This window comes from Arachis hypogaea, chromosome 14 (genome assembly GCF_003086295.3).
Source record: "Arachis hypogaea cultivar Tifrunner chromosome 14, arahy.Tifrunner.gnm2.J5K5, whole genome shotgun sequence".
Lineage (NCBI taxonomy): Eukaryota > Viridiplantae > Streptophyta > Magnoliopsida > Fabales > Fabaceae > Arachis > Arachis hypogaea.
Genome location: NC_092049.1, coordinates 134379619 through 134433559, shown reverse-complemented (window position 1 = coordinate 134433559; position 53941 = coordinate 134379619). Strand labels below are relative to the sequence as shown.

Sequence of the window (53941 nt, the reverse complement as noted above, 5' to 3'; positions counted from 1 at the left end):
ATCCTTCTCATAAATTCAAACACTAATGCATTGTTTGGATATAAGATGAAAAAACATAGAAAAAAGAAAATGAGAAGAAAAAAATAATTTTTTTTTGTTTGAATGAAAAAAAATGAATGGAAAGAAAATAAAGAAAAAATATTTTTTTTGTTTGGATGAAAGAAAAAGTAAGAAGAGAAAAAATTATAACAAAATAAAATTACATTAATACTCTTATCTATATTATATATAAATTATAATTAATTAATGTAATTATAAAGGATAAATTTATAATTTTATCTTTATTTGCACATTTTTCATTAATTTTCTTCTTTTTTTTTTTAAAAAAATGTAGATCCCACATTATTTTTTTCTTTTTCACTCAATTTCTTTTCTCATCTAAACAAGGAAAAATTTATTTTCATTTATTTTTTTTCCTTACATTATTTTCTCTTTAAACTCCTTGATCTAAACAATGTGTAAGTTATTACTAAATTTAGAATGTAAAAAAATAATTGTTATGAGAAGGAAGGAGAGTATTATTAAAAGAATTTAATTATATAAATAATAATTATATATTATTATATTATCAAAAATACTAATTTTTAAACTTATTACTTAAAAAGTCTTTTGAATGTATGAATCTAATTGAATAATTTTATAAAATTATATATATTGTTAGTATATTAAAATTAAATTTTTATTAAAAAGTAAAAAATAAATATTTATTATCAAAATAAATACAGGAGAATGTTCACAACTAACATTTTGGGTGAAAAAACTTTAGAAATTTTCTAATATTAGCTTTTTTTTTTCAGGAATATTAGGTTAAATGCAAGAAAAAGAATGTCAACTTATTTCAAAATTTTGGTGAATGACACAATTTAGAACAAAAAGGCTTGCGTTTCTGGACCCAAAACAAATATGGATCCTATCAAAGAAGACTAAGCCCAGTCAACTTATCATGTGATTTTTTAATTTTATTTGTTTTTCAATAATGTATAGTATGTGATATTGGATAATTTTCAGTTTTCACTTTTCAGTTTCACATGTGACTGGTAGATTGCTGTTCCATTTACAGTATTAAAAGATATTCCAGCTACACTTTTAACATTTTTTTATTGACAATTGGTATCAGATCAACCAACTAGATATAATTGAGATTGTGAAATATCAGTAATGTTAGAGAAAAAATAATTTAAAATTATTTTATTTAACTTAACATCTATAATTTTATGAATATAACCTTTAAAATTATATACTTATTATATCTAATATTATATATTTTAGAAATAATCAATAAATATCTAATATTTTATACTAATCTAAGAGGTTGCGGATTCGAGTTTCCCTATCTTTAGTAAAAAAAAAAACTAATTAGATATAATTGAGATCATAAAATATATTTATTATATCTAATATTATATATTTATTTTAGAAATAATCAATAAATATAAAATAAGATAAATTTAAATTGATTTAAGGCAGTAACAAAGACCATCCATGTGACCAGCACTTCAAGTGAACTACAAAATCTTCATTGAAGCAATTGTATGAACTAATTTTTGTAACAAGAATCACCAACCACACATGACTTTCATGGTTTGTTTTTCTTCCTAGAACTAACCAACATGCCACAAATTCTATAATCTAAAATTAACCCAACATAACAAAGATCAACCATGACCTAAGCTTAATTCATTGTGATGAGGAGTATATTTCCTTAACAATAAGCCAAAAATAGAAGCCGAAATTCTCAAAACAAATGGACCAGCAGCAGTAACTAGAACATAACGAAATCTAACAGAATTCCCAGGTGTGACAGCAAAAACAGAGGAACCATAAGTGACAGCCATAGAAATAGTTGCAACCCAAATCTCAAAATTGAAAGGGAACTTATGTGTAAGTGACAGAATTACCAAGATTGAATTTGAGAAAGCCAGAGTGTTGAAGATGAGAAAAACATAATAAGCTTTCTTCTGAGAAGCATAGATTGCTCTTCCTGCTTTCTCACCATCTTGCCAAACACCACCTGGAGGATTAATCCCAGCTTGGAATGTAACTGCTGCCACCAAAGTGAAGATTATTAGAAGAATGTTTCTAATGTCACTTGGTGTGTCTTTTCCTTCTTCATACTGAAAATATTTGAACCAATTTTTTCTTATACCAATTGGAATAACCATTTTTTTTGCATGTGCAATGATCAATTGGGTGCCTTATATATATTTCAACAAAGAAACTTTTAAGGGAGAGTGTATGTAGTAGTTTCTTATTTTCTTGGTCATTGAGGAAATTTCTTGGTTGAGTCGTGGACCAACTTTAAGCGTAGAATATTAGTGTAATGATGAATTGGTCACTGAGGAAATTTCTTGGTTCCAAATTTGAAACAGACCTATGTAGTGGACTACGTAAATTTCTTGTACTACTAACTAAAACCCAGACTCGGTCAAATTAAATAGAAAAGACCAAACCAACTTAGGTTAGTTGAATTAGTACTTCATAGGCTCAAATCTTATTGTCTTGTGTATGCAGCAAATTTTTAAATAGAAATTTGATCTAAAATCCTTTACAGTTTGATTTATGGATTGAGAAATACTATGTATGTTGCATGTATAAGGTAGGAATTGAACTTTTGATACTTATTTTAAGTAGAATAGCAAACTAACCACTAGAACAATTTAAATAAGTCTGTCACAAAAAAAAATATTTCAAATGAGTTAATTCTTGTTCATTTTTGGGATGCCTATAATATCTTTTAATTCAGTAGCCCAAAACTAATTCGTCGCGGATCTGAACTCTATTTAAAAGTCTGTCGGGTCAATAAATTGTTGCATACATAAGGCAGATGAGTGAGCTGACCAGTCAACCATCCCAAGTTGAATAATTCTTGTTAAGTTTATTCAGGCCTCGTCCTCCTTTGAAGCCCAAACCGACCATAAGCCCAATTTCCGATGCCAAAAAAAACAATGCAAAACCCCTTTCTTCTTGTCATCCCTGCACAGCAAAACCCTACACAGATCTTCCTAACAGTTCTTTGGAAGAACGAAAGAAGGAATCATCACCCAACTCAATCACAGACAACAGAACAGAACTGTTTCATAACCAATTCCTCCCTCCTCGTACCTGATCGAAACTCAAAACCCTAAAAAAAGTACAGTAATGGCGGGTGGTAGGTTCCGCGAGCTCTTCAAAAAATACGGCAAAGTAGCATTGGGCGTTCACTGCAGTGTCTCCGCCGCTTCCATCAGTGGCCTCTACGTTGCAATAAGGAACAACGTTGACGTCGAGTCCGTGCTCGAAAAGTTTCATATGGGTGCTGTTTCGGATAAAGAAGACCATAATTCTGATAACCCTAACCTTAATTCCTCTTCTTCCGTTGATTCCGTTGACCCTGTTATGGTCAACGGTGCTGACGACGAAGAGAAGCCCAGGAGTAGGACCGCGCAGCTCGCTGCCTCTGCCGGCGGCGCCTTCACGCTCGCTCTGCTATGCAACAAGGCGTTGTTCCCGGTTAGGGTTCCGATCACCGTTATGCTGACGCCGCCAATCGCGAGGTTCTTGCGGAGTAGGAACATCATCAAGAGTATTTGAATTAGGGATTTTGATTTTGTGCTGCTATGTGATTTTTATAGCTGGATTTTGTTGATTTTTGAGAATTGCATGAGGACTAAGGGTTTTACTGGGGTTTTAACTCCAATTTCCATGGAATTCATTGCAATATGAAAATTTTCATTTTTGATTAAAAAAAAAGGGGGGCAATTACATCTTGATATTTATGACTTTTGTCTTGTTGGATTTGTGGTTCATGATTGCAGAACTTGGGAACGGAATAACATGTGAAATATTTATCAATAAAGCCCTGTAAGAAGTAGTTTTTCAACTTACCAGCTTCGAATGCGTATCTTTCTGTGTTACAGTAGTAATTTTGAGGAGAGTTGGATAGTTCTCAATAATGCTAGGTTGGAATGCTTGAATTATAGATGCTACAATATTTTGTTCTTATTAGTTTGTATTTTGTGGACATGATTAGAGATTTTTTATGAGGATAGGTTATTTGCTTCCAAGTTTCAACTTGGTGATCTTCAAGCTACTTATCTATGTTCACTTCATAGTTTTTGATGTGCTGCTTTCTTTGTTGATTGGTTATTGCTCCTCATCAGCTCCTGGCTACTATCTTTCAAAAGGGTGGTCCGAATTTGCATAGGAATGTTACAATGTGATAAGTAGAAATGAGGGATTTTGGCAGTTTTAGTATGAAGTAGTTGGAAAGATCAATGGATGAATAGCTTTACTCACCATGTCCCCTTTGTTTTAAATTCTGAAACTCGGTTTCTATAGCGGCATAGCCTGAGAGAACTAGATTTGGTATGGGCCGGTGACTGTGAGTGAATGAATGGCTGGAGCGTTCTTCCCAAGTTTATAATTTTGTATCTGTGTTTATATAAACCCCTTCATATATTTAAATGCTGATCTCTCTGTAAAGTAAATTATGGTTCTATTTCTTAGTATGGTAATGCTAGGGAGACCAAAAAAAGCCAAAACTTGACTTATTTAGTATTTGTTAATTGTTGACAATTAATAAATACTAAATAAGACAAGTTTCGACTTTTTTGGCTTTTTTTTTGTCTCCTTATCATTATTGTTCTTAGTAAGTTTTACTTTTGGAAGTCCATCTCTTATGCAAGTTCTTTTTGGCTTCCCTTGTGGTAAAATTTGGATTTGCCTTTGCCAATTACCAATCACCGTTGCTTGAGTGGATCAGATGATCCTTGCCTCCTCCCATACAGGCAAGTTTGTCAAATCCGAATCCTTATTTGTTCCAAATATATTCTTTCCTAATCTATGTCTATCTTCTTGATCTTCTCTTGTTCTGGGACTTTGACTAATCTTACCTGTATGACAGTATTATACTCTTAAAATGATTGTAATTGAAGTATTCAAAGCAATTAAGTGTTACAGCAAGAATGTTAAGAATGTTCTTTATCTAAATAGGGCCGCAAGATTATGTTTTTTTTCTTAAATGGAAGCAACAAAGAACCGATTTATGTTAAGCCAAAATGAATGCCCTTCTTTAATCCCTTAGATTAGATGTTCCTTCGTTGGAAAGCAGCTAATGCTTATTTAGACGTCAATATCTTTTTGGTGCATTTTTTCTTTATTTAGAAAACTGCAGTGTTATGGTTTAGAAGCTTTAAGTTATCCATTTCAGGTTAATAATGTTATGGCAGAGGCTTCCAAACCGGTGCCAAGAAGAGAAGCATCACACTGACAATTTAGATGTTCTAATATAAAAACGAGCTAATGTTTGATGAAAATTTTGGACAAGAAATAAGAACATTTACATTGTATCAATGGCTAACACTAGCCAAGATTCTGATTTTGTGTGACCATTATAGGTCAGGCCTTTTTCTTTAATCAGAATATAGGTATATGAGAATTTCTCTCCATTTTTTTTAACAATTGAGATAACAATTGAGAAAGTAAAATGTGATCTTTCACCATTAATTTTATAAGTGGGACTAAGAATAAATATAAGAGAGGGAGCAATAAAGAGTTAGAGATCACACTTTATATTGTCAATTTTTTTTAGGTTAAATTACACAGTTAGTCCCTACACTTTCAGTGAAATTGCAAATTGGTCCCTACAGTTTAAAAGTTTGTAATTGGGTCCCTGAAGTAAATTAAATTTTATAATTGGTCCCCACTAACGTTTAGCGTGAATAGAGACGTTAAATATTGTTATTTTACTAGAATGCCCTTATCTCTCATAACGTTCTAAAGAGTCAGAGTGAAAGAGAAGATAACGATCTCTCACAGCGTTCCTCCAGTATCTGTGTCCCTTTGTTAGGGTTGAAGGTTTTTTTCGAGCTGTGATGGACTCAACCCAATTGTCCGAAGGAAGCTCAACATCTAGGAGTATGAACAAGAGAAGACATCGATGCTTCTGTGGGGAAGAGATGGTGGTGCTCTCGTCGTCCTCTATGAATAGCCCAGGTAGGAGATTTGTTGCTTGTTGTAAATTACCAAAGTGTAATTTTTTTTTTAGTGGATTGATAGAGAGGAAGAGGTGATGGGAAAGGGGAGAAGGACTCACTGCTTTTGTGGAGATCTGCTGACATTCCGAACCTCCAGTACTGTGATGAACCCAAATAGAAGATTTATATCGTGTCCCAGTAGAAGATGCAAGTTTTTTGAATGGATTGATGAAGAAGACATGGCTGGGGCTCAATCTCAATGCACCCAACACAGAAATCAAACGGAGGGATGCTCAAAACATGGTGGAGATTTTGTAAGGTTGGATGAATCTATGAATGCTGCACTACTAAAGGCACAAGAAAGAAAGATAGATAGATTAAATATAGAGATAGGACGCATGGAAGCAAGTGTAGGAAGATTGCATTCTGATTTTACATTGCTCCAACAACAAATTGGCAGAGTGGAGAGTGACATGAAGAAGCAGAAACAATTGCAGAAGATGATATTGAGTTGTGTGTTGGTTGTAATATTTGCAGTGTATTGGTTTAACTAAGTTTGATGAGATAGGAGAAAAAGTGTATCTGCAGTGTATTTGAATAGTGTTTAGTGCTGAATGTAATCATCTTTTTTTTATCAATGACAAGTGATTTTGAAAAATTATTTGTATTCATTTGATCCCATAGCAGAAAGCTCTAGTAGACATAATATAGAGTAAAGTAGTTAACATTCATATTAATTAATAGTCAAAGTGGTCCCTCCAAAACAGCTAGCCACATGCCCAATATAACAAAAGCAACAAAACAAAACAAAAGTGGTTCATAAACCACTGACAGTACATGGACATAGGATATAATAAACTTTACATCCACAGCCAAAAAACTAATACCACTAAGTCCTAATTACTTAAAAAAGCTAATCTGCTGTGAGGTCTACGGTTTCAGTTGGTCCAGATTTTGCCTTTCTCACACCTATCTTAAGTCTTCCACTGCGCCTCACACAAAATTTTTTTGTCTTAGGCAGTGGTGGAGCTGTGGACCTTGTTGGAGCTGGTGCAGGTTGTAGTGGATCTGCTGGAAGAGGCACTGGTGGAGCTGTGGAATTTCTTGGGTCTGGTGGAGGTAGTGGTGGAGCTGGTGCAGTCATTGGTGGAGTTGGTGCAGTCACTGGTGGAGGCAGTGGTGGATCTAGTGCAGTCACTAGTGGAGCAGTTGTAGCTGATGTAGGTGGTGCAGGTGCAGGCTGAGAAACAGCAGCAGCAGGAGTAGCAGATCTAGATTTTCCAGGTCTGGATCCTCCTCTGCCACATCCCCTTCCCCTTCCTCTTTGGCTAACAGTAGCAGATCTAGTAGTGGAAGTTTCAGCAGTAGTAGGAGCAGGGGCACTACCATGAGGAGCAAGTGCAGGAGCACTACCTTGAGGAGCAACAGTTTCAGATCTAGGGTTGTTTTCTGAAGACAAGAACACACATGCTTAGTGAAAGAGTACAAAACTACCAAACTATGAGGAAGCCAAGATATAAAGGCAGATACCTGTTATGTCTGGATTGGGACAATGTCTCCTATTGTGTCCATATTGGCCACAGTTGCTGCAGGTAACTGATGTTCCACTCCTTCTTAGTTTTGTTTGTGATCTATCCTCATCGTGCTCTCTAATTCTTACTCTCCTAGGTCTTCCAGGCTTGACTCTGAAAATTGGAGGTCTAATTGTCTCAAGTTCGACCTTTGGCCACATATTTTCACCATTAATTGGATTGAGTGTTGTCCCATAGCATGCCAGATATGCTGCTGGTGTGTAATAGTTACTGCAGTAGTCCTCAGGGTTGTCTCCTTTCATGAATATTGCAGAACAAGCATGCATACAAGGCATGCCAGCCAGCCCCCAGAACCTACAACTACATGAACCGGCTAGCAAATCTACAACAAACCTCTCTTGAATCATCCTATTTTTATGTGAAACCTCATACTTTAAATCCCCAGCCCACCTAGGTTGCCATTCCATAGACCTTCTACATATGATGTCTAACCTCTTTCTAGGCTTAGGCAGTATTTTTCCCATGAACTTAGCTCCCTTTTTCTTCTTCTCAGCAAACCTCCCCATCCAATAACATCTAATCCACTCAAACATGGTCAAAATGGGCTTGTCGCGAGCTTCCAGAATTCGTCCATTAAAAGCCTTAGATATGTTGTTCATTAGCATATCACTCTTGACATATGGAGTGAAGTGAGATTTAGTCCATACCTTAGGATCCAGGGCTGCCAACTTGTCATAACACTCTTTATTTACCTCTTTCAAACGATCCATCTTTCTATTCCACTCCTCAACATAAGTTGCTTTAGCAGTAGAAAGTATCAAGTCCCTTAAAACTGTTCCCCCACCAAAAGCCTTCTTACAGTTGGCATAGAGATGTTGAAGGCAAAATCGATGCTCCACTCCCGGAAGCATTTCATGAAATACTTGAAGCAGCCCCTGCCAAGTGATCAATGGTCAGCTGAAGTAAGATTGAAATTCACAGAAAATTATAAAAATGAGTTCATAGAAAACTAAAATTAATATCTTGCCTTTTGCTGGTCTGACGTAAAGACCCATTTCTTATTTGTGAAGTCTCCAATGTCCTGAAGTAGCAACTCCAAGAACCAGACCCATGAATTCTTAGTCTCTGCCTCTATTGCTGCAACTGCTAGGGGAAAATAGTTATCATTAGGATCTCTGCCCACAGCAACCAACAATTGTTGTCCATGATCACCCTTCAGATGGCAACCATCAAGTCCAATAATAGGCCTACAAGCAGCTAGGAATCCTTTCTTCACAGCATCGAGACACATGTACATTCGTACAAACCTTGGTAGGATTGTTGGACAGGGTCTATCCAACTTCAGCTTCAATGTCGATCCTGGGTTTGCTCTTAAGACCTCTGCACAGTAGTCTCTGATCCTCCCATATTGCTGCACTGCCTTCCCATGCACCACTTCCCTTGCCTTTCTTCTTACCCAATAAGCTTTCCACACAGATATATTTACCATGTATTTTTCTTGAATTGTTTGAATTACAGTCCCCAGCTTCATATCTTCTCCTCTACTTATGTTATTAGTAATTTTTTTAGCAATCCAATTGCTGGACGCAAGACGGCCACTGTAGTTCCTCCCACAAGTGTGCTTACTCTTCAATGTCTTCAGCCTAACACAGCCAGATTTTCCTACTTTACTTGCAAATGTCATCCATGGACACTCTCCGCCTAAACCATTGCATTTGACTCTGCATCTAACCTGATCGTTCTTGACATATCTAATGTCCCTCCCATTCAACAATGCATGTTCCTTAATAGCCTCCTTAAACTCAGCAATAGATTTGAACTCAGTCCCCAGCCGAAACTCATAACCAACACTCATGCCAGCTTCATTATATCTAGGATACTTCTTTCTTCTTACGGGCTCATCAGAATCTCCATCATAGCTGTCCAATGACTCTGTATCATAACCCGAAGAAATATCTCCAACATCAATTTCTGCTCCATCTTCAGTCACCCCTCCTCTGTTATTTTCAACACCAACTTCCACATCAACATTATTATCATCTGTTCCTAATGAGCCACTGTTACCTCCGAAGGCATTTGGATGTTGACCTTGTTGATTTTCTTCTTCAACATTAAAGCCAAAATGATCCTCATGATCACCATCGTCAGCACTGTCATCAAATCTGTTATCTTCACTTGAAGACTCTGATTGACTTACCACTTTTACTTCAACTAAATCATTAGCACTGTACTCACCATCAGAGGGTATATAGTCCTCATCATTTTAGGTTATCTCAACCCCATTTCCTTGTCTACATCCACTAACCGCATACACATGGCAGTGTTTAATCTCTTGTTCCACTACATACTTACCCATTCTCATTGCATCTCCATCAGACTTCAACTCCCTAAGACCATCCTTCAATGCAACTCCAGGTTCGTTTCACCAGATTTTAGCATTGCCTGTGTATCCAACTTCTTTCAATGCTGCAACAATTTCTTGTAACGACCACTCATCTAACTCAAACTGCAACCCTTCCACTACCATCTCACCAAGGTATTCTTTCCCTCCTTTCCTGCTAACCATCTGACCATCATGATAGAGATCAAGGGTAAATACAGAATCTCCCATCACTACAAAAAAAAAACAAAAAAATAGATTCATCAGAGAAACCCTAACTACATTAGATACTCTAACCTCCACTGAAAAAAAAAAAACAAATCAAACCATAACATTCAACTCACAACTGTGAAGGGACTTGGGGTTATGAACTCTTACCTGATTTAGTGTTGCTCTCTTGCACACTTCACTCTTCAGCTGCCAACAATGTCAAGCATAAAGCAACTCCACACAGTCCGAACCACACTCGACGATCAATTCCAACGATGGAAGGGAAGCATGAGCAGAGACAAATTCTACTGGAGATGAAGCGTAACGATAATGAAGGGTCTCAGTGGGGTTTTGGTCATTACAAAAATTTGGAACTAAGAAATAACGAGTCCTTTCTCAGTCCAGCTTCTGCATGTGCAACTCACATGCTTAAGGGCGAATATGCTGTCGAATATTCCGTTAAGTCAAGCGGAGTTTGAACGGTAGGGACCCAATTACAAATTTTAATTTACTTCAGGGACCAAATTACAAACTTTTAAATTGTAGAGACCAATTTGTAATTTCACTGAAAGTGTAGAGACTAACTGTGTAATTTAACCTTTTTTTTTAATAATTGAGAGGATCCATTCCCAAATCTTACACCCTAACGTCTTTACAGTAAAAGTTTTATCAGATTTCATAAGGCCTTCCAAATGGGTTGTGCCAATCTACATCTCTTTCGGGATTTTGACTTTCGCTCAGTTGTGTTATTGACTTATTGTGAAAAGTTTGACTAAGGCTTTTGCCATAAAAGAGAATTTTTTGGAGTGCTAAGAAAAATAATTTAACCATAGCAATTAGATAAAATATGAAGTCACATGATTAAATATTAAAAATTGAAAAAAAAATACTCTAAGGCGAGAAAATTTGTAAAATAATAAAATAAAAGATTAATCACTATTGAATTTAGTCACAAAAAAAAATTACTATTAAATTTATAATTTCTATCACATGTGAATTTTGCTATTTTAATTCAAGAGAAATTAAAATCCCATTTCCTCACTTTATCCACTTCTTTATTTTAGAGAAATTTAATAAAAAAATTATAAAATACTTCCAACTGCTGAGGAAATAATATAACTAATTTTTAAAATTTTTATTTGGGTTTTAACTTAATCATTGTTTACACATTTTTATATTAGAAAATGGCAAGTGCTTAAAGCTTTCTTTAAATTATAGGTAATTTTCTTTTTAATCAAAATTCATTCTTTGTAACCAACCAAGTAATGCATTTGTAGCTTAATTGTACAAATTAAGTCAAGTAAATAGTTTTGAGCAATTAAAACAAATATTTTAAACACTATATAATAATAATAATAATAATAATAATAATAATTAAGAATTTGTTTTCAGTTATTATACATGATTAAACAAATATGGAAACTATACCAGTTAAAAAACCAAAAAAAAAAAAAAGGCAAAAATAAAAACAACACAGCTGAGCTAGATTTTTATGGTAGTAAGGTGATGCACGCATAAGGAAGACACCGTCAGTGGCATCGGCACTTCGCCGGAGAAAATGATCGTCTGCGTCGCCGTCGTCGGTCACCAGGTTAGCTTATCTAACTCTGCCGTTTCCCTCATCGCCGATCTCATCATTTACTCAATTTATTTGTTTTTGTTCTCTCAAATTCTCAAAAAAAAAAAAACCCTTTTGTGTGAATGCAGAACAATCCGCTATACATACAGAGTTTCACGGAAGCAGATGATGCTCTCAAGCTGCACCACATTGTTCATTGCTCCCTCGACGTTGTTGATGAGCGAGGTGCGTTTATTTGTCCCATCATGCTCTTTTTCGAACCCTTAAATTCCGATCAAATTTCTCGTGTTTTCTTATTTTTAGCTGGAGTTCAAACTCTGGATTTTCGGTTTCTTTATCCTTTTTTTAGGGATTTGGGACTTCTTTTTATTTATCTGCAGTTGCAAGTTTTAAACTTTGATGCAAATGGTTCTTATTATTTTGGGACCCTTCGGCTTGGATAAAATTTCAACTTTTGCTTTCTTAGCTGAGGTGTTCTTACTAGATTTGGGATTTTCATTTGTTTCCTGTATAGTGTTTGCCTTTGATCCAAATGCTGGAGCTTTTTGGACTCTCCAATAGTGAAAGTTTAATATCGGATGGATTTTATATATTTATCTGTTCGATGTTGCTGTATCTCTGAATCTCTCATTGAACATGTTTACTTGGCAGTGAATAATCCCAAGAAATCTGGACCTTTGCTGAATGAGACGTTTCTGGGCTTGCTATATCCTATTGAAAATTTCAAAGTGTGAGTGCATTTGTAGATTGTTAGGTGTGTTCTGTATGATTTTCTTTAGTCCAACATATAAATTTGATGAATCTTACATGTTTGTTTCGTGATGTTTTGCAGGTATGGATATCTGACTAATACAAAGGTGAAGTTTATCTTGGTTACGACAGATCTGGATGTGAAAGATGCAGATGTTAGAAATGTGAGTATGACAGCATTGATGGTTACAATTTCTCGTCTTTTTAGAACAAAGTATTTAATTTGTGAGTAATTCTTTAAGCAATGATGTTAAGATATACTGAAGTCAACATTGATCAGTGGTAAAAGTGCTACCTTGAGTGGTAAAAGTCAACATTTCTCGTCTTGTTTGGCATATCACGGTTAAAATGGTGGATGCTATGAGAATTAGACAGCGTAGTAATCCTTATCTCATGATTGGATTAGTAGCCCAGGCAAGCAGTAAGAGAAATTTGAAGAGAGATCATGTTTGTGATATGAATTGGAGGGAATCAAGTACAATAGAAAGGGAGGGCAGGGAGAGAGAAGTGCTGAGGAAGGATTGGGTGAGGTTTGGCAATGGAGATTTTAGCCACTTGAAGTGCTTCTCTGTCTTTTTCTTTTTATTATTTACTATGTTACAGGTTTTCATCTTCCCTACAACCCCTTCAAAGCAGTGCTAACAAGAAATATCCATAGTGAACTGATTAAACCCTGGTATCTAGGTGCTAGAGGTTCAAGTAAAAGATTGTGTATACTGTATAGTCACTTCTGGAGCTGGTAGGTGTATGACAAGATCTGAAATAGATTTAACAGAGGTCTGAGCACTACAGCATGCCAGCATCTCAATCTCTCCCAAGGGCCTAGTCCCAATTCCCAAGCTCCTTCCCCGTTACATATGATATCTGCCCTCTAAACAGAATCACACTGTTTATTCCTTCTGTCCATCAGCTCATCACTACTCCCTATTTCCCTCATTTAGTAACTTATGGGAGTTAGTTCCAGAATAAACGAATCTGACCCGTGGGTTCCTATCTATCATGAATCAATAATGGCGTAGTTATATTTTCTAGTTCTGGTATCTGTTCTCTATCAGTTTTTAACTGAAATGCTCCATAGTCAGGTCCCTGTTAACTTACTATACAGGAAAATTAGGTTGAGTTTTGTGAGCAACACTGGTACATATCATGTATATGCCAATCCATGTCTTAGGGTGAGAGACTAGCATGCTATGATATAGCGTATTTTTTTGTTGATTGCATTTGCATACCTGTAATACACTCCATATCATAGGGGTTTTCCTTGTTAAGAACACAGTGATTCCTAAGCTCTTTTGCTAATGGTGTGTTTGTCGTTTTCTTGCTTTTTTTATGTTGTTCTTTTTGTGTAACATATATTGTCTTTGTCCTTTTTTGGTTCTAGTTATTTCTTTCTGATGAAAAAATTAAGAAAGCTTGATTCATGTGTTTTTATTGTTTACACATGACGATATTGTGATGGATTCATGGACATATTTGATAAGATAATAACATTTAGACACAATTTTTTACAGAAAAGATATAAGTGTCCTTTCTTATCATGATAAGGAGAAAGGTTTGTAAGAAACATGAATTCTTGGATTTAACCACTTCTTTCCTTCTTTGATATCACTCTGGATATGAGTATGACCCTTGTATGAAGAATTATACTGTTTAATGTTATTTGTTCATGGCAACGTCTGGTGGCTTGTTCTGTGCAGTTTTTCAGGAGGTTCCATGCTGCTTATGTAGATGCAGTGTCAAACCCATTTCATGTGCCAGGTAAAAAGATAACCTCCAGAACTTTCGCAGAAAGAGTCTCAACAATTGTTAAGTCATTTGGTTTGACTTCAGCTGTGTGATGAACATTTCTACAACTGGTTTCGTCCATTTCATCGTTGACATCTGGCACGAAGCTGCTTCTGTTATCTTTGTCAGTTTTGGCCATTATAATTTTAGTGTTTATTAGGAATTGAATCTTATTTTGGCAAACTTCATTCATGTTCAATGTATAATGTTCAATATGAATTGTTGCTTTTGTCTATCATTTTGCTATCTGCTATCTGCACATCTCAGATTTGAAAATTTATTGATCTATTGATTCTATTCTGAAGTCAATCTGTTAGAGAGTGAGTTATGACGTATCGATAACATATTCTTGTGCGTTCTGAAAGCTGCAGATTGAATAATTGAAATAGCCACTTAAAATATGACCAACCCAAAATTCATACAAGAGGATTAATTCCCCTGGTTTGAAGATCTCATTAATCAAAGATCAAATAGCATTGAAAATTATAAGTTGAGGATACCAACTAGAAGAGTTGAATACCATCCATTAGATGATGATGATATGATAAAATACCAATTCAATTCAACTATACTAGAGATTTGAGAAATGAATGAGAAATTGTATATTCAGGTTCATTTTAGTACATAATCATCTTTATATAGCCGATGTAACTAACTGAAACTAACTGTGATTAACTAATTGCATTATCTAACTAATTATGTTGATTAACTATCATAACTTATATTTTAATAAACCACACTCGAACTGCCTCAATCAGGTTACCTGTTTGGTGCAAGTGCAACCAAGTGTCTTCCGCTACTAAGGGAAAATGACTATTTTTTTGGTCCACAGTATCCTATGTCAAAGACTAATCTATCGCAAATCTGAATTCCACTTAAGGATCTGTCATTGGACAAGCGAGTTGTATTGAAGAGTATCTCCAAAATACAAGATTAGTATTTCAGCCTATAACCATTGGTGCACATTTTAGTGTTGATGACACTTATGATTTCTCCACGACCCTTTTTCTTCTTGAATATTCTATAAGAATCAAACATCAAAATATGAAAATCTCTCAAATAGCTTAGCTAGTTGAGCTTGTAATGTTATGTCTAATGATATAACTTAGCTCCATAAGAAGTATTCACCAAAAATTTCAATATATATTGCGTGTGGGTGTGAGAGAGACAGATTGATCAGAAGAGATTTATCATCTCTTAACTAAGTGTGGAGACTTTGATTTTCACTTTTGGGTAAGCTGTCTCATTCATCAACGAGCTGCCCACAAATTAGTTTTATTTTTATTTTTTGAGTTTATTATTGGAATATTCACCGTTAAATATTGTGATTAACTTTTTGTTATGTCTCATGGTATTCTCAATTCGACAAGCTCAGAATTAATCTATCGCAAATCGGCTAGGAGATTATCCTAGAAAATTCAAAAAAAAAAAAACGGTAATTAATTACTATATTTAACGGTAAATATTCCAGTAGCATATTCAAAAAAGTAAAAAATAGAACTGTTTATAATTGATATTAAATGGTCTTATAAAGAGGCAGTATGATGAGCATTAATAATTAGTATTTAGTACTATAAAGTGTATATGTAGGTGGGCCATTTTCATACAAAATAATAACACAATCTAGACTAAATTCATTGCACTCATTCGAGACATTACTATCTGAGTTAAAGTGCATTATCCACATTGTCGATCATCCATCATTCCCCGCCGGTGTTGACTATGACATAATATATTATTTGCTGCTATTCTATTCACAAAAAAAAAATGTTAATTTCATTTTCAAAAGATTATTTAATTAATTTAATTTTTTAACTACAATTATAAATTTTTTTAGTGTCTAAACATGGAAAAAAAAACAAAGCAAATTCTATCCTATATCCAAGCGGATGATTTGCTAAAGATTAACACAAGGCTCAGACCAAATAACATGATTAGAGTTACTCTTGGCACCATGTCTAGTCATTCAATGCGCAGCTCTATTGGCTTCTCAGGACGCCCACTCAACGTGAACAAGTCAAGGACAAGATAAAAGTTCCTGAATCTTGTGAACCAAATCTGTTACTTAAGATGAATAGATCATGCATGATGAGCAGAATGTCAAAGCAATTTGTTTCACATATCCCAAGCTAAAATCAGGACCCCTCCAAACAGTAAATAATTCACATCTGATAATAGATAAGAGGAGAATGCTTTTAGAGCAATCCAAGATCCAATCTCCCTTAAAATTTCTAATAATACACCCAAATCTCGCTAAATTTAAATCTACATATAAGTTTGCATCACAATTAATTTTAACACTGTTACCACAATTTTAGAGAGACTTAAAAACATTGTTTCGATTCTTGTAAAACAATTAAAACAATTACATTGGAGAAAAAACATTGTTTGAAGTTTATTTTACTATATTGCTACCATGCCAAATTAATCTTCTAATTAAATTTGGTGTTGCTTCAAAGCAATCAAAACAACACTTTTGTTTGAGTTGCATATCACGCATCCGCATCACTTTTTACTTCAAAAGAAAAAATGTGTTGTTTTAAAAAGCTTGGATGAACTCAATTAATCAATGCCAAATTGCCAATGTATAATGCCAAGTACGTAACCACTCTTAGCTTCATTTTTTTTTTCTATCTGTTGTGATCCCTGGTGATAAGTGGTAACCATGGTTCTTTCTTTATCAAGGAATAAGATGGGTTTGTCACTCTCATACATTTTTAATCTAATTTTAGACTAAATTAGCTATTTATTCTCTCAAACATTTATTATACACATCAATTTATATATGTTAGGTAAAATTTCTTCTCTTTTTATTTTCTGCCTTTATATCCACCTTTTCCTATCCATCACAGAAATGAACATAGAATTAATTAAAGAGAAAGTTTTGCGTTTTTTTGGAATTATTGCCATTCAGTGATCTGCGTGAAGGGAAAGAAAATTATATATAATTTAGTGTAATGATAAAGAAAAATGTGAATGTTAATATGTTATGTTGTTCTTTGAACTCCAGTACAGTAACGTGTGTCAAGAAAAATATGGGCGATTCAATTAGGGATCATAATGGGACAAGTAGGAACGAATTTTTATTCTATCTAATTATGTTCTACTTTACAATAATTCATATCTGCGAGTAGTACGTAAAAAGTTGAATTTTAACTCACCTTTGCACGTATCCGTTTTGTTCTATTCGTCTTTATAATTATTAAAATTCAACAAATAAAATAAAATTTTAAAATTTATATATAGATTAAAGTAAAAATTTAAATATGATACAATATTATTAATTATTTTATATATATATTATATATTAAAATTATATATATACCAAGACAAATATATATTACCTAAATTCGACTCCACCCCGTCCTGTCTTCCGCCTAGTCCAAGATCCATCTTCAAATGGATAAAAATGGAATAGGTACCTATATATTCGAATGGTGTTATCATTCCTAAATTCAATCGATAAAAATAATTTATTGAGTTATTAATTAATACTGCCTCTAGAAATTAGTTTCAAGTTTTAAATTTGTATTTAAATTTTCAATTGTCTTTTAAATCTTGAATTTTTATTCAATATCTCACATTAGTCCCTCAAGGTAAGTAATTTCTTTTAATGTCATGCTAGGTAGACAATTATAGTATAATTTTATCACGCAATACTAATATATTATCATTGTAAGTAATTTAAATTGACTCATAAATTTTTACTAGTAACTAATTTTAACCCCTAAATTAAAAAAAATGATTAGTAAGTTTCAATCACATAAGGCACTCCAACTATTATTACACATTCACAATTCAAACTGGGAATGTGATAACCCTCTAAACCTTGACTATAATATTTTGATGTACAATGCAATTTCCTCATTGTTTGAACTTTGTTTGATAGGGCGTGGTATGGGAACCGTAATTAAGAAAAATTCATATATGGTTTTCAATTACTATTTATTTTCAGGTTTCCAAAAATAAATGCATGTGAATGATCACTTTTGATCATGGACCCAAAATTCAACCGAAATTAAAGTGGACATTGCATTGGAGAGGGTTCTATTTATCAGTGCATAATTCGGTCATTGACATAAATAATTCTTTTCAACTCTCTTTATGATGATGATGATTGCAACCCACATTAATTAATTAGGTGTTTAATAACCTTAATTATATTGTAGCTTGAGAAATGAGAAGGCTAGTTTATGGTCAAATATTCTCTGGTTTTGGAATTGTATTTCCCCTTACACAACAAATATTTCAATAGAGGTATAATAATTGCCTCTATAACCTGTGTCAATGCTTTCCCTTATAAGGTAAATTAAATGTTTATAGAAAATCTAAATGTATACATTAATGGTGTACAATTATTTGATAATATGTGATTAAAATTAAAATCATGATGAGTAATAACAAGCTATTGTATTATAACCAATCAATATAATTGTTAAATTCAAATATCAAAATTAATTCAATTTCAAATATTGATAACCATGTGTTTTGAATTTTTTATAAGAGAAATAGAACATTGATTAGTAACTTAACCTATTTGTATTTTACAATTAAGAATTTAAATAGCAATTTTCATTCACATAATTAGCAAAGATAATTTATTCAAAAAACAATCATGTTGTGATATTCAACTGAAAAATTTATTTATTATTATTATTATTATTATTATTATTATTATTATTATTATGGCTTTTGGATAATTCAATATATAATTAATAAATGGATCCCGCTAGGGAGACAATTGACTATTTGTACAATGTGTACAATGGACTATTGAGTTACAAAATAAACATCCCTCATACTATCTAGAATAACTATCCGAGTACTAAAATAATAAACATCTTCCCAAAAACTTAAATTGATTTTGGAGTTTACCAAGGATCGAACTCTTGACCTTTCAGATCTAGCGTTCTAATACCATATCATGATACCACTCATCACAAAAACTTCAACTGATGAGAAAAGATAACACTAATGATTATATCTCTAATATTCCCTAAACCTCCATTGTCCACATTGTATAAATATTCCATTGGCTCCTCATACTTTTTCTTAATAAATAATGAAAAATATTTGTACAACTATGAGTGCTGAAAAATCCGAAATAAAACAAGTGAAATTAGAGTTTCATTTTTGTGGAATTTGAAGGAACTTTTTTTAATGATTATTTTTTTTGTTTGACAGAAGATTTTCTTCTCTTCTTAGTTGTTAGATTTGGTGTTGGAAACTCCTTGAGTTTTCTAAGATGTCCTGGTCACACATAACTCTGACACGATCCGATTGATAAGGGGACACGTGTATCATACACTGTTGATAAGCCAGTTAACTTCACACAAGCTGTAAAAACACACCACAATTTCCACGTGTCATCATCTCACACCCCATTTCATTCAATTTCCCCATGATCACTAACCAAACAACTTATCATTGCTCCAATTTACTTTCTCTCTCTCTCTCTCTCTTGACAAAAGATAAAAGATATGCAATTGGCATTGACTTTTCTCTTTTTCAATATTTGTTAATATAATATTATTGATTTAATAGATGTTGACTCATCATTCATTATAATATCTCCTCCCACAAATAATTGTCATTTTGATAAATTAATATATTATTAATTTTTTAATGTGCTGAATGCTGTTATATTAAAAAGGCAACATTAATAGATAGATATAGTAATTTTGTTTACTAATTTGATTTGCAAAAATGGTATATTAATATAAAAGTTAACTATTAAATCAATCATATTATATATATCATAATTATTTAATTTAATTTGACAAAATTCTTATAAAAGTATAACCTTTTAACAAAATAACTTTCTTTTTCTTTTTGTTTTTTTAAAACACAAACTTAAGAATTTGGATTTACAAATGAAGACATGTATCTTCTTGATCAAATTTATATATTACTTGGTTTGTCTCATTATCTAATAAAATATAAATTTTATTAAGATTTATTCTTTTTCCTTTTAAAATAATTATTACTTTGACTTTTTAATACATTGAAAAATTAATATGCTCATACACAAAATAAATCTATATACATTAATTTTTTAGTGTATTAAAAAAAAAAGTTAAAAAAGGAATATTATTCTTAAACAGAGGCTGCTGCTGTACTAGTTAATATCTGGTGTTATGTCTGAACTTTCTCTCTCCAAAAAGCAGTTTCTCTCTCTAAGATAGAGGTATGGAGCCCATAGCTTTGCTGTCTTGTAGCTTCTTCATTGTTGGGCTTTTATGGGGCTTGTCTGCTCAGCTAACAAGAAATGTTTAAAAGGAGCCAAAATAATAAACTTTATTGTCATTTTTAATTTTATAATTCTTCAATTCCATGCACATCTTCTTCTATCTTCAACAATTTTCAATTTTCCTCCATCATCATCATATGCATAGTTCATACACAATAGCCTGCTACATATGAGAAGGTAGAGTTTTGAAAGGAAAAGGAAAAGAAAAAAAAAAGGAAGATCAAACCCACTTGTGTTCTTTCTTTTTCTTTCTTTCTTTCTTTCATGTTTGATTTGATGGATCCAGAGATCTAAATGCTTTCACAATAATACATCCACACTCTCTAGACCCTTCACCTCTTTTGTGTTTTTTTTTCCCAGATCATCCATATCTATATTCTTCAATTGAGGCATAATTCAGTATAAGCTTAAGCTTCTAAATAATCAAAGGTTCAATTTTTGAGGGTGAGATCTTTCTCCTGAATTTTACTTTGTCCTTTCATTGAGTTACTATGTTGTTTTTTTTTTCTATGAAACTAATAGGCTATCTTTGTTGTCATTTTTGGCTTTTATAGAGATTAGTGTTGTTGGGATTTCATCTTCCAATGTAAATGTTAGGTTACATTTCCAAAGGGCTGACCAAAAGTTTGTTTGACCAAAAAGAGTTCAATTTTTACTTGTCCCTATTGAGCTGTTATAGTGTTTGTGATTGAAAAAGCAACAAAAGATTAAGAGTTTTGGGGGTGTTGGGTTGTGTTGAACTTACAATTTGACTTAATCTTTCATAATTTGTTCATTCTGTTGAAGTTTGTAGTGAATTAATTTATCATCTTCATTATTGTTGCTGTGACTAGTGTGTAGTGAAGGACTAAAATCAACTGTGACTGAGAAATTATTTTGGGGGTGAAGTTGTTCTTGGATGGTTGGTAGATGTGGAAATTCCTGAAGGTTGTGTGGTGAGATGAGGGATGTTATCAGAGTTGATGAACTTTTTGAGGGCCTGCTTTCGGCCAGGTTCGGATAGGTATGGACACGGCGGTTCGGATGCTGGAGGAAAGCAGGATGGACTATTGTGGTACAAAGACTCCGGGCAGCATTTGCACGGCGAGTTTTCGATGGCTGTTGTCCAAGCCAACAACTTGCTGGAGGATCAGAGCTATATCAGATCAGGATGTTTAAGCACAAATGAGTCTGGCCCTTTTGGCACCTTTGTTGGTGTCTATGATGGCCATGGAGGGCCAGAGACGTCGCGGTTTATCAATGACCATCTAGTTCACCATCTTAAGAGTAAGTGACTTGAACACCAAGAAAAAAAAAAGTTTCCTTGTTAAAGCAAATTATTGTTGTTTCTTAGAGATGTTTAGTGGAATGGCTTTCATTTCAGGGTTTAGTGCAGAGCAACAATCAATGTCAGTGGATGTTATTCGCAAATCGTTCCAAGCAACAGAAGAAGGATTTACATCCCTGGTTGCCACACAATGGTCGATGAAACCACAAATTGCAGCTGTAGGATCATGCTGTCTTGTTGGTGTTATATGCAATGGAAGCCTTTATGTGGCGAATGTTGGTGATTCGCGGGCTGTTATGGGAAGAGCAGTTAAGGCAACTGGGGAAGTTTTGGCTGTCCAGTTGTCTGCAGAACACAATGCATCGATAGAATCCGTAAGACAGGAGCTGAAATCTATGCACCCTGATGATTCACAGATTGTTGTTCTGAAGCATAATGTGTGGCGTGTGAAGGGCCTTATCCAAGTAAGTTGATTCTAACTGATTAAATGAGGTTTACAACTGTTGAACTCTGATTTCAATGAATTATCTATAGATAAGGCATAGGATATGATAGCGTTGTTTGATCTATGTAGTTGAATCTATCTATTCGGAAGTGGCTTTGTTGTTATTCTCGTTGCATAGTCACAACTACTGTTAAAGTTATAAGTCCTGAAATGTTCAAATTCCCTCGGCTTTGTGTAATTAGGCTCTAGAAACTTCTTTTGATTTACGATGTCATTGCGCCTTATCATATATCATGTCTGCAATAAGCCTGTTTTTCATATCTGATCCTTCTCTTCAGCTTTGTGAAAATCAAGTTTTATTAGTTTTGGACATAGTAACTACATTATTTCTAGTCCTGCATCTATTTTACCAATTTACCTACTCAGATAAAACCAATTTCTTATCATTCTTGTGTTTTGAGCTTCAGCATGGCTTGACTTGGAGCTTTTTCTTCACTCCATTTTCTACTTTCACTACTTATAATGCATTTTCATCCTGCAGGTTTCTCGATCTATTGGCGATGTATATCTTAAAAAGGCCGAGTTCAACCGAGAGCCTCTATATGCAAAGTTTCGCCTTCGCGAACCAATAAAGAAGCCTATACTGAGCTCAGAACCATCTATATCGGTGCACCAGTTGCAGCCACAAGATCAGTTTGTTATATTCGCATCCGATGGGCTTTGGGAACACTTTAGTAATCAAGAGGCAGTGGATATAGTTCAACATAATCCCCGCAATGTAAGTTATATATTTAAATACTCTTCTAGACTGGAAATCATTTTAGACTAAAAGAATTCAATGTGGAATTTCACTGATCCTTTTTGTCCTGAATAGTGTTGAATGTTACTGTAATATTTGGTTCTCTTCATATAATCCTTTATTATGTTGCAAGTCCAATCATATTAGGAACTTTAACCTTACTTCAACTAATTCTCCTTCTCAATCTCATGCATTGTAACATCTTCATTACTATGATCTACTATCTCAAAACTCAAATAAATACAAGCATCTGATTGGATCTTTTTTTTTTTAGGGAATTGCAAGGAGGCTGGTTAAAATTGCTCTGCAAGAAGCAGCAAAGAAAAGAGAAATGAGATATTCAGACCTTAAGAAAATCGACCGAGGGGTTCGTCGCCATTTCCACGACGATATCACTGTGATTGTTGTGTTCATAGACTCAACTTTTGTGAGCAGGGCAACCTCTGTCAAGTTCCCTTGTATTTCTCTTAGAGGCGGCGGCGTCAGCCTTCCTTCTAACACACTGGCACCTTGTACAACGCCGACAGAGGCCGGCACCACCTGATTATTTAAGTTGCATCCTATCTTTGTCTTTTTCATTTTCTTGTGTGAATACCAGGTATCTTCAAGTAGCAATGAGAAGAGAGCAGCACATGCAATTCTTTAAATGTGAAACTGTAACATGTAGAATTATAATACTCATGTTTTAGGTTCCTTCCCACAAATCAAAAGAACAGAAAAGGTACATATATATATATATGATGACCATCCATAAGAGTTGCCTTGGCACCATTTACCTTGTTCAGTGTTCATTTGCATGTAACCATTTCTGGGGAAGTTTTTTCTTTTTTTTTCCAGCTGTATATAGAGCTTTGTAGTCTATTCAATGGAAGGTGGCAGATGGAGAGTTCATGTTGTGAAAGAAATTAAATGAGTGACATGTTCAGGGAATACATACATGTTTCATTATTTCAACTTTCAATGCTTAGATTTTGAGAGAATTAATGTGTTAATACTTCCTTTGTTCTTTGTCATCTGTATCTAGATTGATATCAAGGAACTAATTATTTTTCAGCCAATATCACATTATCTAGTCCTCGTTTACTTAGATGGTTAGATGGTTAGGGACTGATTAGAAATTTTTGAACTGTGGATGACGTTTTATTCTTCAGACAAATGATTAGAGATTGAAAATGATATTTACTCTAAAAAAATTGTTTAATATTAATTAATTAAAAGTTATATATATAGAGTTGTGTTTGACGAGATTGACTCATGTTGTAAACTTGTAATAGATGGCTCAAGCCTAGACCTGTTACCTTTCATAGACTTTTTTTCAAGTTCAAGTCCGGCCTGTTTAAGGTCCGACAAGCCCACGAGCCTATTTAAAAAGTCTGTTTCGTGAATTAGAACTCAAAAAATAATAAACTTAAAAAAATCTAAATTGATATTAAATGAATTGTAAAATTTATAATTCATAATTTATAAAAAAAATTCATTTATATATCAATTCTTAGTCACATATAATAACCATACTTACAAGTTACAATCTATAAACTTTTTTCTTTGAACAAAAGAACTACGATTTTAATTAGTATTGACTATTGATTGTTTTAGTTTTGTTTTATGTTTGATATAAGTGAATAGTTAAAAATCTAAACTAAAAATAATTTACTTTTACAAAAAAATATTTTGATGAGTCGCTTCAACGAGTTTTGTAAACTTTTAAATAGATTTAAAAAAAACCCAAACCTAGTCTGTTTGATAAAACAAACTGAGCCGAGTCGAACTTAAAATAAGTCGAACCACGACCTTCCGTCGAATAGCCCGTCTTACTTCCACCCCTAACATAGGCTAATCTCTTGACCATGATTGAAGTTGGAAAATGATCATTGAAAGCACTGGATAAGATTGGTGCAACAAAGGTTAAAAACCAACTAAAGTACCAATACTCAACTAACTCATCATATACACCTAAAAAAACAGTTCTCTCTCAGTTTTAGCTTGCAATCATTGAGGTTTTTGGCCACACAACAGTAGAGGAAAGATTGCCACAGTTCATAAAATATACTGCCCTCAATTTAGTACTATTATAGTTTACAAAGTACCCTTCATCATATGCATCCTTTAATCATGATATCCTTTATTGTAACTACCACCTTGTCTATCAACTTGTATTTTTATTGATTAATTTTTAAAAGTATAGATAATAACACAAAATTGACTGATTATTTAGTTGGAAATTGGTTACCTTTGAGAACCATGATGATCCCATTTGGCATTTTTTCACTAGGTGAAACATAAATAGTTAAATACAACCAATTATTTTTCTTTTGTGAAATTTAATATTTTGCATATCATCATAACCTATAGTTTTAACTACTATAAATATCATTCACTTTTAAATAATAGAAATCCTTATATAATTATATAGAAATTAGAACAAAAAGAATATCAGATTCATTTACTGATCCCCCCCTTCTTATCCCCACATTATCCAAATAATTTCTTAGTGTGGATTCCATTAAATAATTCAAAGGTGATTGAAACCTTCACTTCTCATTTGTTAATGTTTTCTTAATAGTCAAATTACATCCTTAAAACAATCATATCATGAGGAATAACAATAAATATATCTGATCGCTATGTGTAATATTTTCTTTTGATTTCTAGTGAGGATGATACTTTGGAAGGCAAATTTAACTATTTTAATAAAGATTAGCCTCTCTTTCTATTAATAGGGAGGAGATATCTTGATAAATTAAAAAAAAAAGTATACGAAGATCTTGCCAAAAAATATATAAAAATAAATAATAAAATATTATTTTGGCCTATAACGTTTAGACCAAATTTTAATTTAGTCATTAACATTTTAAATATCTTATTTCAATCTCACAAAATTTTAAATGGGTTCAGTGTTATCCCATAATTAAATTTAGCATAAATAATTAGTGTATTTAAGAGCCAATATAATGTTTGGTTTCAGTTCGTAAATAAAATTGACCTATTAGTAATTACTAATGTAAAAGCTTTTTCGTTAGTTATTCGAGTCAAATTTAACAGTAGGATAATATTAAATCCATTTAAACTTTTTTGAGATTAAAATAAAACATTTAAAATATTAGAGACAAAATTAAAATTTGACTCAAACGTTAGTAACTAAAATAATACTTTACTTAGATATTTAATGACTTGAATATCAAAAGGCAAAACTTCCGAACTAATTTGCAAGGAATTAATTAAACAAAAGAATAATATCAAAAGATAGTACAAAGAAAATATAAAGACAACAATTTTTAATTTATTTTTATATACTGTAGTATAAAAGAATTTTACACAAACAACTTATCGTATTATATTAGCAAAATAACTAAATTTAAAATGTATTACTTAAAAAAATTATTTAAACGTATGAATTTTATTAGCGCATAAAAATGATTTCTTTGTAAAATTCTAAATTTATTTTTCAACATTTAAAATTCTGATATTGTAATTAATAATTATTGGGTATGTTCCATAGTTCCATGTATGTGACAAAATAATTGTTATTTCCATGATGGTTCGTGAATTTGTTTGGTCCATCCATTAGATCCGTGACCCAACAACACCACCATCAACATCACACTCTCTTCTTCTTCTTCACAGATCAAACACACTCACACACCTTCCCTCTCTCTTCTTCGATCTCTCTGGTTGGTTTCTTACTCCCTTCATAATAATAATTCTAATAATTCCTTTCCTTTTTTTTTTTAATTAGAAAAAGATATATTTTTTTATTCCAACCCAGCGAAACAGACCATGATCACTTGCACACTGAAATAATAAAGGGTCACTGCAAAGTTTTAATCTTTAAGCTGTTTGGTTGATTTTACTTTCTCTTAATTCTTAGTGGGTATGTGAATTTCACTAATTATTTTTTGAATGAAACGGTTATTATTTCAAGTTCCAAGGATGGGTGTGGCTCAAAACATTCCTGACATGGAGGAGGAGGGAACCTTGGAGATTGGAATGGGTAAGTATATGGCACCTCTTTTACCCTTTAATTTTTTACTTTTATGTTATGATTCTGAGTATGTGTTTCACTGGTTGATGAATTAGCAAATCACCATTTCTTTTTTGTGCTTGTCATTGTGGTTATTGGGTTGATCAGTTTATCACATTGGCAAGAATAAGATTGTTTTTTGATGTTGCAGAATACAGAACTGTGTCTGGTGTTGCTGGACCGTTGGTTATTCTTGATAAAGTTAAGGTAATGACTAGTTTTGATGCTATGCTTATTGCATATTCTAAAATTTTGAACTTTTCTCAATGAAATGTATCACTTTCTGCGCGATGTGACTGAATTTTATACTGATCAACTGCAATAGGGACCAAAATTTCAAGAGATTGTTAATATTCGGTTAGGGGATGGAACTTCTCGGCGTGGACAAGTTCTAGAAGTTGATGGTGAGAAAGCTGTTGTTCAGGTGAGTGGTTACTGCCTAACTCCAATATGCATGTGCTATTATCATTTAGGGCTGCTATCATGAAAACTGGGATGAAGTTTTTATTCACTGTTTTGCTACATTGATTAGGTCTTCGAAGGTACCTCTGGGATTGACAATAAGTTTACAACTGTGCAATTTACTGGAGAGGTATAACTTGTTTTTATTATTTTCTACTTTAGCTTGATGTCCATGTGAAATTGAGTTTGCAAATTCATTGTAAAATTTTCATGAAATTTCTGCTGTTTTGACTTCATTGTTAGTTTGGGAGCTATATTTTGGTTGTAGTTAGTATAGGGTCGGGATCAATTGGTTTTTCAAATATGTTATCTTCTAAATTATAATTGTGAATAAATAAGCGAACTAGAATCACATGTGGTTGGGGAGGAGGAGGTTATATTTCCATTATGATTGCATTGCTTGAGTTAACTTGATTAGTTCATATATTTGATTTTATGTATTTATTTTTGGAATGGTAACATGATAAATAATGCGGAGACATCTATTGTATAGTAGAGTACTACAAACATGATAATTGGGAAAACCAACTTCAATAAGAAATAATGGATGAGTTATGATCTTTTGAGGTTCTGTCCTTCATAAGGTATGGCTTCAGATTTGTGTTTGTTTATCAAACTTGTTATAGAGGGGCAATTCTATTTGACAATCCTTTTGCATTCTGATAGTGTTCATTTAATTTCTTATCTGTTCTACCAATTTATGCATGACTATTGATTATGGAATTCTTTTTTATTTTGATTCTTTTGAATCAGTTCAGCTGTTGAGTTTCATCTTTTCCATGTTTGGTTACATTCCTAGGTATTGAAAACTCCTGTTTCGCTTGACATGCTTGGCCGCATATTTAATGGCTCGGGAAAACCCATTGATAATGGTCCACCCATATTACCAGAGGCTTACTTGGACATATCAGGTATATAACTTCTCCTTGGGAGGTCTAAAACTGTATGTTTATTACTGACGTTCTTAATATTCTCCCAATATTTCAGGAAGTTCCATCAATCCTAGTGAGAGAACCTATCCAGAGGAGATGATACAAACCGGAATTTCTACAATTGATGTCATGAATTCTATTGCTAGAGGTCAAAAGATCCCTCTATTCTCAGCTGCTGGTCTCCCCCATAATGAAATTGCTGCACAGATATGTCGTCAGGCTGGCTTAGTCAAGCGATTAGAGAAATCTGATAATCTTCTTGAGGTATAGTTGAATATAAAAATGAATTTAATCTAATTTTTAACAACAAATGGGAGAGATGGTTTATGATTTCTGTTTAAAATTATATTTCGAAGAGGGTATAAATTAAGTTGATATGACCTAGCTTGTTTGATTTCTTACATATGGTCGATTTTGCTTTATTTATTTAAACTTGCATTGTAAGATGATGAATGTGTTTCTGACATATATCAATATATACAGGGTGGAGAAGACGACAATTTTGCCATCGTGTTTGCTGCTATGGGAGTTAACATGGAGACTGCACAGTTTTTCAAACGTGACTTTGAAGAGAATGGCTCAATGGAAAGAGTGACCCTTTTCCTGAATCTGGTAAATCTTCAAGACCGTTATGCAAGTGTTCTGTTATTGTTCCTCATTTTTTTATTTATATTTTTCTACTTTTCAATTTCCTTCAAAGTTATTGTGCTTTTTTGATGTATTTAAGATCTGATATCTTGGCAATTATATATGTAGGGGTAGTATTCCATGATTATTTTTTCAAATTTTGATTTCTGATTTGCTTAAACTGCTTTCGTTTGTTACAGGCCAATGATCCTACAATCGAGCGTATCATCACCCCTCGTATTGCTCTTACTACTGCTGAATATCTGGCTTATGAATGTGGCAAGCATGTTCTTGTGATACTCACAGATATGAGTTCATATGCCGATGCTCTTCGTGAGGTAATGTTAAAATGTTTCAACTCTAATTTTAAAAGTGGAAGCTAAGGTAAAGAAAGGAGATGATAAACCGTTTGCAGCCTTTGTCATTCTCTTATGATCTTGATTTCTTTATATGTCTACAGGAAATAATTTAGGATTGTGTGGTAATTGCTACTTGCTAGAGACATTTCTTACTTCTTTTCTCTTATTTTTCAAGCATGAGAAATAAGTCAAATAACAAAAATATTTGAGTATTTCTCAAACAATTCGATTGAGAGCTGGATCATTCACTCTGGATCCTATAGGTATCTGCTGCCCGAGAAGAAGTGCCAGGACGACGTGGTTATCCCGGTTACATGTACACAGATCTTGCAACAATATACGAACGTGCTGGAAGAATCGAGGGGCGAAAAGGCTCTATTACTCAGATTCCTATTCTAACTATGCCAAATGATGGTGATAAAATATTATTGAACTTTATCAGCTCAGTTGGATTTATGCACTCTAAATTATGACGAATCATCTTTCTCGAACTTCTTTGCAGATATCACGCATCCAACTCCTGATCTTACAGGATACATTACCGAGGGACAGATATATATTGACAGACAGCTGCATAACAGGCAGGTGCGTTATGTCGAAGCTCTTTGCTACTTCGAATATTTTCATGAAATGCAGAATAGAATGCATCCAAATGTATATTACATGATATTTAGTTTATAATATAGGCTTTTACTATATTCTTTCTTGCACTAATGCCTGAAGTGAACCATGATCTACTCTTATATCCAATCAACTTAAGGTGATCTTTTACATAGGCTACACAAATATTGAGTTGTTATGAGGATTCTAATATTCGATTCAAACTAAACATTCGTTATTCTTCTGTATTGAGCAGATATATCCACCAATCAATGTCCTTCCATCACTGTCTCGATTGATGAAGGTGACGCTGATTCTTTATCTGATAAAAGTTTCAATGCATGAGTGATTTCTTCCACTTTCCATTAATTATATTGATGCAACATTTGCTTCTCTTCAGAGTGCCATCGGCGAGGGAATGACTCGAAAGGATCATTCTGATGTATCCAACCAGGTTTGATATTGTTTGTATACTTTTTCAAAAAGAAATAAAACTAAAAAAGATCTGTCTATAAACTATGTTATAGGTCTTTATTTTGTTTATTTATTTGTGTTTCAGCTCTATGCAAATTATGCCATAGGAAAGGATGTTCAGGCAATGAAAGCTGTGGTTGGAGAAGAAGCACTTTCATCAGAGGACTTGGTCTGTAATCTTTTTATCCCAAGATATTTTCACTTGACATTGAAAAAATCTTCATTGAAGTGGTATTAATAATTTTTATTTTTAATTAACAGCTATATCTGGAATTTCTGGACAAATTCGAGCGAAAGTTTGTGACGCAAGGAGCTTATGACACCCGCAACATCTTCCAGTCACTAGATCTTGCGTGGACCTTGCTTCGGATCTTTCCCCGGGAGCTTCTTCACCGTATACCGGCCAAGACCCTCGACCAGTTCTACAGCCGAGATTCCGGTAATTGATGTCATAGCCGGCATGCTCATGCTCATATTTTTTATTGATTTATATATTTCTTAGATCTTCTCACCCAAAAATTAAAGAGAGACCATATATCTTGTGTCCAGCATATATATAAAATAAATGTTAGTGATGAGAATGAGACCCCTTAGAACTTAGATCTTTATATTTTCATTTTTCCACTGGGGTGGTGAGGGGAGAAAGCTAGTTATCATTTTGGGATGGCTTTAATTGCACTGTTAAAGATTCAATTCAATTCAGTGCAGTTAGAATTTTGTTGACATTGCCTTCCCTTGTATGTTTTATTGTTTAATTTAACATTGTAATTTATGGCTTTAGTTGTGTTTTATATCAATTGTTTAGATTTACAAGGATAAATTATTAATTAGGTTCTTTTAATAAGATTATAAAAAATAAAAGCTTAAAATCTGTTAATTTATTTTTATTTCTAATAGCAGGTCGTTTACTAAAGAATGTTACATTATTCCTTTTTTTTTTTCGCAGCGCATTTGCATTTGTTATAGATTAATATGTAGAAATTTTTTAATAAAATAAACCAAAAATGGTCCAAACCAAAGGAAAAAAGAAAGTGAAAATGGTTGGATGATGGATGGTCTAACACAATAAAGAAACTAAGCTTTCAAAAAATAAAAAATAAAAAAAAATAAAGAAACTAGAGTAATTGTTTTTATTTTATTGATTATGCAATTATTTTGCACTTGATAAGCACAGGAAATAAGGATTGACGAGCAGAGAGATTAACTAGAGAGGAGAGGGTAAAAGTGTAAAATTCAAGAAAAGGACAAATTGATCCTTGACTTTTTGGTTTGAGGACATTTAAGTTATTGAGAATTTGAAAATACATTTAAGTTTTTGACTTCTTCAAAATCTAGACACATCGATCCTTAGGTTTAATTTGTTCCATTTTGAAATTTTTCTATATGGGCATCCGTATCGACCATGTCAGTACAATGAGAGTCACGTTTGATTTTTTCGTTGGATTTGACAAATTCAAGTGAATAATAAGAATCAATATGTCTAGATTTTGAAAAAGTCAGGACTTAAATGTCTATAAATCAAAATGTTAAAAACTTATTTGTCCTTTTCTCATAAAATCCTAAAATTAAATAAAATCGAATCAATTTTAATTGGAATATATTCAAAACAAAATAATCAATTTCTAAATGAATAGATATTTTTTGGTAGTTTAATGAACATAGTGTACATATACTTTATATGTTTGATTCATAATCAAATGAAATCGTTTCATCTTATTTCAAATCAAATTTTTGACATAATTTTTTTAAAACAACCTTTAAGATAAAGAAGCTTAAGCATAATTTATGTTTAGCATCAAGTATCAAGTTCTCAAGATTCCTCAACTTTTGATGATTCTCAAGAGATAAGTCACACTATGAAATGATTGAAAGATAAAAGCCCTTTCAGTAGTTGGTTTCCAAAAAAATCAGTGTGCAAAATGAAGTATGTTGAAGAGAGGCACCAAAACCAAGTTATTTTTATCAATAAATAAAATGTCACAAAATTTTATTGCTCAATAATAAATAAAAGGTTGATTCCCAAATTCGATGGACTAGCTCCTCAAGTTGATACATATATCACGCAAAGCATAATTACCCTTTGAGAGCATTAAATATATATGATGAAAGCATCTTTTTTTTTTTAGTGATAACTTTCTATCACAAAACATTAAAACATTAAAGTTCAATAGATAAATATATCTTAATAATTTAGTACTTACATTCGGGAAAGCATCTCAGTTATTAGTTTAAAACTTCAGGGAAAAAAAAAAGACTTTATGAGTTAATATTAGTATGTCTTGAGTAGAGTGTTAATTATTATAGTTGTTAAAGCCATTTGTAATTAACCAACTTGAGTCTAATCATTCGTCCGTTTAAACAAGTGTCGAAGGTTTGAATCTCGTTTTGTATATGCATTAACTTATTGGCTAGCAACAGACCCTTAAATGGAGTTCACATTCGCGATAAATTAGTCTTAACTTTTTGAATTGTGACAGATTAATTCTTAACCTCCCGAATTAGAAAATACTATATAAAAAAAATATCTTGTAATTGTATAACCTTTGGAGGAATATTAATAAAGAGATGACACCTAAATTAGGTCATGAAGATATTTTTATGTAGATATAATATATGCTATATTAAATAATTTAATTAAATATATTAAATTATTTAATATTAATTTTTAGTTATTATCTTTATATAAAAATATTTTACGTGAATAGTCACTCCAAATTAAAGGATTTGCAAAGTAGAAATTACTTGAATATTTCCCAATAAGGAAGCAGTAGTGCCAGTGTATGAGAACTATATATATTGGGTTTTTGCAAATATCTAAGGTTATATATGTATATAGCAGGGTGTTGTTTTGGGAGTGTCCTAGTGCCAAGGAGGTCTGGAATTTTTTAGGTCTGTATTCAGATAACTTGAATTTATATGATTGGCTCTGCAGAGGTACAAGGAGTGGAGATGTTTTTCTTTTCTTTTCAACCATCTGGTGGATTTGGAGAAGCAGGAATCATGACTTATTTAATATAGATGATTCATGGAGTGCTAGTAAAGTGGTGAGTTTGATTCGTAGTTCAGTAAGGGAATTGCACACTATTTTTGCTATGCATCAATCTCTGTCTCCTCCTTCACTTTGTTTGCATTGGGTTCCACCTCTTGTTCATTCTGTTAAATTGAATTGTGATGCTAGTTGGTTTGCTCCTTCTGGCTATGCTGGTTTTGGTTGTATCATTCGTAATCCTGATGGATGTTTGTTGAAAGGTTGCACTGGAAAAGTCGAAGTGTGCAGTGTTCTTTTTGCTGAATTGTATGCAATTTGGAGAGGTTTACTTCTTGTTTGGGAGAGTGGATTTCGTGAGGTTATCTGTGAAACAGACTGCTTAGAAGCTCTTTTCTTGGTAAACCAAAGAATGCTTGGTAAGGATATTCCGGAATGGGATTTGGCAAAGCATATACATGAGGTTATGAATGGGAATTGGAGAGTCTCTATTCTTTTAATTCAGAGGACTGAAAATAGTGTTGCAGATTGTATGGCTAAAGCAGCTGCTTCTGTCGCGGATATTCACTCGAATTAGAGCCAACCTTGGAGTGAGCTTCAACATCTAATAGATTTAGATATGACCCTAGCTAATTAATTTAGTTGTCTCTTTTTTTTCTTTCTTTTCTATTTAGTCACAAAAAAAATATTAGTTATTACAACATCATCAGGCTTAGATGTATGATACCTTTAATTTGTTTAATTTAATTGCGTCTTTAATTAGTAATCTCAGATTTCCAACTTTCAAAATTTTCAAAACAATATATATCATGGTACAAAAACAATATTTTATTTTTTTAAGAATCTATCATATAAAATGTTTTACATATGTAGCTATATATTAATTTAATTTCATAGAAATTATTTTGATAAGTAAAACCCTCCCATGGTTGATAGCTACTAATTTGAAATCATTAACAATAACAAGAATAATAATATACTATTAGATATTCTCAATAATACATATGGAATATAATTATGGATAACTTATTCTTTTTGGAAGAAATTAAGAAGAAAGTTAATATATATTACAAGTCATAAAGTTGGTTGAGCATGATACCTAGGAATCTAGTCTGGTTTCGAAAGAAAACATCATATGACATAATCTACGAGAAATCTTTAGCTAATTAGTTGGTCTAGTCAATAATTGGTCACCTTTCATGTAAATCAAATTACCAAACCTTTATGACCAATGATCAAGCATTTAGAGGATAATTGATTTTCACTAACCAATAAACAAAAATATAGCGAATAATAATATGGGAGGGAAAAAAAAAATTCATGGTGGTTGTTCTTCAATGTCGTGTCACGCACCTTCAACAGTACCTATTTTCAGTGTGTTGAAATGGTTATTATTGATTAATATATTTATTTACAAGAAAAAATTATTATAAAGAACCGTTAAGAAGATTTAATTATTAAAAATAATTTTTAATATTAAAATTATTAAAAATGATCAAATATTTTTATAATTTTTAAGAAGAAAAACTATTTTTTTATAAAAAAATAAATATATCTTTAATTATTTTTTATTTATTTTTTATAATGTTTATATTAACAATTTTATTTTTTTTAAAATTTTAGTAATTTTTATTATTTATTTATTTATTTTTTTTATTTTTCTGATCTTTTATCTTTTTTTGTTGGATAAAGATCACAAAAATAAAAAAATAAATAAATAATTAATAAAAATTACTAAAATTTAAAAAGAAAAATAAAATTTATCAATATAAAAATTATAAAAAATTAAAAAATAATTAAAAATATATTTATTTTTTTATAAAAAAAATTTAATTATTTTTCTTAAATATTATAAAAAAATTTAATTTTTTTTTATAATTTTAATATTAAAAATTTTTTTTAATAATTAAATTTTTTTAACGGTGCTTTAGAATAATTTTTCCTATTTACAAGGTATCTATTATCATATTGAGTGAACGGAACAAGTTGTGGATAACTAATAATGATTGAATTCATTTTATTTTTTCTTAAAGTGGTTAATAGCTCTATATAGCCTATGACTAAATTAAAGTAATAAACGCAAAGTGACAAAGAACGGTTTGAAAATATAAAAAATATAATTATGACTTATTATTAAGCGGTAAAGTGAATTAAAAAAAAGCAATATTTTTCATTGTTCATATGTTAATCTTCGTTGGTTCAAGCCAGCAAGGAAATTAAAAGTACTTGATGTAACATTTAGTTTCTTTCTGCCTAGGATTCTACATAGTCCAATTAGCTCCGATGAAAATATATATAATTATATATTAATATATACAAGTCAAAGTTTCTCTCTTATTTTTAAATTAGGATATGATAAATCTACACTTATTAGACCGTTAGTGTTGTACATGGGAATAGTAATTCTACCCGAAAATTTAGTGAAATGAAATTTAGTTCTAGATTATTGATGAGCATGTGTCTGTTGAAAAGTCAAGTCATTTTATATTAAGAGGTTATTTTATGACTATTTAAATAATGGATATTGTAATTAATAAAATTTGTTTATGTTGAGATTAACAGAAACAAATCTAATCATTAGATCTCACATGTAGATAGTTATCATATTATATAAAGTTATTAAATGGTAATAAAACGCTTAAATTAAGTTGCCTTTTGTGTTTCCAAATGTCACTAATTTAAACTATCTATATAATTAAAATCAAATAATTATTCAGTCTTTTCACTATCACAATAAACTTATACAATCTCACTTAATAATATTTAATTTCTCCTTAGTATTTTAGAGGTGAGGTTAGAATTATTGTTTATAGTTGTGGAACATAGATTTATATAATTAGGATACGAGATTGTGCTCAAATCAGAAAAAAGTCTAACTATTAACGGGTATTAGAATTAGAAGTAGATAACAAACTCTAAATGCATGTTAATTAAGTTTTTTATTTATAATTTTAGAAAAAAAAAAAAAGATAAATTCGTGTGAAATATATATATGCAAGATTTTATGTGAATATGATCATCCGGATTATATTTTTTATAGACTGATATACTTCTAAAAAAACATATTCTTGAATTGACCACCCTTTTAGATCTAATTTAAAATATGAACGTAATAATTTTTACTATAGAAAATATTATTTATATATTAAAATTAACTACTAAAATCAGTCACTAATATATTTATGTATAAATACAGATATAATTTAATTTATTTTTAATATATATTTATATTCTAATATATATTTTATATTAATAACTGAATTTAATAATTAATTTTAGAGAAAATTCCACTCCTCTCCCCTGCGAGATGCTAAAATGACACTCTCCTCCCCTCTATTTATAAAATGTACATTTTCCTCCCTGATAACTTTTAAAAAATCTCTTCTTTAATCCATTTTAAATTTTTTGTGTTAACTAATGTTAATTTTATCCATTTTAAAAAAAAATAAATTATTTTTTGTCATTAAATTTTGCTTACCAAAATACACTTTAATAAATTATTTTTTATTGATTAAATTGTATTTTTATCAAAATATTTTTTAAAAAATTTAATAATTAAATTATTTTTTTAAGATTTTCTTCAATAATTTTTTAATTATTAAATTATGATTTTACCAAAACTTTTGTTAACAATTTTTTTATATTTTACTATTAATTTTTTGATATCAATATATATTATTTTAATATTAAAAAAACTCTTAATAAGATTATTTTTTAATATCAATATATATTAATTGTTATACATATTAATAATGGTAATATTTTTTATTTAATATTAAAATAATATACATTAATATTGAAAAATTAATAATAAAATATAAAAAAATTATAACAAAAATTTTGGTAAAATTATAATTTAATAATTAAAAAATTATTGAAGAATATTTAAAAAAATAATTTAATTATTAATTTTTTTAAAAAATTATTTTGATAAAAATAGAATTTAATCAATAAAAAATAATTTATTAAATAGTATTTTGGTAAGTAAAGTTTAATGATAAAAAAATAAATTTTTTGTTAAAGAATATTTTTGTAAAAAATAATTTTTTTAAATAGATAAAGTTAACATTAGTTAACACAAAAAATTTAAAATGGATTAAAGAGGAGGTTTTTTAAAAGTTATAAGGGAGGAAAATGTATATTTTATAAATAGAGAGAAGGAGAATGTCATTTTAGCATCTCGCAACGAAGGGAAGTGTAATTTTCTCCTAATTTTAATATACACCTACAATATATTTACTAATTTCTCATAGACATTAAGATCTATTGAGAGATTTCATGATGAATTTACCATATATATATGATGCAAACATGCAGCAACTTATATTATTATTGATAATTTCCTCTCTCTTTCACTCTTTTTTAAGTATTAAGGCTCATGTAGGGCAACTACCCAATATACTATGAATAAGTTTTGAACAGATTGTGTCTTGTGCCTACGACAGACATTAAACTTTTGAATTTCATAAATAAATTAATCGGGTGATGATACAAGTGCAATTAAATTTCGTAAGAATGATGATATTAAATAAATTGTATAACCTTATCCTTTTTTAGTTTATAATATATGTACATGTTTTTGCCAGCTGGCAAGTTTAAACTAAACGACAAAGCATTTAAAGCGTGTTTGATGGTGATTTGTTAGAATTTTTGCAAATTTGAAATATAATATGATTAAATTAAACCGATGTAGTTGAATTATTTTAAAATTTTTAGTTTAGATACATAATTAAATGCTAAAATTAAAGGAAAAAAAGATATATTTGTTCTCAAAATTTTTGAAAATTACTTTTATAAATATCCAAACAAATTATTTTAACAAAAAATTTAATTAATCCAAAAAATTGCTTTCCCTTTTAAAATTTCTTCATCCAAACCTCATTTTTGAATAAGAAAATTGTTTGGATTAGCATGAATCCAATAACATTTTTATCTAACAGAGAATAAACCTTAAATCACAAAATCATTACACAAAAGCTAATAAAATTAAAATCAAGTGAACTTAATTTAAATAAAGTTATTAAAATTCATTTTAATTATAAAGTGTGTTTAAATTTGTTTGTTATTAAATTAAACCTGTATTAATACAAAAAAATTAAATATTTTTATTTAATAAATATAAAATAAATGTATTGAAAATTTAAATTTTTATATTTTTAATAAAAAATTTTAATTTTATAATTTTAATATGTATTCTAAAAACATAAGATAAATAAATTTTAATTTATATAGGTAGCCCAAATTTCAAGATTTATATAAATAAATAAGAAGTGCTTCAATTAATTAGTTCGGGTCCAAGAGCTCTTGAAAGGAGTCATAATAACTTAATAAGATCACTTGTCTCGTTAACTGATTCATGCTATGTTTTAATAGTTTTAGGAATTGAGGGCACTAACTACTTGTATTGGGTCAACAAGAAGCCTCGTACAAGTGCAGCCAGGTCTTTGTTTATTGAAAATTAAGAAAAATTAGACCACAAATTTAATTAATTTGTAAAGTAAAGTATAGGAGTATATATATATATTGTATGTTGAGCATGTGCCCCAATTACTTATTAGCTAAGGGTTTATAATATTTTAGGTTTTCTCTTTATCGAAAGGTGACCTAGGTTTCCTAAATAATGATCCAACCTACCTGTCTAATCTCTCTCTCTCTCTCCAAATACATATCACATAGACTGATAGACATAACATTTTAACTTCATCCTATGATTTAAAAAAAAAATTATTTTAATTTATTTATAATTTAAAATAATTTTATACGTATATTTAATTATATAATATTATATCAATAAAAATAATTATTTTTTATATTAACGTTATAAATAATTATCTAAAAAAATAAATATGATTATAAAACTATATAAAATATCTTATATTATATTCTCTTAAAATAATGTATATATAATAATAAATTAAATGTGATTTACAAAGAAATTAATATTGTTTAATCCCATGATTATTTTATTCAACCATATGCTTTTCCTAGTTGTGAGAATGGCCGCAGGTTCCACACGCTTTATTTTTTTCTTTCTTTAATTTGTTTCCCTCTCTCTCTTTCCCTTCCAACCTCATCTCATTCCATTTCCTCTGCAGTACTCAATTGATCCCTTTGTTTTTCTATTCGCAAACTGAGGTTTGAATCATTGGGTACTCCTAATACTTCTCTCTCTTTTTCTTTTTAATATAAACCACTCCCCATAATTTATATTGTTCATACTACTATTCTTGTAATTTTTCTCTTATTTTAATTACTACTATATAGTTTTTTCATTTTAATATATTTTTGTGCTGTTCCCCTTTTGTGTTTTACACTTTCTTTAGAAAAACTCTTTTGTGTGTGTATGGCCGGCATAGACTTGGGTTCAGCATCACACTTTGTTCATCACCTTCAACGCCCTGACCTTGAAGATGATGATAATAACCAAGACCAAGACCCGAGCAACAACCATCACGAGGGTCTTGACCTAGTTTCGCCAAATCAAGGCCCTGGTGATGTTGTTGCTCGTAGGCCAAGAGGGAGACCTCCGGGTTCCAAGAACAAGCCTAAGCCACCGGTGATCATCACAAGGGAGAGTGCAAACACTCTTAGGGCACACATCCTTGAAGTTAGTAGTGGTTGTGATGTGTTTGACTCTGTCGCCACTTATGCAAGAAAACGTCAACGGGGAATCTGTGTTCTTAGCGGTAGCGGAACTGTTACTAACGTCACGCTCCGACAACCAGCAGCTGCCGGAGCAGTCGTGACGCTTCATGGAAGATTTGAGATACTTTCTCTATCAGGATCCTTTCTGCCACCTCCTGCTCCACCAGGGGCCACAAGTTTAACTGTGTTTCTTGGTGGAGGCCAGGGACAAGTGGTAGGAGGGAATGTTATTGGGCCTTTAGTGGCTTCTGGGCCTGTTATTGTTATTGCCTCGTCGTTTACTAATGTAGCGTATGAGAGGTTGCCCTTAGACGAAGATGAGACTCTTCAGATAGAACAAGGGCAACCTTCTTCTGGTGGTGGTGGTGTCAGTAGTGGCAGTGGTGTTAATAACTCTTTTCCAGATCCTTCTTCAGGGTTACCGTTCTTCAATCTACCTCTAAACATGCCTAATTTGCCGGTTGATGGTTGGGCCGGTGGGAACTCTAGTGGTGGAAGACAATCTTTTTGATGATGAGGAGCTTCTTAATTTTTGAGAGGGCACAAAAGGTGAGAAGTTGAACCTCCATCAAAGGTATAATAATATATTGGTTTTTAATTAATTTTATGAGACTTTCTTCGAGTTGTTTGTGAACAAGTGCTGATTTTGTATGTCCAAGTGTCTCATTTTCCATTGGCTAGGTTCTGTTGTGTAAGGACTTGGTTTTAATATAATTCTAAATTCCTAGGGACAATTGTAAAACATTTCTGTTTGGTTGCTGGAGTTGTTAGAGACTAGATTGTTATTGTGCATTAACCTTAATTGTGGAATAATAAATCCTAGTTAGCATAATCAATAACACAAATCTATTTTTTTGGATTAAATATGTAATTGCTATGATACAGTAATTTCTTTGTTTAATTCCATGGTTTAGTGTCTTATATATATATTTGGGTGGGTAATTTTTCTCCAACATGTGAAACCAAATTGCTCAAGTAATCAAGACAAATTGATCACTTGTCTTGTTTGTTTGGTATTGTAGAGAATAATTAATTAAAAGAATCCTTACATTATTGCGTTTGACCAAGGGAAGTTGAACATCTCTCTCTCATATAATTAAGTAACTCCCACCATGAACAAGTGGGGAGAAAACTAATCATATTTCTTGGTTTTTGTTTCTCATTCATTAATTCAATATGTATGTTGTTGTGAAAGTCGTGCGTGTAACAAACTTAATTATTTATCACTTATTACTAATCTAAAAATTTGTTCAAATAGAAGCAACTAACACTTCATACTATAATCTCAATTCTAGATTTCAACCGGCCCTAAGTAGTTATGTATGTTACAATCATTTTTGAAATGTTTTAGTACTATTATTTGGTTTGAATATGCATATTATTATATTGGTGAAAACTCAAGTGCAATTGATTTCACGTAAAGTTGATACTTGAGAGCCGTTAAATAATTTAACTGATTTGACTAAATTTTTATCTAATAGCTTTCAGATATCAAAATCACGTGAAGTTGACTTCACTTAAGTTTTTACCTATTATATTATATATGATGTTAAAACCAAATCAAAACGCATACATAAACATTGTTAGAAGTCCAATAAATTCTTCAATATTTATGTGTGTATTTAATTATTCAAAGAGACAAAATCTGTGCATCACTTATTACTTTATGAAACTAGTTTTCTTTTTTTTTTTTTTAAGCTTGTCATATGGTACTACAAACTATACATTAGATAAGCTAACCTTGATTATTGCTAGGTTATTGATGAGTGCATACATCTATTTGTTTCGACACGAAAACACAGATTCCTAAATGTAGGATTCAATGTATTTTAGATTCCTCATACCTACCAAAGGCATGTTTATCCATAGCATGTGTCTTAAAAGCATAAAATGTTGTAGCTTTAAAATACTTGCTCCCATCTTTTCCTTTTGTTTTTCTCCCTTCTAATATATGCTTTAATAGGTAAAGATTTAGTTTCAATAATATTTGGGTGAATAAAAATGTGTGATCAAGTTTTAGTTTTGAGATTAGTACAAGATCTTTGATGTATTATTTGTTTCTCATCTTTTTATGATGAGTCAAACACTTTTTAACTAGAAACTAGAAATTAAAATATACTACTCTAAGTAGTCTTGCTATATATCTAGGTTAAGATTCTTCTTATACCATTGAATAGTATTTTTAGATTTTCTTAATCATCATTAAATTAACAGTTCATATATAATAGATTGTATCTATAAAAATTTCCTTTACTATAAAATGAGAATGTTTCAAAATGAGAATGATTAAATTGTTTATATTTCATTCACAAATTATCAATATTTACTTACTTATAATTCAATATTTGGATTCATAAGCGTTTTACTTTGTAAAATGTATGTTATTGATGGTACTAAGTGATTCCACCATTAGAAATAATGAATCATGATCATTAATTTTCTGCATATAATATCTTTTATCATGCATGTGTTATAAATAAAATGGAATTGTTCTATTTTCTCTCATCTACTTGGCAGCATACTTTTATTTTCTTCTTCATTATATTTCCAAAGTGGTTTCTGAATGAAATATATATGAGCATGATGTGCTGAGTGGCTAGCTGATAATTGAGGATAGGAACTATAAAGTTTGGTTCTATTTATATCAAGTAATTAGGAAAAAAAATGGTACTTTTAAGACATGGATATTATTCTAAGACTTTGCTAATTAACAAGTGTCTACTCTTAGGACACCAGTTAATTAGGTTACTAGAAGTAGGGGCAAAAAATTTAACATTTTATTTATTTAACGCGTTAAACATTCTAATTTCTAGTGCTAAATGTTCATCAATAAAGTGCTAATTATTATATATTATTGCATGCAAGCATCAAGTTTGGATTTTCAGACTACAATTAGGGTTTGTTCCCACAGAGTCGGAATAAGACAGAAAAGTAAATAATAAGGTAATATATATATTAAAATTTAAGTGAGATTAAGTTAAGGGATGAGGATTTAATTATTTCATATTTATGAATTCAATAAAGATCATATTCTAAATAATTGAAAGACTAATTGTAACAATTTCACTACGTTATTAATAGCATTTCTGTCAACTTCTGCCAACTGTTATTTATAATTGTGTTTAATAAAAGTGTTTTCGTGGATGTGTCTAATAAAAATGTCTTTTTTTATTACTGTGTTTAATAAAAGTGTCTTTATAGATATATTTTCTAGATATATCTCTTTATATATGTGTTTAAAATATAATAATTAATTATTATTAGCAATAAGTTAGTAGATAATATGTTGATACCCTATACTTTTCCTAATTATAATACATCGATTGCCGCCTAATTATTTTGTTAACTAATTAAATCTTAAAATTAGGAAAGAGGTAGTGTTTTATTTTTTAATTTTCAGGTACTTTTTCTAAGCCTTTTCATTTGTTGTGTATCATATCCCAATTCAGGAACTGTTATACTTCACATGGATATCTTAATTCCATTATAACTAGTAATAATAATGTAACGAAACTTGATTTATTTGTTCTAAGTTCTTCTAAACTTCTTCCCCCCTGAAAATAATGCAATACACACTTGACCCTTTATTATTTTGTTGATAATCTTATAATATAGTTTCACAAGCTAATGAACCTTTATCAGGATGTAAAAGAGTGCTGCATACTAAAGAATGAACCGAAGAACCGTCGGATAAACCGCCGTCATTCTTTCATTTAGCGGCAGTTATAAACTCTGCTGCTAAATATCTTGTTAGTCATGTTACTATTAATATGCCTCTTTTTTTTAACTTCAATTTGTAGAAATAATATCAAATTTTCTATCATCTAAAAATTTAGAGTTTAATTATTGTTAATTAAAAAAAAAAGAATTTATGAATTCAAATCAAAAAATACTTATACAAAAAATTTATGCAAATCGAAAAGAGAGTTTTACATTAAAATGTATTAATATATAATTATTTATGTGTCTTATTTTATCAGTTTAAATTATTATAAAAAATGATTTCATGACATGTTCCTCACATAGTGGAGTGTGAAATTTTTAAATAAAATGATTTAGATTTGAATTTGGAAAAGTAACTAAAATTCTCTGTTAATAAACATTTTAATTAGGACTTTCTACTTGGATCAAGAGATTAGGAGGATTAGTTATTAGAGAGAAAAGAATTCATATTGCACTACTGAATACCTCCTGATGATAACATTAAAAAGAAAAATTACCTCCATGAAAATCCCAACTCTTTGTATGAACTTTTAGCACTGTAGTAAGCTGTTTTAATCTATTATGAAGACAATTATAATAATTTAATTGATTATAAGTTTGTGGTAAATAGTAACCATCCATTAGTTTGTAGAGTTAGATTGCAATTGGAATTCTTTTAAAAATATTAGGAATTCACTAAAGCCATCTTCATAAATCATAAGCAGGAGAGAATTACTCACATCTGTGGCATGTAGTTTTCTTATTTGAAACACTGAACATTTAGCTTTTGAGTTGGAGCTGAAATGTGTTAGTATAATAATTGAAACTAATGAATTTTTTATGTATGTGTATGTGTTTTGAGATATAGATCAGAAATTAGTATTTTTTATATTTTTTATAGACATAGAATTAATGATACGACCGTTGGTCAATAAATCAAAATAATCGTATTTTTTGTACAATTATTTATACAATATTAAAAAATTATTGCTGTAATGGTCTTTATTAATATGCAAAATCCATTTAATTCTTTTAAAATTTTCGACATGTCATTTACGAGGACGTGTTTGTAATTTGTCAAATTTGTTAGAGATATAATTATTTATGTGTCTTTTTATTAATTTAAACTTTTAGAAAAAATGACATTATAATATGATACTAAAATTTTTATGATAAAAAAATCTAAAATTCAATTTTAGTTCATTTTCAAAAAGAATAATATAAAATAAATAAAAAAATTATATAAAAATTTAAATAAACTTAAAAGAGACATTTAATTTGATAATATGTTAGAAATATAATTAAACATTTATATACTTTTTATTATCCACTTAAATTTTTAGAAGATATTCTTTTAAAAGAGATAGTGTCATGATAAAATTTTTATGTATTTTTAATAATGGCATGAAAATTTAATAATGGCATGAAATTTGTATAAAAATTTGAAGTGTTCATATATTTTATTATTCGTCAAAATACTTGACAATTTCTTTTTTTTTTTTGTCAAAACATTTTAATAATAATGAATAGAGAACATCTACATACGGACATCTAAAGATGTCTATATTTGTATATATATTTGATAAATTAAGGGTTGTTTGGGTGAATTTTTAAAATAAGATCTTTTTTTAAATTATTTTTTTTAAAAGATCTTATAAAAAAATAAAAATAATTTTGTGTTTAGATATCTCATATAAAAAGATTTTTTTATTTATCAATTATGTTTGGATATAACGATATAAAAGTATTTTTTGTTTATTTAATATATGAAAAACAACTTTTTTTTAATAAAAAAATCTTTTAAAAAAATGTAAATTATAATTTTTTAAAAAAATATTTTTTATTTTTCTAATACGTTACTTTTATTACTAATAATTTACTAAATACACTAAAAAATAAAAAAAATTATTAAAATAATAATATTCAAACAAGTACTAAATCCAATTGCAAGAAGCTATTAACTAAACAACTACAGTTTCTACTCAACAAACCAAATGAGTACTATTATTAACTATTATTTTTTTTTTTCCAAAGCTATTATTATTATTATTAACTATGAAGAGTTATATCAACTGACATTTCTTAATTAGACTTGGTCAAAGACACATTAAATTATAGAACATTACATCATCCCAGAAGTACAGTATTATTAATTAATTTCAAAATGTCAAATACTACTGCATTTACATTATGTATGTGTATAAACTTCTCAAACAACTAGGATGTATAGGCAGTCACCAAAAAAAAAAACTAGGATGTATAGGCATATATAAATATAATATTGAGAATTACGCTCATGTCGATCTCACTCTATTGTAATCTAATGTTTTTAATTATTTCAATGGTTTTCTATTTTTTTTGTTATATAGGACTTAGATCTTGTCAATCTAACAAACTCCAAGTGGTTTTCCTTCTCTCATGGAACATGGTTACTTTTACTTGCTTTTGATGAAAATTTCCGAAAAACCTTTTATCAACATCAATCCTTTTTTTTTTTTCAATTGATTAAGTTTATTTTGTTATAAAATTACTTATTTAAAAAAAAATAACCTAATAATATATGAATAATTATACCTTTAATTAGTATATTTTTTGTTTAAGAACGGATAGAATTCTTGATATTTTGATTATATAAAATTTTAATATCATATATTAAAATTATTCATAAAAATGTTAGGGGTTAATTAATACTTTTTATCAATATTAATTAACACTTTTGACCAACACTTTATTTATATACTATTAAGATGAAAATTTAAACTTTAAAATTTAAAATTTAATACTTAATTAAAATTTAAAATATTAACAAATATTAATAAAAATAATAAATTTTGTTCATAAATATATCATTATTGCTCAATTATTTGTACTAAAAATTTAGAAAAAATAAATAAAAGTATACATAATTTTCACATAGTAGACAAACGTACACTCTAATTTTTTAATGAGTCATCTGTATACACTAATATCAAATTCTATTATCATTTCTACTCTTTTGTCACTTGAGTAACTTTTCTGACAATATGACTAACAGGTAACTTTGTACATTGTGTGACGTGGCCCTTTTGACGACACGGTAAAAAATAAGTGATAAATTATTGAATTTATTAAATTTGAATAAAAAAATTTACAAATGACAATGTCTTTTCGTTTTTTTTCTTTTTTAAAATTTGGCTCATCATCTACAACATCTACCACTTCTTTTTTTTCTTTTATTAAATTTGGTAAATCAATAGTATGATCCCAATAAACATGACATAATCTCCCATTCTTAACAACAAATTCATACATTCGAACTACGTCACCATCAAACCTAATTAAATGCATTGGATATATTTCATTCTCGGCCTAGTAAAAATTATTGAAAGAAAAATATCCCAAATTTTTAAATAACCTCACCATAAAAAATGTATTGAGAGTTTCGGCATTCATTCTTGGAATCGAAACAATCTCATCTCCAACATATTTTCAAAATTTCATTCGTGTTTCTCTCAAATGATACACAAAAATTATATGATTTATCATCTGTTTATCAAAAACTCCTCAATCAAACTATAGAACAACTAAAACCTAAATTAACATCAATCACTAATGAATAACATTTTTCGATAAACCATAAACTAAAGTCAACAATTAACAAAGAGAGGAAGCATTACCTTTGCTCGCATCTACTACTAAACTCTCCTCGTTCATCTACTACCCTGTGTGTGGACTTCTACCTTTCTCACCCTATCACGTTTGCCTTTAGAATAGAACGAAAACCATGAAAACCATGATGAACTGCAACAAACTCAAATGCAAAGACTTCAACATATAATTTACTTTTATTATTCACTCTCTACTAGAGTTTTGTTATTCAAATAACTTTTGAAAAGGGAAGAATATGAAGAGACGTTAAAACTTGTAAAGTTTTTTTTTTTAATTTAATAAATTCAATAGTTTAACTCTTATTTTTCATTGTGTCATCAAAACAGCCAAGTCACACAATAAAGTACTATCTGATAGTTATTATAAAAAATTACTCAAACAATAAAAGAGTAAAAATTATAACAAAACTTAATATTAATGTATACCTATGACTCATTAAAATATTAAAATATACATAGTATAAAAGTTTATATATACTTTTGTCTATTCTTCCAAATAAATACATGCACCAAGTGATCAATGTGGCTCCTCCAATCATTCAATTGTAGTTATTGCAACGGCCTTACACTTTAATTGCGAAGAATTAAAAAATTTATAGGATTGTGGGCTGTGGCGCGTTAAAATGACGTTGGGGCCATATTAAAACGACATTACAGCCGCATCAACAACAATAAACAAAAACATCCATTTTATCCATTTTAGGGTTTTTTTTCTTTCAAAGCAACTACTATTTCCAATCATCAATAATGCAATATATTTCTTCCAAAAACGTTTTCAATGATATTTTTTTTAAAAAAATGGTGTAAATTTCTGAAAAAATTCATCCGTAACCAACATTACAACCACCACCGCAGCTATAATTTAAAACCCTTAGTATAACGTATAGAATATGAAGGAAATAGTAAATATTTAAAAACCAACTTTGGTGGTATAGTGGTTACTCATTACTAATCTGCTTAAGTAAGTGTTGAGATTTTAAATCTCACTTTGTGTATACAATAATTTTTTAACTAACGAAAATAAATCTTTAAATGAAATTTAAATCTATTGTAAATTAGTCTTATCGAAATATCATAAAAAAAGACAAATTTAAATTAAAAAAAATTTAAAATTATTGCATGGACAGCAAATGATAAACATAACAGATAAGCACCATGTCTTTCAATTTGCACCTCCTTCAATGTTTCTTAGTTAACTCATTTTCCATTGTGCCTTATAGTGAGATATTTAATAAGGTGGGTTTGTGATATAAATTTGTTAGAATATAATTAGGATCAATTAGTATTAATTAGAATTATTTAGTATATCTGAATATTTATTATAGAATATTACGTCTTTATTATTACAATTCTCTTAGCCCCTATAAATACCCTTCTATATTGTATCATTCCACATAACTTGAGCAGACAACTTGAACACACTTAATAATATACCATCCTTCTCCAGTTAAGTCTCTTATTTCTAACATGGTATCAGAGCCATGGTATCCTCCTTGAAGAGGATAAGTTATTTTCCTTGTGGTGAAATTATCGTAGTTTTTGCATTTTTTTTATGCCATTCTTCTTTCCCTTTTGTCACCCCTTTGATGCTTTTTCACCTCACTGACTAGCCTATTTTCTCTATCTTGTGTTTTTTCGAGTTGAAAGATCAAACACCATTGTCATCCGCTGCTTATCTAATCTCATGAAGAAATCATATAGTTTTCGCTCTCTTTCGGCAGTTCCGTCTGCATTCTCTCGTGGCAGTTCCGTCTGTGTTCTCTCGTGACAGTTCCGTCTGCGTTTCGTCTGGCAATTTCGTCTGCGTTTTCTCGTGGCAGTTCCGTCTATGTTTTGTCTGTGTTTCTTTGTAGCAGTTACATCTGCATTTCTTTCTGGCAGTTCCGTCTACACTTCCTTCAGACATTCGGCAGTTCCGTCTACGCTTCCTTCAGACTAGCGGCAGTTCCGTCTGTGCTTCCTTCAGACAAGCGGCAGTTCCATCTGTGCTTTCTTCCGGCAGTTCCGTCTGCACCCGTTTTATCAGTTTATGCAGTTTTTTTCTATTTATTTCGTTGTTTTAAATATGTTTCAACACTTGAGTTTGAGGGGATGTTAGAATATAATTAGGATCAATTAGGATCAATTAGAATTATTTAGTATATCTGAATATTTATTATAGAATATTACGTCTTTATTATTACGATTCTCTTAGCCCCTATAAATACTCTTCTATATTGTATCATTCTACACAACTTAAGCAGATAACTTGAACACACTCAATAATATACCATCCTTTTTCAGTTAAGTCTCTTATTTCTAACAAAATGAAAATTCAAACAAGATGTCAATTAGCCAGCTGCGCTGGAAACTAGAAGTATGTAATCAACCAACTTAAATTAGTCGAATGGTCAGTTCAGTCGGATTAAGAAATTTGGAACGAATAAACCCATCGTCATTTAATTTAAATCCTAAAAATTAGGCTTATTAAATTTGAACGACCAATAATAGGTGGATCAATCGCACATAGTTGTAGGTTCTCATCAACACAAATAACTACATATACTCAAACTTGCAACATATTCAACAAACGCATTGTTTTTTCGCTTACATCATTATTAGTAGTGCACATCATTATTGTTTAATCTTGACTATTGCGTTGGTTCATCATACATCACACTCTGATCATTTGATTGTATCATTGTGTTTAAAATCAACTATATTCAAAGAATGAAAGTAAGGTGCATAGATCAGATGACCTACATATGGAGGGTCCTTAAATCTTTTATAGTCACCATTCTTCCAATAATCTAATCAAGTTGGCCGTAATACGCAATATAATTGTGATGACTATATATATATAAATCATTAATGAAAAAGAGTGAAAAAATTATTGAGCACTAGTAGAAATAAAATAGAGTTTTGCGACTTGTGAATTATGTAGTTAATTAAAACAATTTATGTAGAAAATTTTTATCAGAAAATAATTAAAAATTTAAAACTTTTCAATGTTTTTGTAATGTAATTTATTGAAATATTTTTTTCTTATAGATAACTTTATTAGGAGTTAGATATTAGTAAGATCCCATAAAATAGTATGTTGTTCAATTAATTAATAATATGATGATCACATGGTTCTGATTAATTAATTAACTTTGATTTATCTGCAAGTTGTCCCAATAATTAACTTATGTGCACAAATTCTTAAAAATTCTTTCAAAATTGAAGCCCCACAAATAACAACACAAACAAGAAAGTGAGTACTACTGAGTAGTGTCACCATAAAGGCCTCATTAATGCTTTCAAATCGGGAACAGTTTGTTGCAACATCATAAAGGTGTTGGAGTAGTAACATTTGCCACCACCAACCACCGTTTTCTATTCCAAGAACTTGAAGAAGAATAACAACTTACCACCTTCAATTTCACTTGAGACAATTAATTTCAGATGGCTTTGACCCGGGCAGGGTTGTTAGCACCTGATGACTGATGTATTTAACCGATTTAGCAAGTTAGTTACTTAATAGTTAATCTTAATTACAGTTGGTCAAGTTAGTTCAGCTTGCTGACTAAGCAAGACAAGTTATTAGAAGATATTTTTTAATTAATAATATGAAGAAAGAGCTCAATGCCAAGCGCCAACTTGGATTCATTGCTAGCATGGTTCCGCAATTGATCTGGACACTGAACCAGAACTATTTGAAAGTTGACAGTGTTAATGATGTTGTAAGCACATGGATCCTTAATTCCATTTCAAAATAGATTGTTACCTCCTTGGTTTACATACTCAGACTTAGAATAATTGTGGAATGATCTTAAAGAAAGATTTTGTTCAGTATGCCGGGTACCAAACGGGTCAGACGAACTAAAAGGGGCAAGAGATGAGGGGGCCTTGGCCGAGATGCTGACGAATGTATGGATCTCCAGGGCTCGTGTTGGAGAGTGGAAGGCTGGGATCTCACAATCTCCCGAGTTGTGGTGTTGGAGAGGGGGAGCCACCTACAAAAAGGACCCCAACGCTCAAGTCAGAAATCCGTACAGATGGCAGTAAAAGTGAGGCGATAATGACGTACTTGGGAGGGGTAGGGCCCTCCCTTTATATATCCTGTACCTAGGGCGGGTTCCATACCAGAGGACCTGCCTTCTAGAAAGCTTCCTTTCCCCCAACTGTCAGGTGCCTTGCTGGAAGAGTGGAATGGCCGGGTCGGATCCCTAATTCGGGCGCCTCGTGCCTGTCAGGTCGGCCACCCGGACTCAGACGTTGTGCCAGCTGGGTTGGGCCGGAACAGATTTCAATATGAGAATGGTCCAAGAATTTTCGAACTCAAGCAAAAATTGATAAACTTGAGACAAGAAACAATGATTGTGTCACAGTAGTACTTCACGAAAATCAAAGTACTTTGGGAAGAACTGAATTCATACTGCCTTATCTATTGCAATTGCATGGATGCTAGGCCTTTTCAAGATTTATTACAAGTTGCTCGGATACGAGGGCCTCTACCTGCTATGAACAAAGTTTTGTCTTTAATAGTTTAAGAGGAAAAGCACAAATCCATTTGTGGAATTGGCAAGGAAAAGGTTGCACTCTCATCAAGCTCTATTGTGCAAGTCTGAGATCAGAGAAGAACAGGAGAAAGAAGATGAATCAGACAGAAGAAAAGGGGAAAGGAGGAGAAAGAGAGTGAAAGAGTAAAGTTGTATTCATTGATTTCCAAAACTAAACTTCAAACCGTGATACACTGTACAGTTCTTATATGTGTGTTGAGTAGAATGAATAATGATAACAAATTCACTAATTATCTAACGTCTTTGTCTAATAGTCTAACAATTTCATAACTAATTACAAGCAAGAATAAATATTAACTTGCAGTCACAATGACTCAAGTTACGCCCTCCCTCAAACTGAGATTATGGATGTCCAGAAGACCCAGTTTGGAAACGTTCACAGTGAAGGGACCTGAAGCCGAGGCTTTGGTTAAGAAGTCAGCAAGCTGATTGTTAGAAGAGACCGGCATCAAATGGGTAAGACCTAGTAAATGTTGGTTTCGAGCAATGTGATAATCCACTTCAATATGCTTTGTGCGCTCATGAAATATGGGGTTAGTAGCAAGGTGATGAATGGCAGAATGCTTATCACAAAAAAGGGTGATGGATTCAGTTAATGGCACACTGAGATCTTTCATCACAAAGGACAGCCATTGAGCTTGGCATGTGGCAGAAGCTAAGGCTCTGTATTCTGCTTCCGAGGATGACCTGGCTACAGTACTTTGCTTCTTGCTCTTCCAACTGATTAAAGAATTTCTAAGATAGAAGCAATGTCCTGTGATGGATCGTCGAGTGTCTGCACATGTAGCCCAATCAGCATCACAGAATCTTGTTAGCTTCAAATCATTGGCTGATGAAAAGAAAATTCCCAAGGAGGGACACCCCTTTAGGTAACGGAGAACTTTATAGGCTGCGTGCATGTGAGCATCAGTTGGACAGTCAAGGAACTGGCTTAATTTTCTAATAGCATAGGAGATGTCAGGGCGTGTGTTTGTGAGATAGAGAAGCCGACCAATTAACTGACGGTAAGGAGTGTGATCCTGTAGTGCAGTGCCACTTTCCTTTGATAACTTTGAAGCATACGTGTAATCCATTGGAGTGCTAACCGGCTTACAATTTAAGTAACCAAACTCCTTAATGATATCCAATGCATATTTTCGTTGGCAGAGATGAATTCCTTTAGAATTCCTTGCCACTTCCATAAAAATATTTTAAATCACCAAGGTCCTTGATTTTGAATTTGTTTTCCAACAATTGCTTGACATGGTCAATTTCTTCCAAGTCATTTCCAGTTAAAACCAAATCATCAACATAAACCATGATGATTGTAATGCCATAAGGAGTGATCTTCGAATACAGGGAGTGATCTGCTTCGGATTTAACAAAATCAGTAGAGGTGAGTGTCTCTGTGAGCTTCAAATTCCACTGACAGCTGGCTTGCTTTAATCCGTACAGCGACTTTTGTAGCTTGCAAACAGAGGATGAATCCAGATTGATCCCATCTAATCCTGGAGGCAACTTCATGTACACTTCTTCATGTAAATCTCCGTGGAGGAACACTGTATTAATGTCCAATTTCTTAACATGCCATCGTTTGGCTGTAGCTAGAGCCAAAACTATGCACAATGTAGTCATCCTAACAACGGGACTGAAGGTGTCTATGAAATCTACTCCTTCAACTTGAGTAAATTCCTTTGCCACAAGCCTTGCCTTGTAACGTTCAACAGTCCCATCCGGATTGAACTTCACTCGAAAGACCCACTTGCAATCTATTGCCCTCTTACCAGCTGGGAGTTTTGTTACACACCAAGTTTGATTCTGCCTCAACGCCTCAAGTTCACTATTAATGGCTTATTTCCAGCAAGGATGAATAGCAGCTTCCTCATAGGTTCGTGGCACAACAGTTTTGACAATGGCTAAAGAAAGGGCCTTGTGTTTTGAACTTAGTGCTTCATATGACATATATTGTGAGATAGGATATTTGCAAAGAGTATTAACAGTAGACTTTGTAC

General features: G+C 31.3%; 6 protein-coding genes across 10 annotated transcripts; 5 read left to right on the top strand and 1 right to left on the bottom strand.

The window, feature by feature from the left end:
• Positions 1-2671: 2671 nt before the first annotated feature.
• LOC112744335 (uncharacterized) lies at positions 2672-3859 on the top strand. The gene has a single exon (XM_025793931.3). The coding sequence runs from the start codon at positions 3139-3141 to the stop codon at positions 3568-3570; it is 432 nt and encodes a 143-aa protein (XP_025649716.1). The 5' UTR covers positions 2672-3138; the 3' UTR covers positions 3571-3859.
• A 7618-nt stretch (positions 3860-11477) lies between these two features.
• LOC112744334 (uncharacterized) lies at positions 11478-14499 on the top strand. The gene is made up of 5 exons (XM_025793930.3): positions 11478-11667; positions 11784-11880; positions 12307-12385; positions 12488-12569; positions 14103-14499. The coding sequence occupies exons 1-5, from the start codon at positions 11635-11637 to the stop codon at positions 14241-14243; spliced, it is 432 nt and encodes a 143-aa protein (XP_025649715.1). The 5' UTR covers positions 11478-11634; the 3' UTR covers positions 14244-14499.
• Positions 14500-20258: 5759 nt separating this feature from the next.
• On the top strand, positions 20259-24009 carry LOC112744333 (probable protein phosphatase 2C 79). Of its 3 annotated transcripts, none has more exons than XM_025793926.3 (6): positions 20294-20377; positions 20801-20884; positions 21274-21706; positions 21804-22171; positions 22694-22930; positions 23226-24009. In XM_025793926.3, exons 3-6 carry the CDS (start codon positions 21388-21390, stop codon positions 23493-23495), a joined length of 1194 nt encoding a protein of 397 aa, XP_025649711.1. In that variant the 5' UTR covers positions 20294-20377; positions 20801-20884; positions 21274-21387; the 3' UTR covers positions 23496-24009. The 3 variants fall into 3 exon arrangements, with proteins under 3 accessions (XP_025649712.1, XP_025649711.1, XP_025649710.1); XM_025793925.3 differs by having other exon boundaries at positions 20300-20617; XM_025793927.3 differs by lacking the exon at positions 20801-20884 and having other exon boundaries at positions 20259-20377.
• A 2437-nt stretch (positions 24010-26446) lies between these two features.
• LOC112744332 (V-type proton ATPase subunit B2) lies at positions 26447-31246 on the top strand. Its single transcript, XM_025793924.3, has 15 exons — positions 26447-26622; positions 26874-26942; positions 27124-27179; positions 27298-27396; positions 27505-27564; positions 28234-28345; positions 28422-28630; positions 28850-28978; positions 29194-29331; positions 29616-29766; positions 29855-29937; positions 30209-30256; positions 30353-30406; positions 30512-30595; positions 30688-31246. Exons 2-15 carry the CDS (start codon positions 26882-26884, stop codon positions 30871-30873), a joined length of 1470 nt encoding a protein of 489 aa, XP_025649709.1. The 5' UTR covers positions 26447-26622; positions 26874-26881; the 3' UTR covers positions 30874-31246.
• Positions 29194-40921, top strand: LOC112744330 (AT-hook motif nuclear-localized protein 23). Of its 3 annotated transcripts, none has more exons than XM_072215096.1 (2): positions 29194-29331; positions 39736-40921. In XM_072215096.1, the coding sequence occupies exon 2, from the start codon at positions 39756-39758 to the stop codon at positions 40566-40568; it is 813 nt and encodes a 270-aa protein (XP_072071197.1). In that variant the 5' UTR covers positions 29194-29331; positions 39736-39755; the 3' UTR covers positions 40569-40921. The 3 variants fall into 3 exon arrangements, with proteins under 3 accessions (XP_072071197.1, XP_025649706.1, XP_025649707.1); XM_025793921.3 differs by lacking the exon at positions 29194-29331 and adding an exon at positions 39502-39561; XM_025793922.3 differs by lacking the exon at positions 29194-29331 and adding an exon at positions 39510-39547.
• Positions 40922-52264: 11343 nt separating this feature from the next.
• On the bottom strand, positions 52265-53023 carry LOC140178754 (secreted RxLR effector protein 161-like). Its single transcript, XM_072215994.1, has one exon. It carries the CDS (start codon positions 53021-53023, stop codon positions 52265-52267), a length of 759 nt encoding a protein of 252 aa, XP_072072095.1.
• Positions 53024-53941: the final 918 nt, after the last annotated feature.

Coding starts and splice junctions, on each gene's coding strand:
- LOC112744330 (XM_072215096.1), top strand. CDS start 39,756: ATGGCCGGCATAGACTTGGGTTCAGCATCACACTTTGTTCATCACCTT.
- LOC112744334 (XM_025793930.3), top strand. CDS start 11,635: ATGATCGTCTGCGTCGCCGTCGTCGGTCACCAG. Junction 11,668..11,783: donor TCGCCGTCGTCGGTCACCAG/GTTAGCTTATCT, acceptor GTGTGAATGCAG/AACAATCCGCTATACATACA. Junction 12,386..12,487: donor CCTATTGAAAATTTCAAAGT/GTGAGTGCATTT, acceptor GATGTTTTGCAG/GTATGGATATCTGACTAATA.
- LOC112744335 (XM_025793931.3), top strand. CDS start 3,139: ATGGCGGGTGGTAGGTTCCGCGAGCTCTTCAAAAAATACGGCAAAGTA.
- LOC112744332 (XM_025793924.3), top strand. CDS start 26,882: ATGGGTGTGGCTCAAAACATTCCTGACATGGAGGAGGAGGGAACCTTG. Junction 26,943..27,123: donor AACCTTGGAGATTGGAATGG/GTAAGTATATGG, acceptor TTGATGTTGCAG/AATACAGAACTGTGTCTGGT. Junction 29,938..30,208: donor GACAGCTGCATAACAGGCAG/GTGCGTTATGTC, acceptor TGTATTGAGCAG/ATATATCCACCAATCAATGT.
- LOC140178754 (XM_072215994.1), bottom strand. CDS start 53,023: ATGGATTACACGTATGCTTCAAAGTTATCAAAGGAAAGTGGCACTGCA.
- LOC112744333 (XM_025793927.3), top strand. CDS start 21,388: ATGTTATCAGAGTTGATGAACTTTTTGAGGGCCTGCTTTCGGCCAGGT. Junction 22,172..22,693: donor GTGTGAAGGGCCTTATCCAA/GTAAGTTGATTC, acceptor TTCATCCTGCAG/GTTTCTCGATCTATTGGCGA. Junction 22,931..23,225: donor TTCAACATAATCCCCGCAAT/GTAAGTTATATA, acceptor TTTTTTTTTTAG/GGAATTGCAAGGAGGCTGGT.